At 33.5% G+C, this 72,089-nt stretch overlaps 3 protein-coding genes across 4 annotated transcripts; all 3 read left to right on the top strand.

The window, feature by feature from the left end:
* The first annotated feature begins 769 nt into the window (after positions 1-769).
* Positions 770-46,645, top strand: LOC135126527 (pupal cuticle protein 36-like). Of its 2 annotated transcripts, XM_064052552.1 has the most exons (4): positions 770-846; positions 39,914-39,944; positions 45,812-46,104; positions 46,151-46,645. In XM_064052552.1, exons 2-4 carry the CDS (start codon positions 39,942-39,944, stop codon positions 46,566-46,568), a joined length of 714 nt encoding a protein of 237 aa, XP_063908622.1. In that variant the 5' UTR covers positions 770-846; positions 39,914-39,941; the 3' UTR covers positions 46,569-46,645. The 2 variants fall into 2 exon arrangements, with proteins under 2 accessions (XP_063908622.1, XP_063908620.1); XM_064052550.1 differs by lacking the exons at positions 770-846; positions 39,914-39,944 and adding an exon at positions 45,696-45,763.
* Positions 46,646-51,763: 5,118 nt separating this feature from the next.
* On the top strand, positions 51,764-52,631 carry LOC135126528 (pupal cuticle protein 36-like). Its single transcript, XM_064052553.1, has 3 exons — positions 51,764-51,798; positions 51,847-52,139; positions 52,186-52,631. The coding sequence occupies exons 1-3, from the start codon at positions 51,790-51,792 to the stop codon at positions 52,601-52,603; spliced, it is 720 nt and encodes a 239-aa protein (XP_063908623.1). The 5' UTR covers positions 51,764-51,789; the 3' UTR covers positions 52,604-52,631.
* A 10,472-nt stretch (positions 52,632-63,103) lies between these two features.
* On the top strand, positions 63,104-64,930 carry LOC135126529 (endocuticle structural glycoprotein SgAbd-2-like). The gene is made up of 3 exons (XM_064052554.1): positions 63,104-63,142; positions 63,206-63,366; positions 64,546-64,930. The coding sequence occupies exons 1-3, from the start codon at positions 63,134-63,136 to the stop codon at positions 64,871-64,873; spliced, it is 498 nt and encodes a 165-aa protein (XP_063908624.1). The 5' UTR covers positions 63,104-63,133; the 3' UTR covers positions 64,874-64,930.
* Positions 64,931-72,089: the final 7,159 nt, after the last annotated feature.

Genomic DNA, 72,089 nt, shown 5'->3' on the forward strand with positions numbered 1-72,089 from the left:
TAATCATTGCATTCAAATTTTTTAACTTGCTTATACAGGGTGACTCAAAAAAAGAAATGAATCAGTCACTTTATTTTAGTGAATAAATCAAGAATTGCTACACTGAATATTTTGAAATCTTGCAGATGGTTAAAATTGATTGTGAGCATGGTAAATTGTTAATGAAAATATATCTGTTTATTCCCCCGAAAAAATTCATGACGTCATCTACAATTTTTGCCAAAAAAGTTTAACTCAAAATGTGCAAAATATGATGAGTTTTAACATAAGCAACTGTGGCCTGTGGTTTAGTGGAGGTGGAGTGTGCAGTGCAATTAGAAGTTCCGGTAACAGATCCCGGCACTTCCAACTTTTTTCGCCCATCAAATTAAGAACAGCACTTCCGATTTTCGCAACAATAATGTTATAGTATTTATTTATTTGTTATTGTGTGTTCGTGAATAAGCACCATAAATAGCAAATGTTGAAATTTTTTTTTGTGATCGGAAGAATATCTCTTAATCATTTTATATATTATCAATACATGATTAACTTCGACTGTTTATGTTTATACATCGAGAGAAGCAGAGAAAAAGTACATATGCATTTGCTTCAGTTACGCCACTGACCGTGTCATTTCTTTATCGCACGTTGAGACATAGTTTATATAAACAAACTCCCAGCCATAGCAAAAAGCGGAAGTTGGAAACGACGAACGGCGCGGGGGGAATCACTTGTTTGGGTGGCGAGACGAAACAGTTGCGATTGCGAAATGCGAAGCCAATTCGAAAAAAACTGTGGACGAGTGAGTGCTTGCTGAAAATTCATTGAGAATATATATCTCCAAATTTTAATAATTGTTGCCAGGTAAGTGCAGATATTTTTTCCAATTCTTTCAATTAATTTGTTTGCCATTAGCACAATAATTTCATTTTCAATTTTTGTTGATTGGTTTCCACTTATAGATTTTGAAATTGGACATAAATGATTAATACACCCAACAATAGTTGGAAAATTTTAAGTAAGAAGTGTTGCTCTTCCTCACAATTTAATTTTTACCGTCAAAACTTTAATAGGTCACAAACATTTCGGAAGTGGCCTCCATCTTTCAATACATATAACCAAATGTATCAATCATTTCAAGACACTTCGTATAACCGCGATAGAAATATACGCCAGTGGACACTTTTTCATTTCTTTCATTTAAATTGCGCAATAATTTAATTTTCAGTGTCTTGCCACTGGTTTCTACTTATAAGTGGATTTCGAAATAACAGTGTTCATACATGATTTCATACATCCACCGCTCGTTGGAAAACGATAAATAAAGAACGATGTTCTTGCATTCGTACAAATTTATGTCCACAATCAAATTTGAAAAACTGGCCGAGGGATATTTTGACAACTTTCCTCAGCTATAAAGTATAGTAGAAAAAAATGGCCTTTGCGAAAAATTCTAAAATAAATTTTGCAAATTTTGCTAATAAGTTAACATTAAAATATGTGTGGACCGTAAAACAGTATGTTGAGCGTCTGTTTCAAGTGAATTTTTTCGTAAAAGAAAATGTGTTATGACGGCATCAACATTTAATCAAGGACATTATCAATTTTAAGAAGGATACTGACATTTCATAAAAAAAGAATTTTCGAATTCATACTGTTTTGTGTCATTGTGAATAAGTAATATTGAAAACAATGAATGCATTGGTAAACCACAAGCAAATAGTTAGAATTTTGCATACTTTACAAACGATTAATTCAACAAAATTTTTAGAAAACCTCAGCAAATCTTTCGAAGGGCGGATTGTACGATCAAAGATAAATGCAAACGTCGTCAATTATTTTATAAGGGGAATTTATTTTTGGTTCGCTTTTGAGCATTCGCACAATTTTTACTTCGGGAGCGTAAGCAAAGGAAGTATTGTAATCGAGTCCGTCGGCCGACTCTCTACTTTTACGCTTTCTCGATCTTTCATGACCCCTAGAAGACGAAGAAATAGGTCTCCCATTTCCGTCTGTCTGTCCGTCTGTCCGTCTGTCCGTCCGTCTGTCCGTCTGCCGTCCCGGATTTTTATTAGACAGATAATCTCCGAAAGTACTCGACCGATTGTTGTGAAATTTTGTACTTATATTAAGAATATCATGTAGATGGTAAAACGCTAACCAAAATTTGTCTAATCGTCCCCACCACTAATGCGATGGCGTCACTTCAAAATTGTACATAGTAAATGGGTTTTTAATTGTATAAAATAACATAGTCCTACACATGTAGTTTACAACTCCGAATCGACTTTTCACCCGAAACGTCAAGATTTTTGGAAAAAAAATCAAAATTATCAAACAACATTTTGAAATTTAATTTTTAATCTGCTAACCAGAATGCTTTGAAATGTTGCAGATGTTTTAAGGCTATAAAGAGCATCATAAATCTTTAGTCAAAAAATATTTGCTTATCCCCTCCAAAAACTTGATGACGTCAGCTCAAAAGTTTGTGAAATAAATCATATCTAAAATGTACAAAATATGATGAGTCTGTACTTGTGATCTATCACTCCATTCATATTTTTTGGATTTGCATATACAGGATGACTCAAAAAAATTAATGAATGCGTAAATATATTTTATTGATTTAATCAGGAACTACAAAACCGAATGCTCTGAAATCTTGCAGATGTTTTAAGGTCATAAAGAGCATAATAAATGTTTAGTCAAAATATATTTGCTTATCCCCTCCAAAAACTTGATGACGTCAGCTCGAAAGTTTGCCGAATAAATCATATCTAAAATGTACAAAATATGATGAGTCTGTACTTCTCATTTATCACTCCATTCATATTTTTTGGATTTGCATATACAGGGTGATGCAAGAAAATAAATGAAAGCGTAAATTTATTTTACTGATTTACTCAGGAACTACAAAACCGAATGCTTCAAAATCTTGAAGATATTTTAAAATTATCATAAGCATGGTAAATTTTTGATCAAAATGTATTTGGTCGTCCCCCCTAAAAAATTTATGACGTCACCACAAAATTTTGCTGAATAAATCTTATCTAAAATGTACAAAATATGGTGAGTCTCTTCTTGTGATTTATCATTCCATTCAAATTTTTTCGATTTGCATATACAGGGTGACTCAAAAAAATTAATGAATGCGTAAATTTATTTTATTGATTTAATCAGGAACTACAAAACCGAATGCTTTGAAATCTTGCAGATGTTTTAAGGTTATAAAGAGCATAATAAATTTTTAGTCAAAATATATTTGGTTATCTTCTACAAAAAACTGATGACGTCAGCTCAAAAGTTTGCCGAATAAATCGTATCTAAAATGTACAAAATATGATGAGTCTGTACTTGTGATTTATCATTCCATTCATATTTTTGGATTTGCATATGCAGGGTGACTCAAAAAAATTAATGAAGGCGTGAATTTATTTTATCGATTTAATCAGAAATTACAAAACCGAATGCTTTGAAATCTTGGGAATATTTTAAAGTTATTATAAGCATGGTAAACTTTTGTTCAAAATGTATTTGTTCATCCCTCCTAAAAAAATTGATGACGTCACCCTTAAATTTTGCTGAATAAATCCTATCTAAAATGCAAAAAATATAATGAGTTTGTACTTGTGATTTATCATTCCATTCATATTTTTTAGATTTTCTTAAGAGGTGGTTCAAAAAAATTAATGAAGTCAATTTATTTTATTGATTAAATTAAAGGCAACACTTATTGTTAGTATTACACCCCAACCAACCCAATTTGGTAGACACAAAATTTGTTAAAGGAAAAACTCGGTTGAAACATAAGGGTATCACGCTTATTTACATCTATTTTAACATTACAGACGTGCGTTTGTTTTGTTCGTTGACTAGGTTCCGCGAATGTGGAATAGACATGTTTATAATCAACCAATTGTGAATTTCACCGTCAAGAATTAAAATAAAACCCAATGTTTTATATAATAAGCGGAAGTCGAAGCAATAAAACCGATGGTCGTTTTGTTTACAGTTTCTCTGTTTGACTCTCACGTATGCTGTTACGCTTGTCATCTTAAATAAGAATGTTTATACATAAACGATTTTCAGTTGCCCCTCATATTACTAGACAGTGGATTTCTGTCGGGCTACGTCACGATTATTGGGGGGGACGTGCTGGATTCCATAAATATAATTAACGATTTATTAATCAAACGGCTAAGTAAATGAGAACGGGAATTAACAGCAGAGTGCAACGAAACAACGTTATTCTAATCTCAAATAAACGAAGTGCAGTCCGCAACGGCAATGTTTTTTTTGGCCTTGCCTAGCCCGACAGAAATCCGCTCTCTAGATATTACACACCGGCGCCGTATACGTGAGTAAATTGTTTCGTTATTTTATTGATTATAAGAAATCAATATTCAAAACGACCCAATTCATTTTCCCGAAAATTTGGGAACACAATAATTTTATTCTTAGTATTACACTACATCTATCCCAACTGATATACGTGTCCTTGCAAAAATGTTGATGACGTCATCACAATTTTTTTTTAAATTCCCACTACAAAAATGTAATGAGAAAAAAAAACATAATAGGCATGCAGTCGTCAAGTTTCCGACAGCGAGGGAAGTACTGTCTAAACTCTTTAGACCAATTTTTTTTTATAACGATATGTATATTTAAAGTTCCGGATGTATCGATTCAATTTATTACACTACACACACTTCATAAACTTCACTCGAGATTTGTATCTAGTAAGTTCATTTATGGTATTTGATCTAATCTTAAACGTTAATTCATTTTCAGATGAAAGACCTTGAAAATTTTCATCAGTGAAATTAATAATATCATGGACCGGGGGATGTGGCGTTTGGGTGAAACGTGCAGCTTAGCTGGTGGTTTTGCGAAGAGGGGATATAGAGTATATAATATGTGGCAGATTTTTTACGCATTTAGGCGCCAGTAGTCATAACAATCGTAGTACGAGCAGAATTACGTTCTCGTTCTCTATTTTTATTCAAACAAGGCATTCTAATCAGGATTTTTAAGTTTTCACGTATTAATACAACCTGAATTCATTTTAAAATTGTTTTTCACAACTACTGAGGCACAAACATTTGAATATAACCCAAAATAAACTGCACAAACCTTTAGGCAAAAATTAAACAAACACAAATGTATATTTTAAAAACTGCAACAAAATAGGGTTTGTTTTTCGGTTGATGTCCGTGATATTTTTCGCTAGTAAAATATAGAAATTTTTATTAAAACAATGTAGAGCAGAATAAACGCTTGTAATAAAACAAAAATAAACATGTGTTTCACACCAAAAAATAACACCAACAAAGTTTTACCATTTATTAAATTTTTTATGTATGCAAATTTCATGGATTCAAAAAATTGGTGCGTAATCATTAAAACATCTTAATTGAAACTAGATATTTTCGTGAATATATTATATAAGTTTTTTCTTTATAGCTTCAGCAACATTCTGAAGATGCTAAGTAAACAGATTTTAATTTGCATTCCATGCGTTATAGATCGTCTGAGTTAAACTATGTTTATTAACCGTCCAAACTTTTTCTTAGCACAACCCATACAACCAGAAGAAATGGAATTTCAAGAGAAACTTACGTAACAATATTTTAAAATGGTAGCTGTCTAACAAAAATTGAGAAATTTACATTTTCGTATTCTGAGTTGTAACCTTAAAAAATACCCATTCATCAAATGACTCTACTACAATGCACGGTCGGTTTGAAAAAACACAAAACTCACCTACACTTCCCATTGTATTTACCATAAGTTTATTTAAATTCATTGTACGAGCATTTAAAATTAATTTATGTATACATTTTCCGTTAAATTGACAAAGAGTTAATTAATTAATTTCATTGTGTTTAGGAGATAAACAAACTTTACAATTATGTGCTATAACAATTTAGACAACGTAAAAGTCATATTTTAATGTTTTTCTTGTCGTGGAAAGCAGTCTTACATGAAACGTTAAAAACATCACTAGAACTAACTTTCTGTTCAACCTTAATTATTTCTTGTAAAGTTTGCTTTACATTTACTAAATGTTTAAACAAACCGAAGTGAAGCAACATACAAATTAAAAGTAAATATACTATGCGTTATTTATGCGCAAGTATTACATATTATTCACAGAACTGTTTTTACCTTAAGAACTTTGAATTAGTGTGTCAATACCAAATAAAATATAGAAGCACGTATATTTGTAGCAACGTTAGTTGTTCAATGGAGCTTTCACGACCAAAATTTGAACGAACTTTCAATATGGAAAAATCGATGCACGGAGATGTTCAAATTTCAAAATAACAAAACGGTTAATCCGACTTCAAATGTTTCATTTCTTAAATAGTACGTTTATACTAAAGGATCCGCGGCGGAGATATCTTCAACGAGTTGAAACTGTTGGTGAGAATGCTAAAACGCCAACTACTAATATTTGCTTAATCAACTTCTCAAAAAATTCATGATTATCAAGCCAGATTTTGTCTTACCTCAGTTAATGTTTGTAATGACGTCAGCAAACTAAATTATACTCTAAATTAATTATTATAACAGAGAAATAACACATATGTTCTAGCTGGGAAGGAAGCCAACACGTAAGCAGTTTGTCCTGGTTTAAAACGTAAGTGTGAATGTACAAAGCTCGGTGGAGCTTTCAGCATATTTTTCTTAAATCAACAAAAACTAAGCAAACAGCGCTAATTACCATTCATGTGGTTCGCAGCAGTGCAGAGGGCTCCAGTCATGTAGTTTTCTCTTAACGAGACCAGTTTAATCAAATTCTATGGCTTATAAGATAATATCGTGCTCCCTATTACACCATCTGTTTCAAATGTTACACGTCCTTGTACACCACATACACGCCATTTGTACCAGACAGCTCAGCCGTCCAATATAACCAAAATATACCCAATCCGTTTTAATGGAATATCTTTTTCCTTACTTTTATTACGCACTAAGTGAGCAATAATTCTCGTAGTTGGTCCATAGATTTTCCCATAACTGCTTCTTTTAGCGTTCTTTCAATCATTAAGTGGCCCTTATCCTGACCTTCAGTATATTTTCGAAAATGGACTGTATTAAAAATCACTAGCACGTGAACACTTTATTCGATTTATTAGCCAGTTAAGGAGAGCCTTTCGTCTTGATTTATCTCGTTTGCATAGCATATTCACTGAGGAAATGCTTACATTTTTGTCGTTTTGTTCATCTCACAATTTCAAACAACCTGTACAACACACGAATTAAACCAGTTGAGTAAACAGGTAAAGTTGCAACGTTGTGTTAGTTGCAAATTCGATTGCTATGCATGTGGTCTCCTCTAGCCAAACGCCTAACTCGAAAGTTGAAAATTAACCTATCCAAACTCTAACAACAAGCGAGTTTGACCATTTCTAATTCAAACCGGAAACAGTGATTCGGAAAATCTCACAAGATTTATTCATCCTTGCGGCAATTTGTGTTCCGATACTTCCACAAGCAAGAACACATTCAACTTGTGGTAATAAAGAACGCAAGTTAAATGTTAAAGTCACGCAACTTTTTCCCCTCTGGAATGCTTTTTATTGTATTACTCAAATTCCTCCACACTTTCTTAATTCTCAAGTCAAAAGCTAGGAGTTGTTCCGGTTTTTTATTATTACATGCGTGAATAGAGGAATTCGCTCATATTCTAGTTTATGAAAAGCGACGACGATGACGTCGGTATTTTACGTTCCGTGACTTCTCGGAAAGGGTGGTGGCAACACTAATTATTATTATTCTTGATAATTCTGCCGCTTGAAACACGTGTCGAAACATTCAATTAAGTTATGACACACATTATCACGAAGATAAAAACGTAACATTCATGCTAATTTCATGTTTTTAATGATAACAGTGTGACTCCGTCGGTAGGCAGCTTGATAAATTAAAATAACTACACACTAGGTTAGTTAGTACGTATAATTAAAAATGTCTAGGCTTCGTGCAATGTTTTCAAGCTAATTTGTGTAGATACGTAAAGTTTAATTAAGTTTGAACGCAAAGAATATTAACTTTTTCTTTAAAGTTTAACAGGTTTCTTTGTGTACAAAAAAAAGTATGTTTTAAACGTCAAACAAGGAAATATGAAGAGATTACAAAAGCTTTTACTTATGTTTTTCATTAAATCCTGTACGAACCTTATTATTATTAAAACTTTTAAGAAATTGTTATAAAAAAATACACTGACCGACAAAAAAAACTGTAAAATGATAGTTTAACTAGTGATTGTATTTGTTTTTCTCTTTTCTTTTAGCTAATTTCTACAACCTGTGTCAAGAGTGAATGATTCTTTAAATAAAATAAGAATTACTAATTAAATTAATAATTTTTAAAGTGATTTTACATGCACTACGATATACCGTGTGCTGATTAATTATTTAGATCAAAGAATGCTGTGCGATTTTGAACATATGTCTTCTCGGTTTCGGATTTTTTCAGATTATGCGATTAAACAAACACGTGTGTAATGTTGGTTGCATACTGTAATAAATCATTTAAAAAGTAAGGTTAGCTCTTGCTTCTTGAAAACTAGAAAAACTAGTAGAAGAAAATAACTTCTGCAGATTTATGAATAAGTTTACTTAAAAGTTGAAAACAAAGTTAAAGAAAGTGTTGGAAATGGTATCCTTTCTCCTGTATACATAAATTGACACGTCTTTTCATGTTATCAAACACAGTTTGTAGTGTAGCAGGAGTAATGCGAGCACACTCGTCGATAATTCTGTCTTTCAGGCGGCGGTTATGACCGCTCGTTTTACCACCACCACCGCGTAACCTTTTTCGGCATACCGTCCCCGTTTCAACATCGCCGCCGCCCCAAGAACCGAAGCAGCAGCGTCAGAGAAGAGCCGGCCAAAGACACTTTGTTCCACTTTTTTCGTTTTAAGCACTTTTAAAGCATGGTATTTTCTACAGGGTGCCGCATCCAAGTCTGGATATAGGGAATTAACATGCGAATTGGTTTTTATTTTATAATATCTCCCCAGATCACTTTAAAGCTATTATTGAGTGATGGCTTTGTGGAGGTCGAAGAGGGCTATCGGCCAGTATTTTTTTGAAATCGTTGCATCGCGCTCATTCACTGTAAAAAGGTTTTAAAAATCGTATTTTGAAATTCGCGCCCGATCCGAATTGTCGCGAAGTGTTCCGTCGTACTGTCGAAGTTCGGCGATCGCGTATTTTCATTATCCATGCAAAATTCAAATGTCAAAGTGAAATTAGAAATTATTCTCATCAGAAATCAACGAACAAGTCAAACTGAATTATTTTATCCAGTGTGATGATTATTGTAGGACAAATTAAACGGAATAAATGCACAAATTGATCCATTCATTCGTCATAGTGCGCGACCCCGTCAAACGAGCCATTTCGAACTACACTCAGATCGTATCCAAAAAGCCCGAGATGAAGACTTCCAGCAGCTGGTCTTCCTCAAAACCCCATCAAAGCCCATCGGCAGTATTGTGACATTTTCTGGGAGCCATCAAGCTAGGAATGTACTCGCGCTGCCTCACTCAGTAATCACTGAACGACTCAAATTGAATTATTTTATCCAATATGACGATTATTGTAGGTCAATTTAAACGAAATAAATGCACAAACTGCACAAAATATTTTATTAGGTTATGTTGCTGGTGCTGATCGAGTCTTTATTACTAAAATCTCATTAAAATGCCATGTTCTACTGCGATTAGATGAAAAAGCGAGGGCCCGCTTTTCTTATTGTGTGATGATAAGATTTACCATCAAAATAGCTGGCGCTTTTGAAGAGGACCTTTTAATGAACCATTTAGATAACTACAAATAACAAAACTTAACAATTGTTGATGAATGAAGTAATGAAATATTGTACGAATCTGGAGAAGTATTGCACTATTTTCAAGAATTGCTCAAAAAGACTGCTCTCAGCAGCTGTACAGTAAGTAAGCCAATCTTCAAAACTCCTACGCGTGTTGATCAGCATTTTAGTTGAAATCTGAAGACAATATTGCTGGATTGCTTGTTTCAGCGCTTCTCTGGTTGTATAGCTTGTCTGAATGCAGATGGTCGTGAAGAAATCTCCAAAGAAAAAATTCTCAAGGGTTTATATCCGGCGCTTGCACAGGCCAATGGGGCGGTGCAAACTTTCCATTCCAACATTGCGGAAAAATACTGGTTCAAATAAACAACATTTATGCGAACTGTATGGCTGGAGATTTGGTCCTGGATGTAAAAGACCTGCTGCAGATGCCGCACCCTTCGAGTCCCAGGAAGTATTTGCTGAGCTAGCATATTATCCTACTTCTGAGCATTCAATCCGGATTCGATGAAAAAAGGTGCAATGACATGATGTCCTAGAAGCCCCAGTCATACACTGACAATTGCACGCCATTGATAACGAAGGTCATGGACCACGTGAGGGTTGTGTAATGCTCAAATTTGATCGTTCTGACGATTATAACTTCCCTTAAGACCAAATGAACGTCAGTAAAACAAATTTTCCTCAAAAACTCTCCATCAGCCTAGATTCTCTCAAGCGTTCCTTCGTAAAACTCTATATGTGAGAAGTAGTCCTCAGGCTTCAATTTTTTGTCATGATGCTTTTTGAAATTCTTCTATCTCATCTGTTTAAGACCCCTAGAAAACGTCGTGCCTACCTGATTTTATGTAATTTTTATCACCTTTGAAAATAAATGTAACTTTATTTTGCGAAATATTATTTTTATTTTTGTTGTTAACACAATAAACAAATAAAACAGTAATACAAAAGTTTCTGAATCCCAAAACACATTCGTAGAGAAAAATACTTTAAAATGTTGATGAGTCAATGTTCTACATTTCTCTCTCAAAAATTTCCTGTAATGAAGATGCTTCCTGGAGGCAAAAAATCCATCCCTGCTTAACGAATGTAAAATCAATTGACTTCCAATCTTTAGTGATTCCAAAAAAAAGGGTGAAATTTATCCAAATTACCTACTAATTAAATTAACTGTTGAAGAACATGCAGGCCCCCGCTTTTTCATCTAATCGCAGTAGAACATAGCATAACCTAATAAAATATTTTGTGCAGTTTGTGCATTTATTCCGTTTAAATTGACCTACAATAATCGTCATATTGGATAAAATAATTCAATTTGAGTCGTTCAGTGATTACTGCGTGAAGCAGCCCGAGTACATTCCTAGCTTGAGGGCTCCCAGAAAATGTCGCAATGCTGCCGATGGGCTTTGATGGGGTTTTGAGGAAGACCAGCTGCTCGAAGTCTTGAAGTCTTTATCTTGGGCTTTTTGGATACGGTCTGATTGTAGTTCGAGATGGCTCGTTTGACGGGGTCGCGCACTATGACGAATGAATGGACCAATTTATGCATTTATTCCGTTTAATTTGTCCTACAATAATCATCACACTGGATAAAATAATTCAGTTTGACTTGTTCGTTGATTTCTGAATTTCAAAATAAGATTTTTAAAACCTTTTTACAGTGAATGAGCGCGATGCAACGATTTCAAAAAAATACTGGCCGATAGCCCTCTTCGACCTCCACAAAGCCATCACTCAATAATAGCTTTAAAGTGATCTGGGGAGATATTATAAAATAAAAACCAATTCGCATGTTAATTCCCTATATCCAGACTTGGATGCGGCACCCTGTATAAAATAAGGAAGAACAGTTACAATGTAATTCATCAACTTCAATGGAGCTCGTCTTCAATTATTTCATTTAAGTCGCATGGTTTTGTCTCTACCGGGTGCAGGTAATCGAATCTGCTTAAGTACGATCAAATGAAGCATTTACTAATCAAGTACATCACAAGTTGAATAAGTGTACATAGTTTTTGCAAAAGCTTTTGATGGCGTTAATCACACGTTATTACTTTTGAAGTTATAAACTACTGTAGGTTTTATGGATAATTCTATTAAGTGATTAGCATCTTTTTTGTCGCCAACAAGTTCCCATTAATAACTTTATTTCATCGTCTTTCTGTTTCATCTGGTCTTCCGCAAAGTACTCATTGCGGACCTGTTCTATTTTTATTATTCATAAATGATTTGACACAGTCGCAACGTCTACGCTATTCAAACTATTTTTCACATACAAGATATATAACAAATACAAATGGACCTTGACAAAGCCTGACGCGGTATTAACATTATATTATCTCATATTTTAATATAAAATCCAGCATTTGTTTTGGTTATCAACTAAATAATCTAAAATTAAGCATTTAGGAGTAATTTTCGACTCTTTAATTTTTAAAGAAACTTTGAACTTGTGAAAATTTATTTGGCGAAATTGTTATCATCTATCACCCTTGATCCTCAAAACCCTATACTATTTTCTAGTACGATCACACTTTCATTTATTGTTCATCTGTTTGGTCACCGCTATACCTATAAGGGTAATTTAAAGTTGCTTGAAAAAATTGAGATCTTGAATTTAAAGTAGACCACAAACACGTTAAAGGAAATTACAGTTAGATTCAGTAGAATTTTAATTTTCAACCGTTATTTATTCCTAGATGGATAACTGATATCTGTGTTTTGCATGGAATAATAAAATGGTCTAATTGATAAATTCTTTCTAGTGTTTGGGTTGTCCTTTTTGACCCAGGGCACTACTGTACAACTCGAAGTACAAATATTTTTAGGGTGGCGCTATCATCGAATCTAGGTCGGAATATTCTTTGTGTAGAATGAGGCTATCTGCAAATGATTATTCAAACAACAGCAACTTATCAATTTTTCATTCATGTCTGTTTAAATTTAAATACCAAATTTCGTTGTTTTTTAATTAATAATGGATGTTGTCATGTTATTATTTGTCAAGTTTTGAATAATTTTCCTTTGTTTTAAGTTATTACGGAATAGTGAATAGAGTATGCAGTATTTGGTTATGTATAATAATCATACGATGTTAATTGGAGACACCGTAATAAATGAATTAAATTAAATCATATTGTTACGTTGATCGGTGAATAAAAATCGACGTGGGTAAAACTCAACAAGTTACTCTTATTAACTCGGATTTACACGACTAATTACAGAGCGATTATGTACAAAATAATTCCGGCGCAACTTCGCTAGGTTTTCTCGAAACTCGTCGGACTCGACTTGTTGACTGAATTCAGCTCTCGGGGTTCGGACTACTCTGACTGCTCCCGACGCTTCTAGACTTCACTGGAGCGCCCATTCGCGACTTCCGTTTCCAGGCTCTTTTCCGGCCGCCGTCGCCGACAATGAGTCATACGTACATACGAGAACTCATAGGCGTTGTACCGGGGAGGCGTATGGGTTTATTTCGTAATAATATATTTGAATTTTTATGGAAAAATGGTCATTTCATAGAAACTTCGAACTTTGCACACTTTTTTTAGTAATTTTTGTTTAATTTGGTATTCAAAGGAAACCTAGAAAATGTTATAAATACAAAATAGGAGACAAAATTGACAATTTGCAAATTTAATCACCCTGTATAAATAACTTAAATCCCGCTTCGGTGTTTTGTAAATTTCTAAAGCACAGTTTACTGGAAAAATTGCGGCAATTTCAGCTTTCCATCTTTACATAAGACGGAGTTGCGAATTTTTAAGTAAAAATTTGCAGGCATAAAAATTCAAAAGTATATTGGAAACTGTTCTTCAAAAAACTAGCGCTCTTTTTTTGTAAGGAATCTAAATTACAAAAAAAAAATGGTGAAAAAACTAAGACAGAACTTATTTCGTCCCTGGAAAACCGCCCGAAAAATTTTAAAACTTATTAAAGTACAGGTAAAAAATCATGCTATGTTTCAAGTAAGTTTTACCATAAGAAAATTTTGTGAAACCTCATCAAAGACACGTGTATCAATTTGAGTAGTATAATACTATTAATAATAATACTGCATCCTCAAATTTTCGGAAAAATAGGGTAAATCATTCGCAATTCTAAATAAAAAAAATTGGTCCAAGCTTATTTCGACAGAACTTCCCTCGCTCTTGAAGTACAATCCAACAAATTCCGCTTCTTTGAAAAATTATAGAAAATTTGTGTTTTCTGATAACCTTTATTCAAGGAGGTGCCGTCCGCAGATATACAGACAATATGAAATGTATTCAAAGCAAATAACCAACGGAAAAGAGTGTATTATTATCGGTGTTTAACTTCGATTGTTTATGTTTATACATCAAAAGAATATCACGTAGAAATTCATTTAATTTGAATGACTTGCCTTCCCAAAATAGAAGTCTAAAATTATTAATTAAGCCACAATGGAACAAAATGTTTTGAATATGATTATTATTATTATTCTTATTATATCATAATTAAATAAAATCGTGGATATTCTAACATTTTCTAGAAAATGGGGTTCTTAATTTGATCCATAAAAAAATTGGTTAAAGGCTGTAAGTATAATCCGACAAATCCAGCTTTTACAATTATCAAATCATAAAAATTGATTTTACGATTTTCATTTTGTGATAACTGCTGTGAATTAAAAACCAGAGGCATAAAAAACAACCCTTGTCGTTCAGCACTTTGTAATAGCAACCTGAAGCTCAAGTATTTATTTATGTCTGTACATCGAAAGAATGCCACGTAGAAATTAGTTTGATTTCAATGAGTTTGTCTTCCCAAAACAAGACAAAAATTATTAATTAAGCCACAATCGAACGAAATGTTCTGAATATTATAATTCTTATTTTATCATTATTATATAAAGACGTTCGAATTCTTCACATTTTCGAGAAAATGGGATGACTCGTTCTTAATTTGACCAATAAAAAAAAATGTGATAACGTCATCAACATCGATAATTTTAGTCACACCACAAAAGAAAAGTAATCCGTTATACCAGTGCAAAAAAAAAAAAGTAAAGGGCGAACAGTATAGCAGATCGTCGTTCTCTCCGGTAGATCCACTCTATAAAGTGCGAAATGCGTATACAGTCCTAAGATAAAATTAAAAAAAACATCTGGAGGTCTAAGAAAAAAACAGGTGGATTCATAAACCACCAGTATAAATGTGTGCTATATTATCAAAGACATTTACAATGCAAGATTTTGAGGTGACGTCATCATTCTTGATGGGGACGATTAAACAAATTTTGAGTAACGTTTTACCAGAGGCACCTAAAATACATACCTACAAAATTTGACAATACTGACACAGACGACAAACGGTAATGGAAGATTCATTTTTTTCATATTCTAGGGATCATGAAGGTTCAGAAAGTAAAAATGTATCTATGCTGCCTCAAAAATTTTGTTATGCTACTGTATGTGGAAGCAACTTATTGCCATTACACGATAGAGAAATGGAAATAGAAAAGTTGCACTTCCAAATATCGAGATGTGTGATAAAACCAGTGTCGTTAACAGCTTTTATTTTATTTAATTTTCGTATTAATTTAAACACTTGAGACCATTCATAGATAACTGACAAATTTAATATTACCATAAAAAATAACCGTTTTTCCTAAAGCTTCAAAAAATATAGTTCTTTGTAAATGAACCTTAATTACAGCTAAGTTTGGTATTTTAGAAGCAGTACTGCTAACAGAAGAACAAATTTTCTCAAGTCAAGAAAATTCGCTTTTGATCATTTTCTTTAACTCTTTAGCTGTGTAGCTGAAAACCGTCTTATGTAGTGTCCAGTATATTCTTAGCCTGGAAATTTCAAATAAACAGGATCTTTTTTAACCCATGACCAATCGTTTATATGTCCGTCACTAATCGATGACAAGTTCCATCCCTCTATTTCAAGAAAAATCGTCGATCATTCATGTCTTCTAAATGCAGCGAGCGTATTTTCCGTAACCATTTATGAAACTTTCCTCGCCGAACGTAAACGATCGTGTCTTGTTTGTTTTATTATCAGGAATTTCGTGTGGAGCAGAGATTCCAGCTCTTTTCTTTTATTTAATTGCCACTCATTTTCGCTCTTTTACGAGAACCGTTGAAAGTGATCTTTTAAAATTCAGTTTTGTTTTTAATGTAGCGCTCTCCGAGTTTCTGAAGAGATGCAAACTATTTTAACAACATTTTCGAAATGGAAGAACCAATATGTATGCTCAAAATTAATAATATTTCTTCGAATTTTTGGAACTTATTTGTTCGAATTTTGTGTTCTTCTTCGAAGTTTAAGGACGATTTTCTTTCTTTGGAAACAATATAAATAAAAAATTAAAACTACTACATGGGAGGTATGGCAGCTTTAAATAAAGAGCTTTAAAATTTCTGGGTATTTTTATCAAATTGCATTTATAATGTTTTTACCAAATTTGTTCCATACGTTAGGGACACGGTAGATTTACATATATATCGAGGTTGTAATTTCCTACGTGGCATAAATACGACTTGCGAGATTGCAAGTTTGCCACATTTACTACTTTAATTTAAATTAGAAAACCCAAGAACTATTAAAATCAGTAGAATCAATAAAATATATTTTTACAATCTCAAATAAATTGTTTAGATTATACACATTTAATAAAAAAGACGAATTTCACGTTGTTTATTTCTGGAAATAATAGACAGACGTAGCATTCGAGTCTTTCTAAGGATTCCTGTTAATTCTTTAAATATGTAAAGAGCAACCAAGACTATATCTCGGTCCTTATCTAATTATGCCAAATTACAGATTGTTACTGTAAATAATTTTGATTCATGTTCCACAACAGCCCGCCCTTAAAATAAACGACAAGGTCTAATTAGGACGTGTCGTATTCAACATTAGCAATTTTAGATGCTGGATGTCTATTAGCAGGCCTAAAAGCAATGTAGGCGTCGTGTTTCACGTCCCCATCGAAAATTCCTTTTGCTTTGACAAAGATGCGGTTTTATCGCGTCGACAATGTTTGATCTCCGACGATATGTACTTCTTTTCACCCTTAGTTTAAATTTAAAACGTACGCAGTTAAACCGACGTGAGGAACACGCACACAGCGCGGCACAGAAGCCACAACCAAAACACAAGCATTAAATTGGCCTGAAAAACTTAAATCAATTAGACTTCCCCAGGTCTTTTGAAGCTGTATTTACTTGTTGTACGCTTGCTACAAGCGAAATTTAATTTCCAGATGAATCAAAATTTGCCGAGTTGACTTTTTCGCTATATAATGTTTTAATCCAATAACGCCAATTTAAAGTATAAAAGCGAAGTTGTTATTTTCAAAGAAAAAACGTGTGCTCCGAGTTTTGTTTCATTATTTTCAGACAAGATTTCGTTTCAGCTCGCCGAATTATCTCGACAATGGAAGAAGTTTTTGAAATAAAACGTAATTCTATTAGCAACTTATTAATTTTAGTCGCTTCATTCTAAAGCTCCGTCTACACGTACAAGACTTTGGAAGTTCGGGCAAGTTTGTATTAAACTGCACTTGCAAATTATTGATTAAGTAAGTATTTTAAAATGCTGTTCGCCAAGTTATAAATTCCAACTGGTCAACCGAAAAATTGAAAAGTTGTTGTGACGTTGTTACAAATAAAACTTGTGTGACTTACAGCACCTAAAGTTGTATTATGGTCGTAGTTTCTTTCTTGTGTCAACTTCCTTTAATTTCCTTATAGACTCCACATGAAATGGTTTCTTAGTCCCCATCCATTTCCACACACAAATGAAATTTCCTCTTACGACCGCTTAGTTTGTCCCATGACAACCCGGAAGAAATTTCTTTAAGGAAAGGACTCGTAGGTCGCGAATATCTGATGAAATATTGTCACATAAGTTTAGTTAATTCTCTTATCCTCTTTCGTCCACGTAAAGGAAATAGAATATACACAAGTAACATCTATATCTGAAAATTTCTTTTAACTAAACTCACCTAGCAGCTGCATTCAAGAACTAAAGTATTATAGACCCGAAAACCTCAAGTCTTCCGTTTAACGTGGCTGGAATTCAGTGCGGACTTATACACTATTAAATTCTGTAATATGGTTTTACTGAGTCCTTTATAGCAGCTGCAACCTCAGATACTGTTATATTTTGTGTAAGAGATTTTAACGACCTCATAAATTTATCAGATGCTTACTTTTCATTATTGAGAAAGCTCACAAAGTTTAATTTATCTAAAATTGAAGCTCTACGTCCCGTGTGTTCCCTACAAATTAGAATACAGACGCAATCAACATAATTAAGCACAAAGACGACTGCAGTATTAAGCAGTCCAGATGCAGCGACTAGAGATTTCAACAAACAAAAACTAAATTGTACTTCGTATAAATGAGTTAGGGAAACGTTGCTCACTTGGTGATGATTATTAATCCAGTTAGGTACAAACAGACAACTGCAGAAAACACAAGACCTGCAAACACAAGCAATAAGACGTCATTTATTAGACATCTTAACGAGTTCGCCAGCAAAATAAATGACCGAACATTTAATTTATGGCGGCGAGAGACAGGAAATGATACACTTATTTTTCAAGATTAATAGAAGTTTTACCAATATCTATATAGCACGATATTAAGAAAGAAGCCACAACATACGTCAAAATATGATTTAACCACTCATTACGTTTCGTCAACAAAATCAACTTTTCAAACACGCAGACCCTTGTTTAACAGTCCAAATCATCAATCTCACGTAAAAGTGTAAATTCCCCAAGGACAACCCTAATATAAAGATATCAGCAAGAAACAGGACAAAACAAAAATAAAGTGGCACGTTCGCAGCAAAAACAATTTTCGCGACGTCTTTCGCATTTCATCGCATTTGTCTTCGGACAGAATAAAGTGAAGTGACAATTTTAAAACTCCTCGGTAAAGCGAGCGTTTTCAATTTTTTCGTGGGTGTTAGTTTGTGGTCAAGTCGTTCTTATCTGTCCGAATGATCGTGTCAGAAATATGTTGGCCGACAGTAAATTTCATCTTTCATTTAAACCTCAAGTGAGCTATACGTTTCTTGACCCTTGTCAGAGTCGCTCTTCTCAGCTGTTCAACATATTTCTTGTCGCAGCTTTAATCCTATTTCGTATATCCGGACCTTTCTTTAGGCTATTTTATCCGCTGAGGACATCTCCGATGGTCATACTTAATTATCTTATGTTTTTATGTACTGTGTCCGGGTTTCGCTGTAACATCGATTACTTCTGCTACAGTTTGTTTAAGATGTTTTTCTGGCGATGTTTCGCTTTGAACTGGGGACGAGGACACGTTGAGCGAAATTATATCAGATTTTCGGTTATATTTTACTGTTGACTTTGATAAGTTGAATGTTAGTCAATTTTAAGTTCGTAGTGCATAAATTTCATTGAATTTCCATAAGAGTTACTATTGCAACTCGATTAAGCGTGGTGAAGGATAAGCCAGCAGAATCAGAATTGTAGAGTTTGTGTATAACTAATTATCATACTAGGAACTAGTAAAACGGCAGATCATAAAAATAACAAGGCAAACTTCAATTTTATGCGCAAGTTTACAGGTTTGGGCTAACTAGGGCATCATATTAAGAGCCATGAATTTCTAACTTTTAGATTTTCACAACTTCTTATTCGTGAATTAAAACAACACTGTACCTATAACATAATTTATTTTGTGTTTTTTTTTTCCAATAATAAAATTAATGCTCATATATTTGTTGTTCAGTACCACCAATATATACATATAGGTAGTAATTCAAAAATAAAGAGGATTTGAGGAAATAAATTTAATTAGAAGGTCCTGTTTTACTAAATGCCCTTAATTATAAGTGGTTATGTAGTGCGGGTTCTGGTCCACTTTTAGGTGTTTAACTTTGAATTCGTGCTCAGATTCGACTTCTGGCCACTTAATTCTGCGCATGCTCGGATTGTTGCCCGCTTGTTAGTGGGAAAATTTTAATTTCGGCTCATTTCGCCCAAAATTAGTCGACCTTGCTTGACGTTGCGTCACTGGTATTAAGTGCGTCGAACTTGACCGAAGTTAAGAAATTCAAATTTTCCCGCCAATAAATCGGCTAGAACACGAGCATGAGCAGAATTAAGTGCCTGCGCACGAATTCAAATGTTACCGCTAAAAAGTGATCCACCGTATAATTAATATCACATCAATACCATTTGAATATTTTTTTATTGACTCCTAATTTGGTCGTATAAGAAAAAAAATTAAATGTCACATTTCAGAAACTGCAAATTCCATCAAACAAAATATGTGACAATAATATGTTAGCTTGTACAAGAATATCCCAACATTTAACCGCTGAAATATTTAATACTGATTAAGTGTTTCGTATTCCTCCACCAAAATTGCGTCATTTACACCCTTATTGGTTACATACCCTGATCTTTAATTTATAAGAAAATTAATGTTTTCTATACACTTTGTCAGTGCTATCTTTCTTAAATTGATAAATGTTAACCATCCAAGGAGACCAGGCTTTCCAGGTGTGGGTCTAATTTTTTTCGGCGCTGGTTCAGCGGATCCCATACGCCCCTGATTACGGGACTGCGAGATTCTTTCAAATTACTTAGAAAACAAGACACATGGAGCCCTTAAAATTCTTTCAAGTTACTTCAAAAACAAAGGATCGCCAATTTCTTTTAAACTATGTACTTCAAAAATAAAACACAAGGGATCCCCGAGATTCTTTCAAATTACTTCAAAAACGAAACATAAGGTGTCCCTGAGATTTTTTCAAACTACTTCAAAAAAACAGACACAAGGGTTTCCTGAAATTTCTTCAAACTACTTCAAAAATAAAATGCAAGGTGTCCTCGAATTTTTTCATATTACTTCAAAAACGAAACATAAGATGTCCCTGAGATTTTTTCAAACTACTTCAAAAAAACAGACACAAGGGTTTCCTGAAATTTCTTCAAACTACTTCAAAAATAAAATGCAAGGTGTCCTCGAATTTTTTCATATTACTTCAAAAACAAGACAAGGGATCACCAGCTTTTCCAAATTACTTTAGAAACAAAACAACGGATCTCCAAGATTCTTTCAAACTACTTCAAAAATAAACCACAAGGGCTCCTGAGGTTTTTTCCAATTACTTCAAAAACAAGACAAGTTATCCCCAAAAATTCTTTCAAACTATTTTAAATTAAAAAACAAAAGGGGTTCCCGTGATTCCTTCAAACCAGCTCAAAAATAAAACACAAAGGATCCCCGAGATTCTTTCAAACTACTTCAAAAACCAAACATAAGGTGCCCCTAAGATTCTTTCAAACTACTTCAAAAAACAGACACAAGGGGTCTCGGAAATTTCTTTAAACTACTTCAAAAATAAAACACAAGGGGCCCCCAAAATTCTTTCAAACTATTTGAAAAATAAAACAAAAGCCTCGTAGGGATTCTTTCAAACTACTTCAAAAACAGAAGGGATCCTCGAAATTCCTTCATACTACTTCAAAAATAAAACACAAGGGGTCTCTGAAATTTTTTCAAATTATATACTTCAAGAACAAGACAAGAGATTCCCGAGATTCTTTTAAACCATTGCTACAACAAAAAGTACGAGGTCCACAGGTTCTTTCAAATTACTTCAAAAACCAGACACAAGGGATCCCCGTGATTCTTTCAAACTACTTCAAAAGCAAAACATAACGTGCCCCTGAGATTCTATCAAATTACTTCAAAAAACAAGCACAAGGGGTTCCTGAAATTTCTTCACACTACTTCAAAAATAAAAGACAAGAAGTCCCCCAGATTCTTTCATATTACTTCCAAAACAACACAAGGGATCCCCAAGATTTTTCCAAATTACATTAAAAACAAGGCAAGTGATCCCCAAAATTCTTTCAAACTATTTGAAAAACAAAACAAAAAGGGTCGAAGAGATTCTTTCAAACTACTTCAAAAACAGAAGGGATCCTCGAAATTCCTTCATACTACTTCAAAAATAAAACAGAAGGCGTCCCTGAGATTCTTTCAAATTATGTACTTCAAAAACAAGACAAGGAACTCCCGAGATTCTTTCAAACCATTTCTACAACAAAAAGTACGGATTCCGCAGGTTCTTTCAAACTACTTCAAGAAGCAGACACAAGGGATCCTCGAGATTCTTTCAAACTACTTCAAAAACCAAACATAAGTTGTCCCTGAGATTCTTTCCAATTACTTCAAAAATCAGACACAAGGGTCCCTGAAATTTCTTCACACTACTTCAAAAATAAAACACAAATGGTCCCCATGATTCTTTCAAACTACTTCATAAATAAAAGGCAAGGAGTCCCCGAGATTCTTTCATATTACTTGAAAAACAAGACAAGGGATTCCCAAGATCTTTCCAAATTACTTTAGAGACAAGACAACGGATCCTCAAGATTCTTTCAAACTGCTTCAAAAACAAGAAAACTGATCCCCAAAATGCTCTCAAACTATTTGAAAAGCAAAACAAAAGGAGTCCCTGAAATTTTTTCAAATTATATACTTCAAGAACAAGACAAGGGATTTCCGAGATTCTTTCAAATTATTGCTAAAACAAAACCTAAAGAGTCCCCAGATTCTTTCAAACTACTTCAAAAATCAGACACAAGGAATCCCCAAGATTCTTTCAAACTTACTTCAAAAACAAAATACAAGAACTTCCTAGGATTCTTTTAAATAGCTTCAAAAAAATACACAGAAAGATAGACGAGATATTTTCACATTATTTCAAAGACAAGACATTACGAACAGGGGTACATGGAACCATGTGGAAATCGGGAATTTTCCAATGGCCGTGGTACACCAGAACGCCAGTGCCCGAATCCAAATTGTATATACTTTTAAACGAAGTAAAATTTCGGCCTTTTAAGCACTGGTCTAAATTTTTCCTGTGTTAGTTCATCTGCTCCTGAACGAAACATACTCAAATTTGAACCCAATAAAATCAAAAATGCAATGAATAGACCAAGAAGATTTTTGAAATCACAGTTGTTTCTAACAAAACCTAACTGTTCATTATGGTGTCGAAGTATGTACATTGAAGCTACAGTTTATACTCGAAAAGTATACCCACACGTAATACTGGCCATCCATAATATTTTTCATCAAACTGTGTTAAATAAAACATTCAGACAAAATTCTTAAAACTCACGAAAAATTCAAAAGTTAGCCGTGATCTGTGATCGTCAACAAAATAGAGTTCTATATCCATTCTGGAGAGGGACAAATCCGAATTTACTTGCCAGCTCCAAAAACCCTCTCCAGCGTTCAAAATTAAAAATCAAATGTTACAAATCTAAACCAATATTTATACATCACAAATTTAATCACAAGAAAAAAAGAGAAATCGTCCTTGCAGTCACTGAATGCAAATACACAAATTATAACAATGCCATTCTCACAAATAAGGCAGCCGAGTAGACTCCTAGTCCACTAGGATCGGAAATCCGGTACTGCAGATTCAGTTGAAAACGACGAGAGAAAAAAGCTCGCAGTTGAGTGCACAGTTCTCTCATTATGCCTTCATTACGCGATCCCGTACGTTTATTTCGTTTATAGTTAAATTTTTGATTATAACAAAATACACGGAAACAAGCAAAATTTAATTATGCCACACTCTGTGAAGAATTTCAAACAAAGAATTTACATGATGTTAAATAATGCATTAATTTCCAAATAAAGTTCGTCAAAATTAAATTCATGGACTCAATAACATAAACACATAACATAAAATCAAAATAATTTGAGAATAAATGTTCAAATTCAAGCTGTGAGAAAATAATTCTGATGTAAGAAATTAACGCATTAATATAATCCAGAATGAACATAAAATATACCTCATATTTAGAGTCTACAACGATATTATTGACAACTAGTGATGACAATTTTCTCTCAAAATGAATCAACATTTAGGATTATTTTAAATGTCGTAAATTAACTACTTCTAATCTCGAGTGAGAAGTTCTGAAGTTTGGATAAAGTAATAACTTAAGTAAATAAAACCAGAACTTTCCGACGTCATCGTTATGAAAACATAACTTGAGCTCGAATAAGTAAATTTTCCGCGACTTGTATCCATTATAGTAGCAAAAATTGCATTAGAAACATGAACAGTTAAAAAAGTCTTAGCATGAACTTTGAATAATAGAAAACATTACACACGTTTATGGAATATTCAAAGTTATATATATTTCATATTAGGAAGTCATTAATCATTTTTAATTTTAGGCTCGTTGCAGAATTATGGCGTCGAATGCGATTCATTTTTATTTCTTTTTTTTAATGACGTACAATATTCTACATGCCAAAATTTAAAACACGTTTCAGCTAGCAGTGTCACAAAAGAAGTGACCAGGAGACCTTTATAAATCAACGTGCGTAACGTTTCAACCCCCTTACCCCTACAAAGTCGAGGGTGGCATTTTTCTACACATAGTTGCATACATTATTGACTGATTATTTATTCTTAATTATTCAAATATGGTTTTTTCTGGGCGAAATTTAAATTTTAAATTCAGGACACCACAGAATATTTTATGGTTATATAACTTATCCTTCAAATTTTATATCAGTGACTGATTAATTGATTTGTTTGATTCAAGACACCGCATCACAAACCTATAAACATCTTCCTATAACTTCACGCTATTCATTTGAATACATATCTCGAAAAATATTTAAGTCAAACGCATTTTGAAAGATATGTAGTGCAATAAGCTTATTTGTTTAGCTAAAGATGGGACTCTGGAGAATCAAAACGACGACAGTTTGTTGAAGCCGTTGCGAATATTCTGAAAATGAAAACCACAAAATGTGTCTTTTTAGGCTAAGAAATTCAATATATGCTTATTTGTAGTGGAAACTTGTTAGATATTTCAGTAAATTCCAGAAAACTGGATAATCCCTTTTCAGTGATAATAATTCAATTGGCTGTTTTTTTTTATATCTTTAGTAGCACATGCAGCACAACGGATTATGCTTTTTAATACAATGTATTTGCTAATTTATTACTTCCTGAGCGTAAGCTCTCGTAATGTTCTCGACGTTTCATGGCACCTAAAGTACGAAAAAAGTATTGTCCCTTTTCCGTCTGTTTGTCTGTCTGTCTGACGTCTGTATCCATTTTTAGTGCACACGTAATTTCCGAAACTACCGGACCGATTGTTGGCAAATTTTTAAACTCAAATAAAATAAAAAGTTTTATATACACCGAAGAGCTTCAAAAATAGTACTCTGTGTAGCAGAATTTATTATTATTATTTTGTTAGTGCATAAAAATATCAAAAATTTATTGATGTTACATTTGCATGAATCTGTATGCAATTTTTTGTTACTTTTTTATTTTATGTTCAACAAATGTAAGTAGCTAAGTTTATAATAAAGCACAATAAACTGAAAAACACGGCTTATTCAGTACAACTGTAAATCACATTTTATTTCAGTAAAATAAAAAAAATGTATTTTTTAAAAAGCACCTTTATGTCTTTTTTTATGAGATCTATGGGTGGCCTTACACATGTTGAGTCGTATTTATTTAATAATTTAAAAATGAAATCATTTCACTGACTGGTGACTGAAAATTTATCTGTACTTTTTACACATTATTTTTTATTGGTACGTCTGACAGGTTGACTATAGATTTAATACTCTGGGAACAGCGTTGTATTTTATGCAACATGCTATTGAGAAATAATATTCTTTACTCTAACGCAAAATTATATCGCTCTAGACTGATTTTCCCAGGTAAAAATATTTAACGAACAGCTGGAATATAAAGTAATGGACGCCTCGGGTCAAGGCAGTAAACATATTTCACGGTGTTTATTGACGTTTTCGGTAATAATCCGAAATAAAAGTTTAATGTCAATTTTTTATGAGCAGAGAAGTTAAATAACTGAACCCAAATCAGATAGGCGTCCTGTCGAGAATGTAGTTTATGAATCGTAACTTTATTAAGATAGTTCCTGATAAGACACAAAGGTTATTGCGATGTAAGACCTGCCATCCAAAAATGCCAATCCTGTGTGAAATACCATCACAGATTTTCGGCTTAGAAAGATCCCTCGCCTGTGGCTCTTTAATAACGAACAGGTTGCCAGTGATATTAGTCTAGACAGTTGAAATGAAGTTTTGTGTTACTGGGAGGGTCCATCCCAATTCGTACAGCAGTATTCTAGAATTAATAAAGCCGTGTATAGTGCGGTTAGAGAAGTCGACGTTAAGATTTTGGTCATTAACGATTCGGCACGATTTCTCTGCGGAGGAAAGTTATTTTTCAAAAGCACAATAGGAATCCCTCAAAATCACGATTAGCTGTGGGCGACAATAAAGATCAGATGAGGTAATTCTGGAGCACAGAGGCGGCGAGCTTGAAAGTTTAGCAAATTGTTAATTATTTTTAATTTACTAAGCAACAACACATGTGTCGTCTGTCAATGATACCATCGAGGTTTAAAATAAATAATAACTAAAAAATTTGTAAAAGCTGTGTCAAAATATTTATAAAATTCAAATCGATTTCGTGTTCGAACTCCGGGTCGCCACTGGAGTCGGCGTGTGTTCTCGACTGGTTCAGGAGACAGTCAAAAGTTGTCTGTGGTTAGTAAAAAATGAGAATGTTATACGTCTTCAACCTCATTTTCTATCATACGACTCCCACGAATATGTGTCGTAAACTCGTCCGTACACATTTATAAATGAACTTTCGCAATAATAAATGCGCTCAGATGAGTTAATTACTGAAAGCAGGTGATCAATGATTTATATTTTTTATTAAACACATTTTACTGCTCGACTATGGTGAAAGATAACATCGCGAGTCTCAATTGCTGTTATGTAAACGACGATTTTTTGTTGTTATATAAGAAAATTGTTATTAGATGGTGTGCCATACTTGACCATATGGGGAAATTATGTGGGTTATTGTACATCCAACATGAGAGAAAGACCAATTACTTTCAACCTGAATAACATTAACTTAACGTAATTTGAAGAGAATCGATCGTAAATATCACCATTAGCAAATTATTTTTTTATTTCGATAATATTTCATTTTCGCAGGACCTTTGACAAAATATTCGCCTACAAAATGGAAATGTTAAAAATAAAATCTGCGTAATTTAAACATTTATTAAACGATGCGGCTACTGGTTTCTCATGGCCAAAATGTGTGCTTATTTTTACTTTCGACAGCAAATCGGTTACAAAATGCACTAATGGGTCGCCCATTGCCACCTGCTTTTATTGTCGTATATTTACACACGTGGAAATGCAAATCGTGTTTTTAAGTGATGCTATAAACTAACTAGAGCGTTAAAATAAATTCAACCTTTATCGTAATTTTTAATAATCATCAAGACAAAAAGTTGGACTGTAATTATTCCTTGACTATAAAACAAAAGGTCATGAGGATTAAATTCCGAACGAGATTCCAGTAGCATCAAGGGCAAGGAAACGAATACAATTTACCAATAATTATTATTTGCTTCACTTTTGATGGTGTCCAGACTGACATATTACTAAATCTGCAAAATCATCCTTGAAAGCTTTTATTGAACATAAACATTGAATGAATGGTTTATATTCCACTCACTAATAGACAGAGAAATTAGGAACTCTCCACTTAAAACGGCAGATACGAAATACTTGTGCGTTCTTGTCGAAGGATTCGACCTCATAACTTCCCCTCTACGTGAAATATTAACACAATCTTACGTCTATTTCTAACCTCAGTTGTCATAGCTTGGGTACGATCATCAAAATTTACTAGGATTTACTTACAGTATTAATAAAAATTGGTCGAAAGTTTTCCTCGCTCCTCAAATACAATGATAATTTTTTTTAAGCACCCTGTACATGCAAATCCAAAAAATATTAATGGAATGATAAATCACAAGTACAGACTCATCATATTTTGTACATTTTAGATACGATTTATTCAGCAAAATTTTGGGGTGACGTCATCAATTTTTTAGGGGGGATGAGCAAATACATTTTGATCAAAAATTTACTATGCTTATGATAACTATAAAACATCTCCAAGATTTCAAAGCATTCGATTTTGTAGTTCCTGATTAAATCAATAAAATAAATTTACTCATTTATTAATTATTTTGAGTCCTCCTATATATTTTGGTTGACGTTTTACCATCTACAAGATGTTCAGAATACACATAAAATTTGACAACAATCCGTCCACTAGTTTCGGAAATGATCTGTCTAATAAAAATCCGGACACACGGCAGACAGACGGACAAACGGACAGACGAATAGACAGACAGACAGACAGACGACAACGGGAGTAGCTTATGCTCAGAAATAAAAATATATAATATGTCATAACCAATCATTTATCTTTACCAATATGTTTATTTTGAATTGGTAAATTGTAACATAATAGCCTTAGACACTGTGAGGCACTAATTGCTCTGAAATAGAATACAAATATTTTCATACGTACTTACTATGTTATGTTAGTTGTTAATACAAAGTTTCTTAGTTATTTCTATGTTGACATAACACCTCAAAGTGAAAATAAACCAGGAATTTCTCCATGGCACATTTTTAAGTTAATTAATTACTCAAATTATTAATACATCATTTCGTAACATACTTTCTTTAATTATTTAAAAAATTAATACTACACATTCCGTATTAATCTTACATTTCCTTATTTAATTTATGTTAAAAATTCGTAACCAGTAGCACATAAAAAATTACGAAGCAATTAACTCCTTTTTAGTGCAATATTTTTGCATAGTGGTACACAAACATACAAATATTTTTGATAGTCGCAATGAAATTTATTAGATCGTTAATATTTGTTTTTGCAGCGTAAAAATCAGGCAATCAGCTAACCATTAATGCAAAAATTTGCTCAATTAATGACGATATAAAATAAACCTGTTTGTTTAATACCAAGCATGCTGACTAAAATTCACTAAGTAGCTTTAACGAACGAAATTCCGTGTAATAATGTTATGACCTGGAATTTTGATATTTATCGAAAATTGATATCTTCTTTTCTGAAATTGGACAACATGACATATCACTTTTCTAATAATAAAACAATTTACTTTTGGAAAATTTATAGACTTGACGAGATAAATTATTTTCGAGACTAAAATTATTCGTGGTTGTGTGATTTATGTTATTACCATACAATAAATTAGTTACATTGCCAGTGTGATATTTATATATGAGTGATGTGTATTTTAATGGCATAACATCCTGGGTGTAGAATGTCCAAAACGTATTAAATAGCATTTGGTAATGGGACTCATTAGTCATTGCAGCCCATGTGTGGGTAAACTTTGTTTCAAACAGAGCAGCAGTTACGGATATCCAATAATATATCATATCAAAATTGATAATATTTGAAAACTAGTTTTAAGCGGTGACCATTAATTTATATTGTGTTCCGTTAAAGTGATTTTAAGGATAAACGAAATAATTAATTCAAGAGAGACAAAGTCGCACATTATTTGATAATTTGCACTTAATTATCAATTATAAAAGTACATGGGACGATATCGATCCCACGTTAGTGTAGCAGTGTGAATATTCTCCAACAATATTTTTCGTAAAAATCCAATCAGAATGTAAACAATAGTTGCTGAGTGCAGACTTTCGCTAAAATATGTAATCAAAGCGAGAATTAGCTGACGACAAGCATGAGATAACCAAACCGCTGCCTATGCAACAAATATTACAGTGTTAAGATGCATCCTGTTCGAATGATGCAACTTTTTCACGGAAAACCCTTTTAAAACGTTCCGGTCTTGATGGTTTTTTCGATCGACTGAAAACGGGATTCTCCGGGTTTTTAATTGTGCAATCCGTCAGCAAGAGGAAAAAATACCGAGGCTCTTCCTCGCTTATGTCTCTTTCGAGAATTAAGACTGCTACATCTGTAAGCGTTTCAGGAATACACAGAAACGAGACGACTACTTTTAGATATTGTGCAAGCGGATAAGAGCAAATAAAAGCCGCATATCTAAGAGAGAAGAAAAACAAAAAATTGTGTAACGGCTTACAGCAACATAAAATCCGCAAATCGATTAAGGTGCCGAGACAAATAAATTTTGGCGCAAAAATACCCGCAGTAGATACAAAATTAACGGACAGAAATCAGAGGTAGAGCACCTCGACTGCTGCAAGAATTTAATTACTTAATTAATATTGTGTTGAGCTTTAATTCAAACGTACAGATGTTCTAAACAGGACTTCTGTAGTGACGAATATTTGAGGATTTTCTGATTGTAGGCGAAGGACTTAAAAAAGACTCAAGAAGGGAATCAATTAAATAATTAAATTGAACTGTTGAAGGCGGGTCCTTCAAAGGGCAGCTCGTTAGTGGAAATATGCCGTATAAATTTAAGAGGGATAAAATATCTTGATAATTCTTGAGTTGTTCTAAAAAGAAATATTACGCAAAGCATCATAATGAAAAAGTACGATCGTTACCATATTTATGTCTTTATAAAATTATAAATCTCAATTCTATCAATTAATGGAACAGCACGACACAGCACCGCAGGTAGACGTCTGGTAGAAGGACAAATATTATTGGAAACTCAAGCAATTATCGAAAAATTATTATGGATTCAAATAAATTGTTCTCTTAGTTTTTATTTTCCTAACGTAAGCTATAGAAGGATGAAGTTGAAAAAATACCGAAGTCCCTAATGTCTTATTTTTAGGAGGAGCCGAAATAATCTCGGGCTTCTCTAGTTTATTTTTTTTTTGAGAAGCTAAAAGGTGTCTTTTTCTAAAGAAGGTGAAAAAACTTCGATGTCCCTAGTGTCTTTTTACTTCCCGAGCGTAAACGAAGGAAATACTGTAATTTTAAACAAACTGAAAGAATCTCGGGGTCAGCTAGTGTCTTTTTTAAAGAAGCTAAAAGAATTTCAGTGTCCCCTAGTGTCTTTTCTTAGAGAAGCTTAAAGAATAACGGGGGACCCTAGTGTTATTTTTTCTAAAATGCGAAATAATCTTGGGTTCCCCTAGTGTTTTTTTAAAGAAGCTGAAAGAGTCGCTGGTGCCCATAGTGTTATTTTTTTCTAAAGTGTGAAAGGATCTGGGGGAATTCTAGTGCCTTCTTTTAGAGAATCTGAAAGAATGACTAGGCACACTAATGTTTTTTTTACAAAACTTGAAAGAATCTCGGAGATCCCTAGTGTCTTTTTTAAACAAGGTGAAAGAATTTTGTGGTCCCCTAGTGTTTTTTTTAAGTTGGAAGAGTCTCGAGTGCCCACAGTGTTATTTTTCAAAAATGGGTAAGAATCTCGTGGGCCCTTAGTGCCTTTTCTTAGGAGAAGCTGAAAAAATCTGGGGGTCCCTAGTATCTCTTTTTTAAAGAAGCTGAAAGTATCTCACGGTCCCCTGGTGTGTTTGTTTCAAGAAGCTGTAAGTATCTCGGGGGTCCAAGTGTTATTTTTATCTAAAATGCGAAAGAATCTTCGAATCCTCTAGTGTTTTTTTAGAGAACCTCAAAGAATCTCGGTCTCCCTTATAGTGTCTTTTTTTAGACAATCTGAAAGAATGTTGGGGTCCTCTAATGACCTTTTTGCAGGAGCTGCAAGAATTTCTTGGACTCTTGGTCTAGTGTTCTTTTTTAAAAGAAGCGGAAAGAATTTCGAGAACCTCTAGTGACTTTTTATTAGAATACATGAAATACTCTCAGGTTTCCCTAGTGTCTTCTTTTTTAAAGAAGTTAAAATTATCTCTGTGTATCCTAGTATTTTTTTTGAGAGATACTGAAAGAATTTCGGGCTTCCCTAGTGTCTGCTTTTAAAGAATGTGAGGGAATTTTGCGGTTTTCTAGGGTCTTCTGTTAAAGAATCTGAAACAATGTATGTCTCCTCTAATGTCTTTTTTACACAAGCTGAAATAATCTCGTGATTTTTGCTTGTGTGAAACTGAAAAAATGTCGCGGTCTCCAAGAGTCTTTATTTTAACTTGAAAAAAATATCGGTGTGCCTAGTATCGTCTTTTTTAAAAGAAGCCCCCTATTGTCTTTATTTGAGAAACTGAAATAATTTCGGGGTTCTGTGGTATATTATTTTAAAGAAGCTAAAATAATGTCGGGTGGAGAAAAGGGGGGGGGAGGGCGGGGCTAGTGTCTTTTTTAACTGAAAGAATTTTATGGCTCCCTAGTGTTTTTAACAAGTTGCAGCTTCCATAGTGTTACTTTTTAAACTGGGCAGGAATCTCGTGGCCCCTTTGTGTCTTCTTTAAAGAATCTCGGGGGCTCCTAGTATCTTTATTTAGGAGAAGCTGAAAGAGTATCGCGGTCCCCTGGTGTGTTTGTTTAAAGAAGCTGAAAGTATCTCAGGAGTCCAAGTGTTATTGTTATTTAAAATGCGAAAGAATTTTGGAGTTCCCAAGTGTTTTTTTAAAGAAGCTCAAAGAATCTCGGTGACCTTTATAGTGTTTTCTTTTAGAGAATCTGAAAGAATGTTGGGGTCCCCTAATGACTTTTTTACAAGAGCTGAAAGAATCTCGTGGTCTCTTGGTCTGAAAGAGTCTGAAGGGCTCCTAGTGTTCTTTTTTAATCAAAGCGGAAAGAATTTCGAGGACCTCTAGTGTTTTTTTTAGAAAACCTGAAATACTCTTAGGTTTCCCTAGTGTTTTTTTTTTTAAATATCTCTGAGTATCCTAGTCTATTTTTTGAGAGATACTGAAAAAAATCTCGGACTCCCTTGGTGTTTGCTTTTAAAGAATCTGAGGGATTTTGGAGGTTTTCTGGGCTCTTCTGTTACAGAATCTGAAAGAATCTCACCGCCCTTTAATCTTTTTTTTTAAGAATCTGAAAGGAGCTCAGGGGTCCCTAGTTCCATTTTTGTTAGAAAAACTGAAACAGTCTCGAGGTATCCAAGGGTTATTCCTTAAAGAAACTGAAAAAATATCGGAGCCCCTAGTGTATTTTTTAAGAGAAGCTGAATGAGTCTGGAGGGCCCCTAGTGTCCTTTTTGTTAGAGAAACTGAAAAAATCTCGAGGTATCCAAGAATTTTTTTTTTAAGTTGAAAAAAATATCGGGACGCCTAGTGTCTTTTTTTAAAAGAAGCTGAAATAATGTCGGGGTCTCCTAGTGTCTTTTCTTAAGAAACTTAAATAATTTCGGTGTTCTGTAGTGTCTTATTTTAAAAATCTAAAAAAATCTCGGGGACTCCCAGTGTGTTTGTTTAAAGAAGCTGAAAGGGTATCCTAGTGTCTTTTTTGAGAGATACTGAAAGAATCTCGGGCTCTCTTAGTGTTTGCTTTTAAAGAATTTGAGGGATTTTCGGGGTTCTCTAGGGTTTTCTGTTAAAAAAATCTGAAAGAATGTCGATCTCCTGGAGTGTCTTTTTTAAAGAAGCTGAAAGAATCTCGCGGTCCCCTGGTGTGTTTGTTTAAAGAAGCTGAAAGTGTGTCCTAGTATCTTTTTTGAGATACTGAAAGAGTTTCGGGCTCTCTTAGTGTTTGCTTTTAAAGAATTTGAGGGATTTTCGGGGTTCTCTAGGGTATTCTATTAAAGAATCTGAAAAAATGTCAGTCTCTTGTAGTGTCTTTTTTAAAGAAGCTGAAAGAATCTCGCGGTCCCCTGGTGTGTTTGTTTAAAGAAGCTGGAAGGATATCCTAGTATCTTTTTGAGAGATACTGAAAGAATCTCGGGCTCTCTTAGTGTTTGCTTTTAAAGAATTTGAGGGATTTTCGGCGTTCTCTAGGATCTTCTGTTAAAGAATCTGAAAGAATGTCGGTCTCCTGTAGTCTCTTTTTTACACAAGCTGAAAGAATCTCGTGGTCTTGTAATGTTATTCTGTGAGAAACTCGCGGGTCCCTAGTGCCATTTATGTTAGAGAAACTGAAAAAAACTCAAGGTATCCAAGGGGCGCCTAGTGTCCTTTTTTAAGAGACGCTAAAAGAATCTCGGGCTTCGCTATTGTCTTTTTTTAGATAACCTGCAATAACCTCGAGTTCCCCTAGTGTATTTTTTTTAGAGAAGCTCTGGGTTCCCCTGGTGTCTTTTTTGACAGATACGAAAAGAATCTCAGAGTCCCCTAGTGTTTTTTGTTAAAGAATCTCAAAGAATCTCGGGCTACCCTAATGTCTGCTTTTAAAGAAGTGAAAAAATCTCGGGGTTCTCTAGGATCTTCTTTTAGAGAATCTGAAAGAATGTCAGTGTCACCTAGTATCTTTTTTACACAAGTTGAAGGATTCTAGTGGCCCCTTAATGTTTTTTTTTTTTAAGAATCTGAAAGAAGCTCGGTGGCACCCAGCGTCATTTGTTAGAGAGACTGAAAAAGTCTCGAGATATCCAAGGGCCTTTTTTAAAAAAGATGAAAAAATCTCGGAGTCCCTTGTGTTTTTATTTTTTTAGAGAATCTGAAAGAAAGAATCTCGAGGTCTCCAAAGGTCTTTTTTTAAAGAAGCTGAAAAAATGTTGGGGGCCCTACTGTCTTTTTTAGTAGAAGCTGAAAGAATCTTGGAGTCCCCTAGTGTCTTTTTTGGAGAATGTGAAGTAATTTCGGGGACCACTGCTGTCTCTTTTCTTAGACAAATTGAAAGAATCTCGAGGTATCCAAGAAGTTGAAAACAACGTTGGGACCCCTAGTGTCTTCTTTTAAGAGAAGCTAAAAAAATCTCGGAGTCCCCTAGTGTTTTTTTTTTTTTTGAGAAGCTGAAAGCATCCGGAGTCCCCGAATGTCTTTTTTAAAGAAGGTAGAAGAATCTTGGGCTTCTATAATGTCTTTTTTAAAGAAACTGAAGGAGACTAGGATGCTCATAGCGTTATTTCTTTCTAAAATACGAAAGAATCTAGGAGTCCTCTAAGTGTCTTCTTTTAAAGAATCTGAAACAATGTCGGAGTCCTTAAGTGTGTTTTTTTAACGAATCTGAACTGAAAGAATCTTGGGGGCCCCTAGTTTCTTTTTTTTAACTGAAAAATTCTCGAGTTATATAAGTTTTAAGAAAAGTTGAAAGAATGTCAGAGTCCCCTTGCGTCTTTTTTTTCAAAATCTGAAAAAAAACCCTGCTGTCTTTTTAAAGAAGCTGAAAGAATCTCGTATAATTTTTTCTAAAATGCGAAAGAATCTCGGGGTCCCATGGTGTTTTTTTACTGAAGCTGAAAGAATCTCGGGTACCCCAATAGTGATATTTATTAAATAATTGGCGTTAACAAGCTGAAAAAAAACTTAGGGTCCTCTTTTTTTTTTAAACTGAGATAATTTCGGTGTCCCTTGCTTGTCTTATTTAAAGAACCTGAAAAAACTCTCTGGGTACCCTACTAACACTGCATAAAATCAAATTTTTTATTTTTGCAAACAACCGAGATTTGTTGAACTGTACTTAAGGGCCGAGGGAAGACTTGTCAACCACTTCCTTCTTGATTATCTGAGGGCGTGCACAAGCGTCACTGAAGTTGTGAAAGCTTCCATAAGTTTCAGAGAAGTTGTTTGTTATGTACTCGTATTCCGAAGGAGAAAATAAACTAGCTAGCAAATTGTAAACTACACACAAAAAAAATATTAAAATCATGCAAACACATTAAGTAATTTTCCACAAGAAGTATATTTCATTTGGAAATTTTTAATTTTTTGGTTTCCGCAATCAGACTACAAAGCACAAATTAGTTTTAATCTACGCTTGCAAAAATATTCCTGTGTTTTAACATTCATGGAATTTACACATTTCTCCTTTGTTCATTAAATATTCTCCTCTGGTCGTGACTTTTCATAATAGATTTTTTCATAGTTCAGTTCTAGATATATCTGCAAAACTGTAATTTGTTAAATTAAACAAAACATACAAAAAGGTGCATTTCTTTAAAGCTTGAAGGTTGAGAACTAAACACAACGCTGACGCATTTTTTTTATTTTTTGTGCCTGGTTGTCCGTTTTCATAGAGTAAACGTTTATTAAAGTGGAGATGTTATTTACCAAATCAAAAACTTAAGTACAGTTCAAACAATGTTTTTTTTTCATGTACACACTTCCTTTTTAAACCGATCCTTTTTATAATAATTATTATCCACTTTTAAAAAAGTCTGTTTCAAGAAAACAATAACATTTAAAATATCTCACTCAAATGTAGCCGCAAACAACTGAGCAAAATTAAAATGACGGCTCCAGATAAGCATCAAGAGACGGAACGAAAAAACATAATCAGGAAAACCTGCGTCACCTGTCAGCTGAAGCTGATCCACGATGAATATTTTTAGAACAATAAAAAGGATGAAGCTTCATTAACCTTACCCACTCATTGTAAGGCATTCAGTTGCCCAATGTGCTCTTTTAATTATAGAATTTATATAATTTTTTTATTATTTGTTTCTTAATAGACTTTCTAACAAAACCGCCAATTAAAATATAATTTGCGGAAAGATTAATTTAAATGCTTTGACCTGCAGGTTGAATAATATTAAAGAAACGCCAGACGCTAAAAATATTAATTTCCTCATTTCCTTTTCTATGTGATGTTTCTCTTGAGCAAGTTCTGTCACAATCTGGCTAACGCCAGCGAGCACTACTCCATTAGGGCAAATTATGGCAGTAATTCGGGCATTCTCGATGCATTAATCGGATTACACCTTCAACGAACGATATAGTCCACGTTTTCTTAAACGCCTCATTGAAAATAGCTCCTAACAAGTTGTTAATTGAGTTTTGATGGACTCGCCGAGACGCCCCGAGCTTCTTCATCGCTAATTGCACGCATCTTTGGTATGTGAAAAGGCGTCTCAAGGATGTTCTAGATTACCACCGAATGAAATGCCATTGAATTATGACAGTGCCGGATTAAGGCGGGAACAGGATCGCGAGGACCGGTCCATGGAACGTCATAGCTGCAGACTTGTGTCACCACCATTTACGGTTAATTATTGCAAAAAATCTGAAAACATCATTGGTTTTCACAAATTTTTATTTTTGTAAAAAATTTCAGAGTATAGGTTCTTGTTTCTTTTAGACCACCGAGAATATACTGATCGAATGTCGGTATTCACTTAGTTTCTACAATAAATCAACCTGTTAATTAAAATTAAATATTTTGCAATTTCGTGTAATATTTATCAAGTATTATTTCAATTTAAGCGAAACTTTTAAAGCAGATCGTTGTATTCTCGTCTGAAAGTAGAATGTTGGTACAACCATTGATTTTTATCTATGATCGTCTTCCCATTACAAGGACCGCTAATAAAGGAAAACGTTTGCTGATCTGATAGTTCAACAGCGTCGTTTGGAAGAAAATGAACTGTTTGAATCTCAAACAGGTCCGCAAAGCAAACTAAGTATATAATATCTGTTTCTGACAAAAAGGCACTCCCTCTGCTACATATCTATTTTCCCACAGTTGTGTAAACCCGTATTTCTACATTCAAATAAAACCCGTGATGTTGATTTTCACTTTGATTCAATTTTAGTGCACGATTGTAAATGTGTAAAAGTCTATAAACTCTCGTTTCTAAATAAATTATTAGCTCGTATAACTGCACTGGGGTGAAATTGTTGCTATATTTATTACATTTAGAACAGTGGATGGCATTTATTGAATAGATGGACATTATATAAAATATAGTTGAGATGGAAAGTAATTTTTACTTTTATGTCACATGCTGTTGTTATTGTTCAAGTTTATGAGATGCACAATTAGATTTTTTTTGGTAAAAATACTGACTTAAAAAAAGAATTGCCAAAAATCCTAAACATAAATTTTGATTATCAATTTACCATATCCACGATAAGTTTAAAATGTATCCAAAATGTAACAGTCGCCTATTTGGCGACGTTTCAAGGCCTCTGTGTTGTTTGTTATACCAAGAATCTCTGAAACCACCGAACTGACTGCTCTCAAATTATATATGTATTTTATTACTATCGTGTAGACATGGTAAACCATCAACAAAAATTTATTTGATTATTACCACCAACACTCTTTTTAAGCATCTTGTTTTTTTCGCATATTTGTGACTTTTTATCGCTTATTTGAACCCCATCATTTTAGTCGCATTCGTTTGTCGCGTTTTTGGCTCCTTTTTTAGTTACTTTTTAGTCAGTCGTGGCGATTTTTGTCTTTTGTTTTCGCATTTCTTATCACCTTTTTGTAAAATTTGTGTCGCCCACGACTTTCTTTTTTTTCTTCTTTGTAGCTTTTTTGCTTTTATTTTATACTTTCGTAGCTCAACGATTTGTTGATGTTTTATTGTCGTGTATTTTTGTAGATTTCTTTATGGACTTTTTATCGCCTTTTTGTCACTTTTTTGATCCCCTAGTTTTACTCACATTTTCTTGCCGTGTTTTCCGCTTTTCTACTAATTTTTGGAACTAGCTTCTTCATTTATTGTATGACTTTTTGGTTCTGTGTTTCCACATGTTTTTTCGCCTTTTTTATAGACTTTTTGTTATCTTGCCTGTTTTTGTAACATTTTTTGTGACTTATTTTCGCTCCCTTCTCTTACTCGGATTTTTTGTCGTTGTGTAATCTTGTCGTGTTTTTTTTGGTGCGTTTTTTTTGGTGCGTTTTTACTGCCTTTTTGTCACTTTTTGTAATCGTGTTTTTTGCCAACTTTTTTTGTAGTGTTTTTGTCCACTTTTGTCGCCTTTTTCGCTTTCTTCTTTTAGTTGCAATTTTTTGTGATTTTAGCTTCTTTTTTAGTTACTTTTTAGTCATGACCTTTTCTTCACATTTTTTATGATATTTTTTGTCCTCTCTTTGGCAAGCATTTGTTAAATAAAATAAATAAATAAAGTTTATTACGCCAAAAAAAACCAATACATAATTAATTGAAAAGCAAAAACAACTATACAAATAACAATTTACGGCATTCTTGAATTGTTGAATTTTACCATATCATTATCTTATTTATGACTTTTTTGTCGCTTTTTGTAACCTTTTATGTTATTTTTTGTCACTTTTATAAACCCTCTTTTTGTTGTATTTTTTGCGGACTTTTTTCTTTTTGTCACATTTTGTTGTGACTTATTTTGACCTCCTTCTGTTACTTCCATTTTTTATGAAGGTTTTTGTCACTTTTTTTGACACTTCTTGCGTCGTCACCTTTTTCGTCCACTTTTGTCGGGTTTTCAGTCCGTTTTCGCTTGTCTTCTGTTTTTGTTGATTTTTTACTTCCCGAGCGTAAGCTAAAGAAGTATAGTAATCGAGTCCATTGGCCGAATTGCCACTTTCATGTTTTCTCAACGTGTCATGATCTCTAGATTACGAAAAAAGTGGACACCCGTTTCCATCTGTCTGTCTGTCCGTCTGTCTGTCTGTTTTGTGTCTATATCCATTTTTATAATGCAAGTAATTTCCAAATCTACCGGACCGATTGTTGTCAAATTTTGTATGTATACTAGGGTGATGTATGTAGATGGTTAAATGCTAACTAAAGTTAGCTAATCATCCCCACCACCAAAGGGATGACGCCATCTCCAAAATTTATAAATAAGTTTTTTCAAATTTTATAAAATAAGATACTCCTGCACTTGCACCTGATGTATGAATCCGTGTCGAATTGACACCCTAAACATTCAGATTTTTGTAAAAAATTCAGAACTGGATAAAAATATTTTACAATTTAACTTTGAAATTGCAAAACCGAATGCTCTGAATTGTAAATATGTTAATGTTATCGTAATCACGGTAAATCGTTGAGGAAAATTTATTCGTTTGTCCCCTCCAAAACACCAATGACGTCATATCAAAATTTTGCCAAGTAAATCTTCTCGGAAATATGCAAAATATTATAACTGCATACTTGTGGTTTATCAACGCACACTCAAAAAATTAAAAATAGAGTCAATTTATTTTACTGATTAAATCAAGAACCGCACGAGTGTACAACCTAGGGCCGGTTTATAGAACAGCGAGTTAAATATTTAATTCTCGATTAGTTTAACAGAGAATTAAAATGTGGAATATGAGCCCGTGATTGGTTAAAATATGCGCGTTGCCTCGCAACGGACCTCAGTTAAAAGTTAATCGCGAATTAACTTTAACTTCGCTTTTTATAAATCGGGTCCTAATGTTCTGAAATCTTGCGGACGTTTTAAACTTAGCATGGTAAATTTTTAATCAAAATATATCTGTTTATTTTTTTTACAGAGTAAATCCTATCCAAAATGTGCAAAATATGGTAAGTCTATGCTTGTATTTTATTACTGCATTAAATTTTTTTAAATACCTTGTACAGGGTGACACATAAAAATGAATGAGTAACTTTATTTTACTGAAATCGGGAACGGCTCACTATATTTTCTCAAAAATATGAAAATACAGTACTGTTATCATTAGTATTATACTGCACCAAAGTGATATACGCATCTTTGCAAAAATGTTTTTGACATCACCAAATTTTGTTAAGGAAAAACTCATTTGAAATGCACACACAGCATGCTTCTTAAATTTATTTTCACGTTAGATACATGTCAAATCATCATGTCATATTTTTATTTTAGCTTACAAGGGTTCTCATAAAAAAAAATAAAATTCGTTATAAACAAATTTTATAATTTTTCTGAGTTTGTTTTATTGTACTTTAAGGGCGAGAAAAGTTCTGTTGAAATAACCTTCGACCAATTTTTTGTCTTCTGCTTTCGTCGCTTTTTGTGGACTTTGTGTTTTTTTTTCATAGGGCTTTTTGTCCTCTTTTTGATCTCCTTTTCTCCTATTTTCTCGTTTTTTGACACCCTTTTTACGGATTTTTGTCTTTAGTTTTTTGTGAATTTTTTTTATGCTTTATTACTTAGTCGCGTCTTTCGTTGATTTTTTGTGACCTGCTTTGTGGGGCCTTTTTTGTAATTTTTTTGCAGCGTTTTTTGTCGCTTTTTTTGACTCCCTTCTGTTAGTTGCATTTTTAGTGCGTTTTTATCCCCCTATTTTAATTACTTTTTGTATTAGTCATTTTCTTTTATTTTTCTTTTTTTATGGATTCCTTGTCGCCTTTTTATCCTTTATTCATTGTCTTTTTTTGTTACAGTTTTTGACCTATTTTTGCTTCCGTCTATTATCGTCGCTTTTTCTTGTTTGTCACTTTTTTGTGGTCGTCTTTTTTGTGGACTTTTTGGCCCATTTTTTGAGCAGCTTTAGAGCCTTTTTGTTATTTTTTGTGATCCTCTTTTTTATCACTTCATTTGTGGTAGCGGAATTTTGGCCCTCTTTTTGTCGTCATTTTTGTGAGCTTTTGTTATCGCCTTTTTTATGGCTCTCCTCTTTTAGTAGCATTTTTGATGGACTTATTTTGACGTGTCTTTATTCTAGTTCATCCTTTTTTCTCATTTTTTGTCTCCCTTTGTTCGTCTTGACAAAAAAGTTAATGATTACAAATATTGAAAAACTCACTTGAAATACACCTAACCTATAATAATTTAACAATCCAATTGTTGTTTTAACTTTTCAGGAATGTCGTGAAAAAGAAAATTCCTAAAATCAAATTTTCTAATGTATCTAAGAAACTGTATTTGCTTGAGGGAAGTGTTGTCTAAATAAATTTAACAAATTTTTACAAGAATGTGTAGATGTTTGTTTTTTAAATACTTTTATCTTTCACAACCTAAAACGTCACAAGGTTACCTTGAATTAATTACTTGATGCTCGAATGCCTTTTAATCGCTGCTCGTAACTAGGCTGATATGCAATTTGTCAAAATGAATCGAATTTCGTAATTACTAACAAGCTGCATATCAGGTTATTACAACAAACTGAAGCCGTTTTTTTGTTATGTCACAATTCACAGAATGCAGAATGCAACATCTCTGCTTAATGATCTGTCACCGTGGTAGATAATTTTAGAAACTGCAAAACCGATTATTTCGAGAAATTAGCTATTAGTTGATGTTATGAAAATGATACAGCACTAATCAAAATTTATGTGTATGTTCATTCCTTCTATAAAACTGATTACGTCATCGCGAATATTCATAGTATGACATGCGTGCATTTTCTACCAAATTATTAATATATCCCCAATGAATAATAATCACATAAATGCAGTGTTACTTATCTTTCAGTAATATACTTTTTTCTTGAATTAATTCTACCGGATGTTTCACAAAAAATAATTAAAAAAACATATTTGTTAGAAATTACCTCATAAAACTCAGTTAATTTCCCTGAAATTTGGAGGATGTAGTATAACTTTATGGTAAGTGTTACATCACGCACATCATAATTGAAACATAAATCGACATCACGAAGTTGATGTCATCCATGGAAACTATAAAAAAAATCTTATGTTTCGAAGGTGAGAAAATTATGTGTAACAAATTAGTAGTTTTTATATTTTTGAAATCATTGTATGCAAGTTTATGAATTTTAACTTAAAAATGTGGAAAGAGTAATCTCTTAAATGAGATATTCTTTAATGCTGAAAAAAAGGGTAGTTTCATTTAAATAATCAATTTTATGGTGCCTCCAAATACATTTTATTTTGTAAATTCTTGAATATCAAATTATTTCCTGTACAAGTTGAGCTTGGAAGTATTTTTAAATAAGTATTTATAAATAACCAAATTTGTATTTTTTGTATATTTTTAATTAACCAGACAAAATAGCAAATATTTCTAATTTAACAAACCTCTTGTGCGTTTTATCAACAAAATTCCGGGTGATGCGAAGGTCGTCGAGTATACTTGTTAATGTTGCAGACACTTACTGCTTCCTTCTGTACTATAAAACTGAAGGCAAAAAGCCATAATTATGAACTTGGATCAGACAGTGGCTAACCGATGCATAAAAAGCAGCAAAGTAGAAACCTCTCGAGCTGCAACATCAAGTCTGAAGTTGAAAAAGTTCAAAAAAACCACTTACTCGCTTTATGTTCTTAAAAACTAAGATACAAATTTAGACTTTCTTTATTCGTCATTTGTAACTGCAACTTTGCAACAAGTTGTTTCAAGTTTTAAGTAACACGAGATCTGCATAATTCCTAAAAAAGAAATATGTTGTGACAGCGTGAATTTGTGCGAAACATATGTCGACTATTAAAGAAGCATACTTTGAGTCAATTAATAATCTAAAAATTTTGAGTGCTAAATTAATAGTTAACAGCTAGTAAAACTTTGTGAAGCGTTATGTGATTAAACAAAAATTTTGTACAACATTCTTATTCTATGAAATTACTTCCCATCAAGTTTCTTTTTGTTGTGGTAATATTTTATCACATACAGTGTATACAAATCGTTAATCAATTCCAAAAAAATATAATAATGACACAGAACGTCACGCATTGTTTGGTTAATACATGAAACACGTTCCATTAGACAATCATATCGAACATAACCATATCGACCTCTGTGAAACCAAAAAATTCAGACCCATCAGGGCTCACTCCTGCCCTGTGTAATGCGCCTTAATTCCGCTCGGTCTTGCGTTGCGCCTGAGCCGGATCGCTCTCTTTCGCTCCGGGCGGAACCGCCTAATATAGAAATGACAATATGCAAATGACAAGGATGCCCTTTACCGCTGTACGTACCATCGGCATGGTCCTAATTAAGGATGTGTGTGCATGAGTAAGGGATTTCTCAGCGTGCGAAATTGCGACCCTACGTAAAGGTGAAGGGCAGAATTTCAAGGCGCGGAAAAGTCAAACAATGCCGTCGACACAAAGAGTGCGTTTTCACAGCGGAGCTAAAGCGAGTTTCAGAGTTACGAAATTGTACTATTAATGTGTTGCGACCGGTTTAATTAACGTAAACTTGGCAATCAAAAATGTTTTGATGCGAAATTGGAAGCACTGAAAGTAGTTTAGTGGGTGTAGAGGCTGGTATTGATCTAGATTTTTTTAATTTTGATTTGGGATTTCAATTTCAAAACCAAACATTGCAATGTCGTGCAAACAACAAACTAGCGTGAGAAGTGGGATTCGGAACTCGACGAAGAGGCGATAAATATTGTTCTTTCGAGCCCTATCGCACAAGAGATGTTGGTAAATCAAGCTATTAAGCTTGGTAGTATTTGTTTAAAATGAGATTTTCGATTTTATTTAAAAGAAACTGCCAAAAAATTCAACAAGAAAATTTAAACAATTGAACAAGAAAATTTAAACAATCTGTAGTACTTCCATTATTATTAGCCAGTGACGATTGTAACGTGTTAAAAATTGAAACGAAAAAGGGTGTTCAACTTTTTTTCTTCTGCCGCAGTGACAATCTAGTTTTACGTGCGTCATTTGTCGAGCGAAGTTTCAGTTTTATGACGTATTCAGCAAAGCATTTTGTGGAACTCTTGGCTACATATTTCAGAATTACACAAAAAGGTGCAACAATTTGCACAAAATTTCAGGTTGTAACAAAATATTGACCTTGTTGTGGTCTCTTGCATAAGAAACAGTTCATAATTAAATTGTAGTAACAATAATAAGTAATAATTATAATAATTTCTGTTTAAGTTTGTAACTTGGTTTCTTGTCACTTGAGCACTGTTGACACCCAAATTTTTTACAGAGAAATATTCTCCGAAGCTACTGGTTTTAGATTCAGCAGGAGTCATGTAAACACAGCGGCATCTACATTTTAACACTAAAACGATTTTAAAAATATAGATAAACAATAAATAAATCCTTTACCCGCCCCAGTCACGCATAACACGAAATAAAAAAATAAAATTGGGAAAAAGAGAAAGGTAGAAGTCGTCAAAAATCACACTTTGATTGAAAATTTGATCAGCGAGGTATGAATAATGTTTTAAACATCATAAAAATCCATCGTGAGTGAGAGTGAATCAGAATTTCGGGTCGCTAAGGTTCAACGCGCTGGCATTTATCCTATTACTGATACAGAAACATTTGCAATCAATATAGACTTTATTTAGAGCAAAATAAAAAACTTTTGAACTATTAAACTGTCTTGTTATTTTGAGCACGTTGCACGAAACAAATTAAAAAGGCCACCTAATCCTCGTGCTTGAAGAAGCTTTAAACATGTCGTATATCTATTAACTAATTAATTTACGATTGCGTGATATATTTTTATTTTATGACGTGATGTAAAAACATTAACGTTTAATGTTTATTTTTAAGTGGCAAAACGATTTCTCTTGTATAACAAAATACATTTCCTTAAATATTCACCTTTTGCATAGAAATATGAATTTGGCATAAGTGTGAGGATTTTAAAAATCGGCAAATTCAGGATACGGAAAAGCTGGCATTTCATTAGCATTTGTAAAGAATCGCAAGTTTAGTATAAAGAAAATAAATATCATGGCGTGTCTGGCAAAGTTGCAAGCATCACTTTGTTACCTTGAATTAAATCTTGAAAAGCTTTAAGCTACGTCGCGCACATGCAAGCACGTAATTTGAGAAAGCTCTAATTCTTTGTTCCGTTACAAAAGCTACAAAACTTGTTTAATTCGTAACAATGAAACAAAGTTGTTAATAGTGAGAAAAAAGGCACAAGGACGCGGAAGGATTGTGTTTACCACTAAAGTTGAATGTCTCGGGCGATGCTTGAAATTTTTATTAAAAACGTCGATTAAACGCCGTGTTTTACCTAAAAGCAAAACCATAATCCACATTTTTGAGATGATTTAAAATGAATTATTTATGTTGGTCCTCAATGCTAAAATTAATAGTTACACGAACTAGTTTAATCATCTTTAAAGGTTGTTTAGTGGTTTAATCGGCTAATTAAGTGCTGCCAGTGTGATATATAGAAATTCGGATCGCCTCCAGACTCAATTACTCGGACATTTGAATTTTTTTATCGCTACGATGATCTCCGATATGTCTTTGCATCATCAGTAACCTTTCTTAAGAATTATTAAAATCACTTATTACGATTTTAACCCGGCTTACCTTGAATACCCAGTTACGAAATATTCCTAAATTGATACAAAGTATATCATCCCAGCCAGACTCATCCTCGGTACTCTAAGTATAAAAGCGAAAGGAATCTTCATACCAGCATCATTCGCACTTAGTTAGCCATAAACAAAATAAGAATAATTATGAAATTGGTAAGCGGATTCAGCGACGTGCAGTGCTCGTATTAATCTCCCCTTCAGTTCTTAGTCTCAGCCCTCTTCGCCCTGGCGGTGGCCGACCGCCTGGAGAACACCTACCTGCCCCCGAGCAGCGCCCAGACCGCCGGCGGTAGCTCCAGCTTCCTCAACGCACCGCGTCCTGGAGGTGGCGGCCGCGGTGGAGGTGGTGGTGGTGCCGGTGGTGCCGGAGGCGCCGGCGGCGCTGGAGGCCGCGGCGGTGGCGCCGGAGGCCGCGGTGGCGGCTCTGCTGACGCCAACGCCGGGATCGTCCGCTTCGATAACGACAACAGCGGCGACGGCTCCTACAAATTCAAGTAAGTAGGAGCGAAGGTTTATCGCAAAAGCTAATTTTTCTTGTAGTTACGAAACCGAGAACCGCATCACTCACGAGGAATCCGGCCAGCTGAAGAACCCTGGTAGCGATAACGAAATCAATGCCGTCCTGGGACAGTTCTCCTACACCGGCGACGATGGCGCTACCTACAGCATCTCCTACACTGCTGACGAGAACGGTTTCCAACCCCAAGGAGCTCACCTCCCCGTCGCTCCCCCAATTCCCCCAGAAATCTTGAAATCTTTGGAGCAGAACGCCGCCGATGAGGCCGCTGGTATTGTCGATGATGGTACTTACCGCGCTGAACACCAAGGTGATGGTGGTGCTGGAGGTGCCGGAGGACGTGGAGGTGGCGGAGCTGCTGTAGCTAACCAGTACATCGCTCCTAGACCTGGTGCAGGAGGAGCTGGAGGAGCTGGAGGCGCTGGAGGATACAGATACTAGATTTGAAGGACTGTGCTAAGGCTGTAATATTAAGTACATTATGTAATATATTTATTGTTAAAATTTAAAAAAATAGAGCAAATACAATGTTTACAATTTATAAAGGCTCTTATTTTTGAGTTGGGGGATTGGGGGACATTAAGGTTGAAGGCAAACATTATTTCAGGCAATGCTGGTGTGGTTATCAAACAGTTCACATAGTGCAACTACTCCTGGGAGACGTTTCTAAAAAATAGTAGTTAATATGAGAGTGAATTATAATAGTGTAAGCAATTTTCTTGATTAATTACATCAAGGAAAACAGTTCTGTTGATGACGATAATAATACTAATGGGTAACTATATTTCAACAAAAATTTTCTTTTCTATTTTAGTCAGTTGTAAACGGTTTTAGACATCAAGTGAAAACTGATGAAGATTTCAGTTTCACTATTAGGTCTACGATGTTCTTAAAAAAATTTCAGCTCCACTTCCTTAAAATGGAAACCAAAAATTTACAAAGAGTTTTACTTACAGGCGTCTAGGTCAGGTGAGATAACCTTTTGTTATTATCATTTTATACCCTGATCATATCATTTTTTGAACAACTGATCTGGCAAGTTAGTTTTTCATGCCTCATGTACACTATCCTGAAATATATCAAGAGCTAAAAATGTAATTTTGCAGACTGAATATGAAATCTAAATTTTGACTGACAGTGTTGATTTTCTATGATTTGAGAACTAGAAAAATGTAAAACAATAAAATGAGTAAGTACTCAAAATTTTTAAAATCTGTAACTACTCAAATTCAAACCGTTGCTATCAAGTGTGCTAAATCATGTTGACATACTTGTCGTATAAAGAATACACTGAGGACTAATCATTAAAACAGCCAATAAGACCATTTATTTGGAATTATTAACACTACGGTTTTTACAATTGGCCACCTGTTGAATCATATGGTTAATTTGTACAATTTGACTTTAAAACATTTCCAGTAGAATAAATTTTAGCTCACTCAGTAAAGTATTGAACTGTCGTTATAGAAACTGAAATTCCAGTATATTTCATTTTACGCAAACACTTAAAAGATAACGTTTATAATAAAAAATATTGAGATTAAAAATGTGCACCATTTGTGTACTTTGTAGTCATTTTTACTTTTCAAGCGTAAGCTAACGAAATATTGTAATAGATTACATCGGGCGATTGGCTACTTGAATGTTTTCTCGAATTTTTATGACCCATAGTCCATGAAAAAATAGCTCTATTTGTCTATTTGTCTGTCTGTTGTCTGTGTGATTATTGCCAAATTATTATTATTGGAAATATATTAGGAATGCCGTAGATGCTAAAGAGCTAACCAAAATTTGACTAATCATCCCCACCAGCAATTTTATGTGTAAAACGATACATAAATTTTATAAAATAATGTACTCCTGTACTGGTGGTTTATGTATCCACTTTGATTGTGTTTATTAGATGTTATTATAATTTCTATTGTTTAATTCTTTCTTTATTTTAGATTCATTACACGAATTTCGACATGCGGGTCTAGTGGAGCAGATAATCGAGCGCCCGCTTTGGAATTGAAAGGTCCAGGTTCGAACTCAATCTCTGTATCCAGACTTTTTTCTTTTTTTTAACAAAGCAAGAACGATTCACCGCATTTTCTTAAAAATGAAAGCATACATTAACGTCGCACCCGCCCATATTTACTTATTGTAAAATATGAATTGTCATAATAACGGCTACTCACCTAAAATAATATTCGGACCGTTCGGCTGCATTTTAGCTTAATTAATTCCTTTCCTTTGTCTACAATACATCTTTTCCCATTGATTATTATCTGCTCTAAATATATTTCATATTGTCCGTAGTTGGAATTTGCGCCCCTTTGGGATTTGCTGCCCTGGAGATTTCATTTCTATCAGTGGATGGCATTCTTCTTTACCCGTAGTAACAATCCAGAGATATCTTTTTTTTTAACTTATATGGGTTGTAATTGTTTTTGTATTAATTATTATTTGTCCTGGGTTTTGTAGATTTTTTGCCCTCTGGTTAGCAGCGTTTTTTTGTCACGTTTTATGTGACATTTTTCTGTCGCCTTTTTTAACTTTCTGCTTCTAATCGGATTTTTCTGTAGCGTTTTTGGTCCTTTTTTTAGTCATTTTTTTTTCCTTTTTTCATATTTTTTAATGATTTTTTAACTTCCCTGTTTTCGCATTTTTTGACCCCTTTTTTTGGGAGACTTTTGTCTTTTTGTATCTTTTCTTGTAATTTTTTTTGTTAATTTTCATGGACTTTCTTATTGTTTTTTTTTGACCTTTTTTTATCGGCTTTTTCGTCACTTTTTTAATTGCCTTTTTTTCGTATTTCTTGTGGAATTGATTTCTCGCATTTTTATGCTTGTTTTTGTCTCCCTTTCTACATATGTTTCGCATTTTTTGTGGCTCTTTTGTGTCCTTTTTTGTCGTAAGATTTTTTTTGAGTCTTCAAAAAAAATTGAATTCGCAAAATTTTATAGTTCATCTAAAGAACTTTATTTGTTTGATTCTACTTCAGAGACGACGGATGTTCTGTTTAAATAATTTTCGACCAATTCTTGAATTATACACAGTCAGTCACTAAGTGCCACGATGCCTCGTTAATTATTATTAGGGATAAAAAACAGTCAAAGGTCAAAGTTGTGCAATTCTTAGAGGACTATATTCTAAAATTATTTTTAACTGTGCATATATTTTTGCATATTCTCATTAGCCTCTTTCAAGATTTTATAACTACAATTTATTTTTGAAATTCCAATGCCACGTAACCGCATTATTTCAATTTAATTAAAATTTTTGGCAATCGAACGGCTCACAAAGAAGCACAATTATTTTTAAAATCTATTTTGCAATATTTTGTGGAAAGATAAATAAAGGTACACGTTTTGTTGTAGTATGAATTAAATCAAATTTCAATATACAGAGGGTTTATAAAAAAATGAACTTTACAATTTTCAAATGTCAACATTTCAACTTTTTTCAAAAAAGTAAAACGTAACATAAAAGGAAGAGAACAAAAAATAGACGATACAGTAATAAAATATAGGGTGTTCTATCTGAAAAAACCGTGAAATCGTTATTTGAAATTTTTTTATGTGAACCCTTCCATTGCTAAGACATTTCAAGAATATTGGAATACTACGGTTATAAAGCCTAACAGGAGATCAGTCAAATGTATAAAAATGTATAAGGTGTTTCATTTAAAACCTGAATTGTGCATTACGTCTTAAAAACAGAACAGTATGTAGTTAAAATAATTTTAGAGTATAGTCTTCAAAGAACCGTGCAACTTCGGTTTTTGACTCTTTTTTCTATTTCTAATAATTCACAAGATATGGAAGAATTCAGGCTTTGTGACTCTTCCTGTATATACATCCACATATAGGTAGGGACTTTTTATATTACGTTATTCATGACATTTTTAAATTTGAAAATTAGGATGAACCGAAAATTTTTAAATTTAGTTGTGTGGTAAAGTTTCTAATTTAATTTTCTTTATTTTTGAACAACTGTCCATAAATCTAAAGCAGAAATATTTATTTGCGAAGTTTTTCATACATTATTCTTTATAACATATTGACTACGGATTGGTTTTATAAGGTTTCTGTTACATTAATCAACGAATGTAAATCAAACAAAGCTAAAACTAACTTTCAATAATGGTCGATATCCAAGCAAAATGTTCACGTAATAAAGTTAACGATGACTCGTAGAATCGATGCCATACATTTCCGATGTCGGTTTATTACTTTGTTCGATGTTTATCTATACTTTTGAACAACTATCTAGGAAAGGACGAAAAATTGTCGTAGTTTTAACTGATTTATCTATATCAAAGTTTTCTACCGAGCATATATACACTTCCAGTTTATTTTCTATTATTTCGTATTGCATTTTGCAACTTAATTTCAAAATAATATTGGTGTCAAAGTGTCTAGGCCAAAAACCTGGAAGATTCATAAACCACAAGTTATTTTATAAAATTTAAATAGCATTTACTAAGAACTATTTTGAGGTGATGTTATCGAGTTGTTAGTGGGGATGATCAAACATGAAAGTAGCCATTCACCGGATGGATTTTTGTGCAGTTACAGAATTCATGTCGTTCACAAAAAAATGTAAGGCTTTATATTAGTAACGAAAATATATTTTCCATAAGAAATTAATACACAGTTACTTATTTCTTCAAAATTTGTTTAGAGTCTAAACTTTTCTCGATTAATACCCACAGGAAAATTTTCACAATGAAATTTAATTTAAAAGTTCAATAAATTTCACACTTCGCGTTATGAAAAGTCAGACGTTCCTATCATTGTGCAAACTTTTAAATCTCGACCTCGAAACATCAACTTTTTACCTATTAAAGTACAAAAGTACATGCTTATTTCCAATGATCTATGGTCCGTTTGTTGAAATTTAAATATAGATTATATTTTTGTGAAGATAGTAAAACGTTGACCAAATTATGTCTTCCATTTCCTCAAAAACAGTGACGTCCTCTTGAAATATGTGTTAAGTTTCCTAAAAATAGATTCAATTAGAAAAACAAAATCCGTCTCAAAAAAGTTGATAACGTCATTTGTGGAATTTATTAAACAGAAATGGCAACGAACTGTGGTGTTAATCCTTAATTAAAATTAATTAGTATGTCATTATGAAAAAGAATACCCGAATTACATCACTATTGACGCTAAAATGATTCGCCCCGAAGAAAACACTTTTCTTTATTAAAAATGTAGTCCGTTTATTTTAAGTGTTCCTTGTTGTTCCCCAAATACAAGTTTCCTTCAAATTAAAAGAGCGATAATAAGAGCTTAACCAACTGAAACGTTTTCTCGTTAAATGTGTTGAACTCGAAATCGGCCAAAGGCCTTCGGAAATACTAACCCAGAAAGCATTGCAATTTCGCTTTATACACTATTTTGGCAATGTGCTCCACCGAGCGCAAAACACTGACATGGCTTTACTCATACACTGTTGACAGTCTACCGGCGTTGATGTGGCTTTTTTCTGAGACTTATGGTTGTAAATATGCGGCTTACCTTGAATACCCAGTTACGAAATATTCCTAAATTGATACAAAGTATATCATCCCAGCCAGACTCATCCTCGGTACTCTAAGTATAAAAGCGAAAGGAATCTTCATACCAGCATCATTCGCACTTAGTTAGCCATAAACAAAATAAGAATAATTATGAAATTGGTAAGCGGATTCAGCGACGTGCAGTGCTCGTATTAATCTCCCCTTCAGTTCTTAGTCTCAGCCCTCTTCGCCCTAGCGGTGGCCGACCGTCTAGAGAACACCTACCTGCCCCCGAGCAGCGCCCAGACCGCCGGCGGTAGCTCCAGCTTCCTCAACGCACCGCGTCCTGGAGGTGGCGGCCGCGGTGGAGGTGGTGGTGGTGCCGGTGGTGCCGGAGGCGCCGGCGGCGCTGGAGGCCGCGGCGGTGGCGCCGGAGGCCGCGGTGGCGGCTCTGCTGACGCCAACGCCGGGATCGTCCGCTTCGATAACGACAACAGCGGCGACGGCTCCTACAAATTCAAGTAAGTAGGAGCGAAGGTTTATCGCAAAAGCTAATTTTTCTTGTAGTTACGAAACCGAGAACCGCATCACTCATGAAGAATCCGGCCAGCTGAAGAACCCTGGTAGCGATAACGAAATTAATGCCGTCCTGGGACAGTTCTCCTACACCGGCGACGATGGCGCTACCTACAGCATCTCCTACACTGCTGACGAGAACGGTTTCCAACCCCAAGGAGCTCACCTCCCCGTCGCTCCCCCAATTCCCGCAGAAATCTTGAAATCTTTGGAGCAGAACGCCGCCGATGAGGCCGCTGGTATTGTCGATGATGGTACTTACCGCGCTGAACACCAAGGTGATGATGGTGCTGGAGGTGCCGGAGGACGTGGAGGTGGCGGAGCTGCTGTAGCTAACCAATACATCGCTCCTAGACCTGGTTCAGGAGGAGCTGGAGGAGCTGGAGGCGCTGGAGGATACAGATACTAGATTTGAAGGACTGTGCTAAGGCTGTAATATTAAGTACAATATGTAATATATTTATTGTTAAAACTTAAAAAAATAGAGCAAATACAATGTTTACAATTTATAAAGGCTCTTATTTTTGGAGTTGGGGGACATTAAGGTAGAATGCAAACATTATTTCAGGCAATGCTGGTGTGGTTTTCAGACAGTTCACATAGTGCGACTACTCCTGGGAGAAGTTTCTAAAAAATAGTAGTTAATATGAAAGTGAATTATAATAGTGTAAGCAATTTTCTTGACTAATTACCTCAAGGAAAACAGTTCTACTGCCGACGATAATAATAATACTAATGGGTATTTAAACATAAATTTTCTTTTCTATTTTAGTCAGTTGTAAAAGGTTTCAGACATCAAGTGAAAACTGATGAAGATTTCAGTTTCACTATTAGGTCTACGATGTTCTTAAAAAATTTTCAGCTCCACTTCCTCAAAATGGAAACCAAAAATTTACCAAAGAGTTTTACTTACAGGCGTCTAGGTCAGGTGAGATAAGTTTTTGTTATTACCATTTTATTCCGTGATTATATCATTTCTTGAACAACTGATCTGGCAAGTTAGTTTTTCATTTCTCATGTACACTATACAGAAATATATCAAGAACTGAAAATGTAATTTTGCAGACTGAATATGAAATCTAAGTTTTGACCGTCAGTGTTAATTTTCTATGATTTGAGAACTAGATAAAGGTAAAATAATAAAATTAGTAAGTACTCAAACTTTTGAAAATCTGTAACTACTCAAATTCAAACCGTTGCTATCAAGTGTGCTAAATCATGTTTTCATACTTGTCGTATAAACTATAAAGAATACACTGAGGACTGTCAATCATTAAAACAGCCAATAAGACCATTTATTTGGTTAATTTGTACAATTTGACTTTAAAACATTTCCAGCAGAATAAATTCTAGCTCACTTAGTAAAGTATTGAACTGTCGATATAGAAACTGAAATTCCAGTATATTTCATTTTATGCAAACACTTAAAACAATAACGTTTATAATAAAAAATATTGGGATTAAAAATCTGCATCATTTGTGTACTTTGTATTCATTTTTACTTTTCGTGCGTAAGCTAACGAAATGTTGTAATAGATTACATCGGGTGATTGGCTACTTGAATGTTTTCTCGAATTTTTGTGACCCCTAGTCGACGAAAATATTGGTCTATTTGTCTATTTGTCTGTCTGTTGTCTGTGTGATTATTGCCAAATTTTTATTATTATTAGAAATATATTAGGAATGGCGTAGATGGTAAAGCGCTACCCAAAATTTGTCTAATCATCCCCAGCAACAATTTTATGTGTTAAACGATACATAAATTTTATAAAATAATGTACTCCTGTACTTGTGGTTTATGCATCCACTTTGATTTTGTTTATTAGATATTATTATAATTTCCGTTGTTTAATTCTTTCTTATTTTAGATACCTTAGACAAATTTCAACAAGCGGGTCTGGTGAAGCAGATAATCGAGCGCCCGTTTTGGAATTGAAAGGTCCAGGTTCGAACTCAATCTCTGTATCCAGTTCTTTTTCTTTTTTTTAACAAAGCAAGAACGATTCACCCCATTTTCGTAAAAATGTAAGCATACATTAACGTCGCGCCCGCCCATATTTACTTATAGTAAAATATGAATTATCATAATAACGGCTACTCACCTAAAATAATATTCGGACTGTTCGGCTGCATTTTAGCGTAATTAATTCCTTTCCTTTGTCTACAATACATCTTTTCCCGTTGATTATTATCTGCTCTAAATATATTTCATATCGTCCGTAGTTGGGATTTGCGCCCCTTTGGGATTTGCTGCCCTGGAGATGTTATTTCTATCAGTGGATGGCATTCTTCTTTACCCGTAGTAACAATCCAGAGATATCTTTTTTTTAACTTATAGGGGTTATTGTGTTAAGTTCGCAAAATTAAGTTTTATAATTTTTTTAATAAGTTGTATTTGTCTTTGTATTAATTATTATTTGTCCTCTGCTTTTGTAGATTTTTTGCCCTCTGATTTGTAGCGTTTTTTTGTGGCGTTTTATGTGAAATTTTTCTGTCGCCTTTTTTAACTTTCTGCTTCTAATCGGATTTTTCTGTAGCGTTTTTGGTCTTTTTTTTAGTCATTTTTTTGTAGCCTTTTATATATTTTTTAATGATTTTTTATGTTCCCTGTTTTCGCATTTTTTGTCCCCTTTTTTTGGGAGGCTTTTGTCTTTTTGTATCTTTTCTTGTATTTTTTTTTGTTAATTTTTATGGACTTTCTTATTGGTTTTTTTGACTTTTTTTATCGTCTTTTTCGTCACTTTTTGTAATTGTTTCGAGCTACATTTTGAAACCGAATTCCAAAATAATAATCTTAAAATGTGTGTCTGGGCTAAAAACCCGGTAGATTCATAAACCACAAGATATTTTATAAAATTTAAAAGTATAGTTAGTGGGGATGATCAAACATGAAAGTAGCCATTCACCGGATGGATTTTAATACAGATACAGAATTCATGTCGTTAACAAAAAAATGTAAGGCTTTATATTAGTAACGAAAATATATTTTCCATAAGAAATTAATACACAGTTACTGATTTCTTCAAAATTTGTTTAGAGTCTGAACTTTTCTCGATTAATACCCACAGGAAACTTTTCACAATGAAATTTAATTTAAAAGTTCAATAAATTTCACACTTCGCGTTATGAAAATGTGAAAAGTCAGACGTTCCTTTCATTGTGCAAACTTTTAAATCTCGACCTCGAAACATCAACTTTTTACCTATTAAAGTACAAAAGTACGTGCTTATTTCCGATGATCTATGCTCCGTTTGTTGAAATTTAAATATAGATTATATTTTTGTGAAGATAGTAAAACGTTAACCAAATTATGTCTTCCATTTCCTCAAAAACAGTGTCCTAAAATAGATTAAAATAAAAAACAAAATTATTAAATAGAAAGGGCAACGAACTGTGGTGTTAATCCTTAATTAAAATTAATTAGTATATCATTATGAAAAAGAATACCCGAATTACACCAGTGTTGGCGCTAAAATGATTCGCCCCGAAGAAAACACTTTTCTTTATTAAAAATGTAGCCCGTTTATTTTAAGTGTTCCTTGTTGTTCTCCTTCAAATTAAAAGAGCCATAATAAGGGCTTAACCAACTGAAATGTTTTCTCGTTAAACGTGTTGAACTCGAAATCGGCCAAAGACATCCACCTTTGGAAATACTAACCCTGACAGCATTGCAATTTCGCTTTATTCACTATATTGGCAATGTGCTCCACCGAGCGCAAAACACTGACATGGTTTTACTCATACACTGTTGACAGTCTTCCGGCGTTGATGTGGCTTTTTTCTGAGACTTATCGTTGTAAATATGCTGTAGTTGTCGTTGTCGAAGTTACTCAACACCGTTTAAGAGCAAACCGAACCGGTTGCTTCACGTTCGCTTTCAACAAACAGACGAACTCTGAATCACGCGACTCTTTTATAAGAGAGTGGATCTGCTGTAGCGTAAAATTGGACACATCTCGATATGTAGATGAATGAGTATTGTTTTACGGCTCTCACATTCCATTACAATCAAATACAATGACAGCAGACTTGTAAAAATACGAAACGATACCTTTACGTTTTATTGTACAGGGGAGGAAGAGATAAGTCTTGTTTATTTGATGTCAGACATAAAAAAAGCCCTGCTTTTGATAACTTACGGAAAGGGAGATAGCCGGAAAATAACGGTTGCAACATTATCTTTTGATATTTTTTAATGTGGGCTAATGGTTAATGCCTCCAGAGTTTTGGCGAAAAGAACAAAAGCGGTTCAAAGGATTATATCAGTTGGCAGGCTTCATTCACATATACTGTGCGTTTTGATGTGTTTTTTTCTCGTGGTAATGAAAGGTTGCTTGGAGATTTTACGAAAGATTGCAGAATATGATATTAGTTGGAGAGCATCGTATCTTACTAATTAGCTGAACCAGACACGTCAATTAATCCGCTGATGCACTTTACATTTACATGGAATGTTTTACTCTAAATGGCTGAGTAAGAGCAAAGCTCTAATAAAACCGTCTAGTGCAAGAGAATAAATATTTACTGATGCGTCACAGGTGGGAATTAATAACATCACCTATGCACTCATTATTAATAAAAGATATTTATGATTATTTATACATATTTTAGTTAATTTTGAATCTATATGAAACGTAACTGAAAATTCGTTAGTCAGAAATTTGTTTCACATGGACACAAAATTTACAATACTGCCAAAAAAAATAAATTTCACAAATGGTTAGAGTGTTAACATGATGCAATTTGGACAAGATGAGATAGCATACAATCTGCATAATAATTAAGTTTAATTGATATGACACCAAAATTAAAGAATGTTTTTCTTTTTTATTAAATAAGTAGGTACAATATTTGACGAGGTGTTGACATATCAGCTACAAAAGCAAATATGTAAGAGTTCCAAAAAGTCTATAATGTAGACATCACACTTGAAAACATAGACATTTCTACTTTTAATATTAAATTACTTACACAAGTTCTGCTAAAGAATTTTAATTTGAGCTATCAAAATTTGCAGCATATTCAGAATATTAATTATAATTTATTTATTCTTTCTCTTGGGAAAATTGGTAACTTAGCCACAAAAAATCATTAAATCGTGTTTATTCAAAGTAGTTCCTCAAATGCGGTATTGTTGTGGATTAGAAAGATGCTTTTACTTTTTAACAATGCTTGTATAGGATGTTTCAAAATGATTATTGCATGAACAGTTTTATTTATTGATTAAGTGTTAACGAGCAATTAACTTTTACCATATTTCGTCTGCATCGTGACGTCATCACAATCATATAGAATTTTTTCAGCGTCTATATGCAGTCGTGAGCTTCACTCGCTTGCAGTAACTCACTATCTCGTTGTTTCATAGCTCACTAAAAAATTATGTACGTAATACTACACCACAATCTATAATTACTAAACCAAAAAATGAAAACTATAACTGTAATTAGTGGGAAAAAGTTATTTCAGCATCTGTTACTCAACATATAGTAGTCCACAAGCTCTAACATTATATGGCAGGGTCACATTGTCAACTACCTCAGCAAAGAAGGTGATAATAAGATTAATAAACCCGACCGCAGGGGTGCATACTTACTTTGGGGGATTTTTTTTTTATCTCTATTATGACCCTGCTTGAGGTATTTGACTGCATAACAATGAGACTATAACGTTAGAGCCCGTGGAGGACTATACTCCTTCAGTTACAAAAACCAAGTTACTAAGATCCGACATGTCGAAGTTTAAATTTCTAAAAAAAGATATAAAGATTTTAACTTAAGTTCAATTTTTCAAATTTCAAAACAAAAAAATCCTAAAGCAGACTTAAACAGATACTGATTAATTTGTGCTAATGTTATGGTTTTGTCTTTTTATATATGTACAGAATGTCCCAGACAAAACTTCGCGGCCTTATATTTTGAAAACTTATACCTAGATATATTCAAATTCGGTAAACATTTTTTTTAAGATAAAAGGTTCATCGGCTGTTTCAAAAATGACCGAAAAGCTCAATGGTACATTGTTAAGAAGGCTCTGAAGAACTCGAAAAAAATGGTTGAAAAAATCCTTTCACCAAACTTTTGAAAACAATAAGAGCCAAATTTGAAGAATTCATTTCGTAATTATTATTTGTTTTAATGGATTGCATGTTTAATAGACAGTTAAATAATTAGTTGTTACTAATTTAATAATAATTTGATAGAATATGATCCACAACGTCATTTTTTACTGTTGACAGATGTTATTTTTCACAATTTTTATCTGAATTTTAGACTGTCAATTAAATTCACACTAAAACATATCAGAAATAGAAGTTATTTCTTCAACTTTGAAATTTAATATGTATTTTGAAAAATTTGGTTCAGGAATTTTTTTACCATTTTGTTCGAGTTCTTCAGATCATTCTTAACAATATACCATCGAGATTTATCGCCCTTTTTGGAACACTATATTTTTTTAACTTATTTTTATAGATCAATAAATTACAGTTAATATGGTGTAAAACTCTTAGGTGTTTGTTCCATTTTCATAACAAAAAAAAAAACAAAATTGATGAACATAAAAAAATTTAAGTTGAATGGATTAAAGTACTACCACTTTATTTTTTAAACAGTACGAATACACAAACACAAAAAACAATTGGTCGAATGTTGTTTCTACAGAACTTCCCTCGCTCTTGACGTACAATGGAACAAATCCAGCATTTTCGAGTTGAGTTTTCCTTTATACAATTTTGTGATGATACCAGTATTGTATTCCCAAAATTTACGGGGAAAATAGAGTGAGCCGTTTAATCACTAAAATAAATAGACTCATTAATTTTTTTTGAGCCATTTGTTTAAGCAAAAAAATGTTGAAATGACGTCATCAATTTTTGAGGGGAATAAACAGATACATTTTGATTAACAATTTACAATGCTTACAGTAACTTTAAAACGTCTACAAGATTTCAAACTACTCAGTTTTGCAATACTTGATTGAAGCAATAAAATAATTGACTCAGTCATTAATTTTTTTGAGACAGCCTGTATAACCAAATCTAAAAATATGAATGCAGTGATAAGTTACAGGTACAGTCTGATCAATACTGATCATATTTTGCACATTTTCGAAAGAATTTATTCGGCAAAATTTTGAGATGACGTAATCAATTTTTGGGGTTGATAAACCATGCTTATAATAACTTCACAACGCAAAGATTTTGCAAATAGTAAATCACAAGTATAGACTCATGATATTTTGAACCTTTTATATTAGATTTATTTGGCAAAATTTTGAGCTCATGTCATCAATTTTTTGGAGGGAATAAACAAATATATTTTGATTAAAAATTTATTATGCTTATCATACCTTCTACAAGATTTTAAAGTATTCAAAATTAAATTGCAAAATTTAGTGTTACAATTTTGATTTTTTTCGAAAAATCTGGACGTTTCGGGTAAAAACTTTACACAACACAAAATTTGACAACAATAGCCCTAGAACTTTCGGAGATTATCTGTCTAATAAATATCTGGACGACAGACAGACGGAAACAAGAGACCTATTTCTTCGTGCTCTAGGGGTCATAAAATGTCCAGAAAACGTAAAAGTAGAAAGTCGGCCGACGGACTCGATTACAATACTTCCTTCGCTTACGATCGGGAAGTATAAATAAAATTTATGAACATAAAAAAATTTACGTTGAATGGAATGAAGTACTTTATTCCACTTTATTTTTGAACCGGTAAAAATAGTAAGAACTGTTTCAAAAAGAACCATTTAAACATCTTTTCGAACGTTTTACATGTTAAAGAGGTTCAAGCATTCCTAACTCTCTTTTTCAATCTTCTAAATCAAAGGCAAACGCCAGATCTTTTATAGATCACCACAAAAATAGTTAATTCTGATGGTATTAAGTCTGGGCTGCAGGCTGGCCATCAAGTAGCGCCTTTAGGTATTGCCCACCCAATTTTCATAATAAATGTTTTCCATAATTAAAAAATGTAGCTGTTTCAAAGAAGTATTGTTATTTATATAATTTACAGTTAAAACTAAGACAACACGTATAAGTATTTTATATCATTGTAGTCGTAATTTAATGGTCCACCAAAATCCGTTAATAACAAATATGTACCTATACATCGAAACTTTAAAAAATATAGGTTTTTGTCCCGACGCCGTATATACTAAATTAAGTTTCCCCCTTCAAACTAAACACAATGACGTTTACAGAATTTCAAAATTTCTATCCGTTCTCAAGATATAAGACCCCGAAGTTTTATCTCGAACAATTATTATGCCCCTGAAGAACCAAATTTTGTGCTATTTTTCTCAAATTTTAATTTTATTCAGATTATATTCAGACCGTGACATGCAATAAAATAATTGGTCTAAGTTTATTTAGACAGAACTTCAGCTTCGGAAAATTATTACAGAATTTAATTTTGGCAATTTTATTTATTTTATGATAAAGGCTAATGTGAACTGTTAAACTATAGGTAAAGGAGCATGTTATGCGTATGTTTCAAGTGAGTTTTCCATAACAATTTTTTTTATGAAGTTCTAAATATTTTATCAAGGACACTTACATCAATTTGATTAGGTAATACTAATAATAACAGCACTGTATTCTTAAGTTTTCGGGAAAATAGGATAAACAGTTTTTGAGTGGATTAATAAAAAAAATCTGAACCATCACTGTTCTTATGGAGGTTTATAATATGTGTCTAAAAACAAGACGGTTTGAACAATAAAAAATGTAATCATAAACAAAATCAAGGTGGCTTCATAAACTGCAAGTACAGTGGCCTTTATTAAAAAATATTTTGCCTGGACCTCACAAAATTGTTGTGGGGGTATTTAGACAAATTGTGGTTAACGTTTTACCATCTACATGCTACTCCTTCAATACACATAAAATTTGAGGACAATCCGTCCAGTAGTTCCGGAGATTATTTATCTAATAAAAATCAACACATACAACAGACTGCTGACACTTTGGGAATTAGAAAACTAAAAGTCAAAAACGCATAAAAGTCTGAAAGTACAGAATTGAAACTGTAGAAAAATTGTTTAAAAAAGTTATAACATTTCCGAACATTGATAAATGATAGATTTAACTGTAATGACATATTTTAGCCATATATACAGAACGGATCAAAATTATTACAGGGGTAACTCTCCCCAGTTTTTATTTTTAAACATAATCCTTGTTTTTAAATCAAGAAAAACATGTCCGGTACACGGTTTCTTAATCATGAATCCTCACTTAATATTTTATTAGAACATCCAAAGTATACTTGCTTTAATACATACAAGAAATTGCAAATAAAATATGCTTGAAACTTAAATCATCTTACAAACTTAAAAATCCGAAACAAAACATCATTTTGTTGCACTTTAGAACATTTTGAACTTGTGCTATGCTCATGTGACACGCATATATTATCAGATAATCACATCAATATAACTTAAAAACGGTTTCATATATTGTATTTCTAAGTTGGAAGATTTTTCTTGATTTTGCAACGCGTGCACCACCTGAACAAATCTTTTCACATGTTCTAAAATTTAAATGATTCCGGTTGACGTTTAAAATATAGTGAAGACAAGGCTGTGGCATTTAGCGTCATCTGCACATAATTTAATATGCAATTAACGCAGCTTATGTCGTATATCAATAACTTTACTACTCAGAAAATGTTTCATTGCCTGTGAAATCTGTTGACCAAAATTAATTCAAAACTACCGCCTGTACAAACGTGAAAATGTACATTGAAAATTTCAAAATATAGTTCAACCATTTCTATTTTCGCAGTCCCATGTGTCGAAAACTGAAATTCTGGCATCTTGGTATACTATGACAATAGAAACAAATAATGTTTTTAAAAAATCCATCTATTTGTATATTTATAATTCGATGATTCTTGTTATAGTCTTTGATTGAGAAATGCTAGAGACCAAATATGAAAAACTCTCAGAAAACTATAGCCGTCGTCAAAAAGCACAAATAAAATGTTCTGGTCGAAGGACAATACGATAAAATAACAAAAAAATGTTAGAAAATTGTGTATAATCATAAAAAGGACCTTTAAACGGGTACTTCATCGTTAACTTCATTCGCCAGTAACAGTCGGTTGTTATTTTGTAAAGGCTGAAAGCAATGAAAAACTTTCTGCAACATGTCTTATGTTACATTACGTTTTTATAAGTGAGTTTTTTTGCACGGCTTATTTTAACCTTTTTATCCACGCCGCTTTCTGCCTTTACTACACAGACTTTTTCTTTTAGTACAAAATAAGAAAAACCGTGGAAATAAGCAAAAAATATAACAAAACAAACCACAGAAATAAGAATTGTATGAGAGCTTTTATTGCGGAATGGATTTTGATATGTGTGATTTAGCCGCAGCTGCTGACATATTTTATTTTATTCGCAATTTTCTTTGACGCATTTATTCGTAATAACGCTGTAAGATATCGCGAAAATCCGGGGAATTTTCACTCGAACATGAAAGTATATTCGAATTTGATGAGTGCAATAATTCTAATGCAAACTGTACGAAATAGACGTGCCGGATTTCGATATGTGACACAACTATTTCGAATTTGAGGAGTCAAACATAAGTAGTAACTTTTATTACCAAATTGTGGGTGTGTGTGGAAACTCGAGATTTATCCGAAAAGTGTATCGCTTCTGTGACCCCACCCAGAGCACATGTCGCAATTCTAACGACACTACTAAAATAAATGTCAATAATAATGCAGGCTGGAAATTAATAGCAACACGAATTTTCAAGAAGACCTCCTTTACACAAACGGGTTCTTGTGAAATGCTCTGAAAAAGAAATTATGTGTATCATCCTAAAAACACAACACCTCTCATTCGAGATGCTATAAAAGCGAAAGGATTCACCAAATCGGCATCATTTGCTTGATAACGCCTCAACACAACCGACAAAATGAAACTGGTAAGCCGAACCTTACGTAACCTACGATTTACTGATGTGTGCATCCTTTCTTTGTTGTTTCAGATTGTTTTTGCCGTTTTACTGTGTACCGCCTTGGCTGGACGCTTAGATAACAATTACGTACAACCCCAAGGGCAGAATGTTCGCTCTGGACCCACCCCGCCGCCACCGGCCATCCTACGCCTGAACAACGACAACAGGGGCGACGGCAGCTACAAATTCGAGTAAGACTTTTTGTTTCAAAGGAGTTATTACTCTCGAACGAATTGTGTCGGGGATTTTAAGCTTGATAGAATTTCACGAAGATTTCGATGATACCCCGATTGATTCCCAGACAAAAATACTTCGAATCAAGGCAAACTTTCGCAATTTTTTCTAAAGAATTATTCACTTGTGTACTGCGGAGAAGTTCATTTTACAAAAGAAAAATCCCATTAAGAGATTTTCATGTTGCTGAGTATTTTTTTTTTAATTGCGGTAACGAGGGTCCAGAAAAGTTCACGTTCAAGGTTGACTATGCATTATATGTATGTCATATTACTATTAAGATGTCATGTTAAGTCAACACTACAAATTAATTTTAAATTAGCAGTCGATTAAATGAAGACAAACCTGTTTCAAATCAAAGTTGTTCTAGGCAAAATCATCAATAATCATTCATCATAAAAACGCGTCAAGCTTATTGGTAATTTTAACGACTAGTTGCACAAGAAATTGTAATCAGCAAGTGCCATTAATGAGTGTTTTTATTGTTCGTTATTGAAATCATTGAAAAGATAAGCTATGTACAAATTGCTAATTAAAAAAAGGTCGTCCAATACATGTTGATTAATGATTTATGAAGTTCGTAAATAATGTCAGTATATGCATATTAAGTATGGACAAAAATCGCGGCTGTTTTCTTTTACAATTAGAAAAGTGTTATATAAATTTTTACACGAAAATATATTCTTTGACAAAAATTTACAATGTACAGGAGCTAATTCGAGAGATTTTTTGAGGATGTCAATTTAGCCAGCCAAATTTTATAATTCTAAAGGTATTTAGACAAGACAGTCAACAACAGAAAAAAACCACTGCCATTTTTAAAATTGTATATTTAAAAAACAAATTACAAAATACGTAAACCTAAATAATTCTCTTCCCCTGCCATCAAGCGTTGTGTAAAACAGTCCAGACTCACTCCATTTTCACAATTATCGATTTGCAAAACTAAATTAACACAGGGTCACACTCAACTTCTCGTTTCCCCAATCACTAAAACCATCGCAATTAATTGACCAAAATTACCACATTGAGACGATCTCCTTTCACAATTGCCAGGTTTCAATTTCCAAAGATTTTAAACAAATACGCAACGCATCTGCTTTAAATGCCAACAAAAGCACTAACCGATCCATTAGTTTCGAAACAGAGAACCAGATCACCCAGCAGGAATACGGCGAAGTGAAGAACGCGGGAACCGACCAAGAAGTTAATGTGATCCAAGGGTCCTACTCCTATACCGGTCCTGATGGTGTCATTTACACCGTAAATTACGTCGCCGATGAGAACGGATTCAGGGCCTCGGGCGACCATATCCCAACCGCCGCCCCCGTCCCTGCCGAAATCGCCGACGCCGTCCAGCAAAATGCCGCTGAAGAGGCTCAGGGATATGTAGATGACGGACAGTACAGGCCAGAGGGCGAAGGACCAGAAAGGCCTCAAAAGGGTTACAACAACCGTTACTAAGACTTGAATTTACCGTAGTTTTGTAAATACTTGAAACTATTTATTACACATTAAAGTCCAAAGATACACACTACGTCTTGTGTTTTACTATTACGAACCTAAACGAATACAATAACGGTGGTTTTTTTGAGTTGCACGTTCCGGTGATAAGAACTGTGCATCCGGAGCTTTGTTTTGCGTAACTGCTGCGTTTCCGGAGAGGCGTAATTAATACACGCATTGAATTGTGAAATGGGTTGTGATGTATTTGATATGTTGTTACCTTGAAATTTGTATTTCGTCAGTAATCTGTATCAGCGTTCATCCATCACCAAGAGCGAATTCACGAAATCGTATTGAAGTGAAACGAGATGGGAATGAGTCTCCTCGAATTGATACGGGTTTCATAATTATACGTTGTAAATAAACCTTATGAAATTTGAGAGCTTTACGGGAATATTTCTCAAGAATTATACGCAGCTAGAGTGGTTAAGTGAGGAATTTGATGATAAAGCCGGGGGGCAGTTTGGATTCGTTTGATGAGAGAAATACTCTGTGGTACATTTGGGCTAAGTGGGATTACATAAACTGACAATGGGTAGTGATGGCGGAAATTGGTGATAAAACACTTCTGGCGATTTCGAAACTATACTTTTTAGTATATTATATGTCCCGGATTTTATTCTACATATTTATGTTTTTATTTGCTAACTATATTTCACCAAGCAGTAAAAACTACTTTCAGTGGCAAGTTTAGCAATATACAAATGGAACATGAAAAGCGATCAACAACAGATGTAGTAAGCAATATGATGTAAAAACACTTTTTCGACTAAAAAAAAAAATAGAACGGTAACAATAAAAAGATTTCCATTAGATAAATTTTCATAAACAACTAAGCAAAAATTATAAAATTCGAGAATTTGTTTGTTTTTTCATTCCCTATTTTGAAAACTCAAGAGTTTCTTGAGTCATCACAATCTGCATAGCCTGTTTATTTTCCTACCTAAAATGTGTACATACTTTCTCTCCATTTCAAAACTGAATCTCGTTACTATATTTTTGCGTGCCTCTGTTTTTCTTTTTAAGTATTTAAGCTAACACTGAAGACGAGCATAAAGTTCATAATAATATGTATACTGATATATCTAAAATCTCAGACAAGATTAATCACAACCTGTTAATTGAAAAACTCAAAGCACTTGGTTTTCACGACAGTATTTTGTCTAGATTTACTCACGTCTAAACAAGTTAAGGTTAATGGCGATCATTGATCGCCTATTATTGTGACTTCTGGTGCTCTGCAAGGGTCTCGTTTAGATTCGTTGTTCTTCAGTGGTTTTATAAATGATGTAAAAATTGTTGTCTCCAACTCTTCGCCTTTTTATATTCCGATGATTTCGAATTGTGTGGCAAATAAATGTGGCTATAAAAAGCTTAAACGCCGAAGTGAATTGATGTTGTAGAAATGGTTCGAAGTTTATAACAAAATTCAAGTTCAAGTTAAATACAAATCTAAACTTCAAATTTTTTGTAAAGATTTAATAATTTATCTTGGACTGCTCTCCACTGAAAAGAGGCATCAATATTTGAACATCTGTTTTAGGTTTTTAAGGTGTTGATTTAATTCCTTGCCATAATATATTTCCGGATCTTTGTCCTCCATATTTTGTAAAATATACTAATTTATTTTATACTTCTTCAAAAGGTAGAAGTTAATATATAAATAATACGTCCCACTTTAGTAGTAAACCTGAGATTAACACTTTTCGTCACAATTCCCTGCAGAAATGCAGCACATGAAACATTCCAAGATACATATATCAAGGTAAGTCTAACACTTACTTTTCTGTCTTTATTTTAAATATAGTTTTATTTACTCGTGCATGTATTTCAATTTTATATTTTGTATGTAAATGGGTTAATGGTTTCCTTTATGTTTTCTCGATCATGACCCGTAGACTACTAACACATAGCTATCCCGTTTCCGCCTCTCTGTCTGTCTGCATCTGATGACTTCACTTCAAAATTTTGCAAAGTAAAAGTTATTGAAATCTTCTGAAGTAAAATACTTCTGTTGGTTTTATTTCCTTTTTTGTGAGTTTTAGCCGCCTTTTGAAACCTTTTTTTTTGTTGTTCTTTTTTGTCACTTTTTGTAGTCTTCTTTTTGGATGATTTATATCCTCGGTTTTGAAAGGTTTGTTTGTAGCGTTTCTTGCCCTCATTTTGTCGCATTTTTTGTGACTTTTCCTTGTCGCGTTTTTTTTTTTATTCCCTTTTTTGATCACATTTTTTTGTCTTTTTTAGTGACTTTTTGTTGTGACCTTTTTTCGAATTTTAAATAATTTTTCTTTAGTTCCCCGGTTTCACATTTTTATTGGCTTCTTTTGAGTACTTGTCTTTTTTTTTGTTCTTTTATTGTCACTTTTTTGTAACATTTTGTAGCTGTTTTTCTTGTTTTTTTGTTACTTTTTATAGTTTACATTTTTGGTGAACATTCTTGTTGAGCTTTTCTTCTCTTTTTACTTCCCGAACGTAGGCTAGTAAAGTATAGCAATCGAGTCCACTTTTATGTTTTCTGGACGTTTCATGACCTCTAGAGTACGAATAAGGTAGTTTTCCGTTTCCCTCTGTCTGTCTGGCTGTTTGTCTGTCTATCTGATGTCTCTATCCATTTTTATTAGACACGTAATCTCCGAAACTACCGAACCTATTGTTGTCAAATTTTGTATGTATATTAGGAGTTTATGTGGATGGTTAAACGTAAAACAAAATTTCATCTAATCATCCCCACCAAAAACGTGATGCCATCTCCTCAAAATTTTTAACAATAAATAATTTTAAATTTTATAAAATTATATATTCCTATACTTGTAGTTTACGAATTTGCGTTTAGTTTTAACCACAACTTTTTCACAAAAATGTTTCTGGAATATTCACTGCATGTTGTGTATAAACTAAGTATATCTCGCGCGCTTCCGCACAACTGTGTTGTAGCTGCTTGGGCTGAGGCGCCAACCGAGCGTTCGAATAAGATCTACGCTAGTAAGGTTCGAATCTCATTCGCATCCTCGTTCCATCTTTTTTCAGAAAATCTAGAACGATTAACTAGAAAATTACAATAATGTCACACCATAAAAAATTCAAATTCTTTTGAAGGATAAACATAAATACTCAAAGTTAACCATGTATTTACCAAGAGTTAATTTTTACGTTAAATATAAGCATTTGGAATTCGTTTCAGGAGCGAGGGAAGTTCTGTGGAAATAAATTTCAACCATTTTTACTTCCCGATCTTTCATGACTCCTAGAAAACGCAGAAATAGGTCTCCTATTTCCGTCTGTCTGTCCGTCTGTCCGTCTGTGTGTCTGTCCGTCTGTCCGTCTGTCCGTCTATCCATCTGTCCGTCTGCCCGTCTGTCTGCCGTCCCGGATTTTTATTAGACCGACTCTCTACTTTTACGTTTTCTCGATCTTTCATGATTCCTAGAAAACAAAGAAATAGTTCTCCCATTTCCGTCTGTCTGTCCGTCTGTCCGTCTGTCCGTCTGTCCGTCTGTCCGTCTGTCCGTCTGTCCGTCTGCGGTTCCGGATTTTTATTAGACAGATAATTTCCGAAAGTACTGGACCGATTGTTGTGAAATTTTGTACTTATATTAGGAATATCATGTAGATGGTAAAACGCTAACCAAAATTTGTCTAATCATCCCCACCACTAATACGATGACGTCACTTCAAAATTGTACATAATCAATGAGTTTTAAATGGTATAAAATAACATAGTCCTACACATGTAGTTTATGACTCCAAATTGAGTTTTTACCCGAAACGTCCAGAATTATGAAACAACATTTTGCAATTTAATTTTGAATCTGCAAAACCGAATACTTTGAAATCTTGTAGATGGTTTACAGTTATGATAAACATGATAAATTTTTGTTCAAAATACATTTACTTATCCCCTCCAAAAAATTGATGACGTCAGCTCAAAAGTTTGGCAAATAAATCCTATCTAAAATGTACAAAAAAGGATGAGTTTGTACTTGTGATTTATCATTCCAATCATATTTTTTGGATTTGCAGATACAGGGTGACTCAAAAAAATTAATGAATGTGTGAATTTGTTTTATTGATTTAATCAGGAACTACTAAACCGAATGCTTTGAAATCTTGGAGATGCTTTAAATTTATAAGCATACTAAAATTTTGATCAAAATGTATTTGCTCATCCCCCCTAAAAATTTGATGACGCCGCAGCAAAATTTTGCTGAAAAAATGCTATCTTAAATGTGTAAAGAATGATGAGTCTATACTGGTGATTTATCACTGCATTAATATTTTTTAGATTTGCTTATACGGGTGTCTGAAAAAATTAATGACTGAGTCAATTAATTTTATTGATTAAATCAAGAATTGCAAAACTGGATACTTTGAAATCTTGCAGACGTATTTGTTTTAAATTACAAGTACTATACAGGGTGTGCCTGTTATCTGTTCACGCCTGACAATTTTTGCATAGGCTACATATTATACACCCCAGAGACGACTTCGTCCTATTTATTTTTTTTTAATAAGCAATCATAGCAACCACAAAAAAATTACAAAGAAGTCAATGCCAAATAATGACAAAATTGAAAAAATTAATACTCAATTTATTTTAAAATGCTCCACTACTAAAATGTAATGCGAAAAAAACATAATAGGCATGCAGTCGTCACGTTTCCGACAGCGAGGGAAGTACTGTCTAAACTGTTTAGACCAATTTTTTTAAATCTTTTTGTAATATTGTTTGTTATTGAATTTTTCTTGTCCGCTATTTTTATAGCCTTTTTTCTGGGCTATATTTCATTTTTTTTAAAAGCGTCTTTGTTCCCATTTTTTGATCTTTCTTCATAGGCTTTTTAACTCCCTTCCTTTATTCTTTTTCTTTAGCGTTTTTGAGGAAATATTGTATCAGAGTCCATCAGGCGTGACGATTTATTAGATAGATCATTTCTGAAACTACTGGGCTGATTGTTGTCAAATTTTATATGTATTTTAGTAATATAGTGTAGACAGAAAAACGTTAAGCATCATTTACTTCATTATCCCCGCCAACAATTTTGATGACGTTACCTCAAACTTTGCATAGCAAATGTTATTTAAATTTCCTAAAATATGCTTTTTTATTTTCTTTTTTGTCATTTTTTGTAGGATTTTTTTTTGTTTATATTTTGTACTGTTTTGGTAGCTTTTTTTGGTGGTTTTTTGACTCATTTCATTTGAGCGTATTTCTTTGTCGCGTGTTCAGTCTCTCTTTTCAATCGCTTTTCGTCGTGGCCTTTTTCCGAATTTATTATCATTTTTGTCGCGTTTCTGTGTCCTTGTCCTTTTTACTTCTGAGCGTAGGCTAAAGAAGTATTGTAATAAGAATCATCCGAAGAACTACTTTCAGATCTTCTCGACGTTTTATGGCCCCCAGAGTCAAAAAAGTAAGTCTCCCGTTTCCGTAAGTCTGTTTACCTGTTGGCCCGTCCATCCGTACGACCGTCTACAGTAGTAAATATTTACAAAATAAGATAGTCCTGCACCTGTGATTTATGAATCCGTGTTGAGTTTTTACCCTAGAGATCCAGATTTTTTTGAAAAAAAATAAAATTTAATTTTAAATTGCAGAACCGAATATTTTGAAATCTTGTAAATATGTTACGGTTGTTGTATACATGGTGAATCCGTAGTCAAAATTTCGCAGTTTACCCCCTCCCACAAAAAATTATGTTCGCGTCTCAAAATTTTGCTGAATAAATCCTATCTAAAATACGCATACGGTATAATATTATGACTCTACTTGTGGTTCATCAATGGATTTTGATATTACTTCTACATGGTGACACAAAGCAATTAGTGAATTAGAAATAGATTTTTTTTATGTGTTCAAGGACGGCTCACCCTATTTTCCCGAAAACGTGAGTATACAATACTGTTATTAGTGATATTACACTGAACCTATTTAAACTGATGTACCTGTCCTTGATAAGACGTCATCACAAAATTTTGCTACGGAAAAACTCACTTGAACTGACACAAAACATGCTCCTTTAATTGTACTTTAACAGGCCACACATATCTTTATCTTAACTTATAGGGTTTATCATTTAAAAAATAACATTTGCAAAATTAAATTTTATCATTTTTCGAAGAAGCATTATAAAATTTTCATAGGCGAGGGAAGTTCTGTCAAAATAACCTCCAACTAGTTTCTTTATTTTCTTTTTTGTGTCTATTTTGTCGCATTTTGTACTGGTTTTCTTTGTTGTTTTTTTTAATAGGAATATTTTTAGTCACATTTTTTGTTAGATACATTTTTGTGGTCTTTCTTGATGCGTTCGTTAGTTGTCTTTTTTATGACCTTTTTTGGCACATTTTTACTTCCCGATGGAATATTGTAATGGGATCCATCAGTCGACTGGCTACTTTGATGTTTCTTCTGCGTTTCATAACCTTTCGTGTGCCAATAAATAGGTCGCCTGTCTGACGTCTGTGTCGATTTTTATTAGGCAGATAATCTCTTAAACTACTGAACCGATTGTTGTCAAATTATATATATATATATATATATATATACATTAAGAATATCATGTCGATGGTGAAACGCTAATCAAAATTTGTCTAATCATACCCACCAACAATTTTATGACGTCAGCTCAATTTTGCTCAGTAAAGGATTTTTAAATTTTATTAAAAGATGTACTCCTGTACTTATAGTTTATGAATCCACTTTAATTTTGTTTATTATTATTAATATTATTATTATTTTTATTGTTTAATTCTTCCTCTACTTTAGATACATAATGCAAAATTCGACAAATTGGTCTCATGAATCCAGCGCTCGCTTTGCAAATAAAAACTTCAAGTTCGAATTTTTTTTTCGAGGTTTTTTTTATTGACCAAATCAAGAACAGTTCACTCCATCTTCCTTAAAATGTAAAAATACAGTAATGTTGGGCCGCTTAATATTTATTAATAATGAAATATTAATTGTCATAATAACAGCTACTCTTTCAAAGTAATGTTCAAACCGTTTCAATTTTCTTTTCATAATAAGAATTTGTTTCGGAGATACAAGGCTGACTTGATTTTTTTATGGTACTAGGGATCAAATTTTATATTTTTGAGACAACATTTTTTCTCCATTTAGTGATGTAACACATGTCTTTCTTCATTTGTATTAAAAAATTAAAAAAAAATACAATTTGTA

The sequence above is a fragment of the Zophobas morio genome, unplaced genomic scaffold, assembly GCF_036711695.1.
Source record: "Zophobas morio isolate AGI-343-1 ecotype UQ-CSIRO unplaced genomic scaffold, CSIRO_AGI_Zmor_V1 ptg000011l, whole genome shotgun sequence".
NCBI lineage: Eukaryota > Metazoa > Arthropoda > Insecta > Coleoptera > Tenebrionidae > Zophobas > Zophobas morio.

Excerpts from the sequence above, each read along its gene's own strand:
- LOC135126528 (XM_064052553.1), top strand. Across the intron at positions 52,140-52,185 it reads GACGGCTCCTACAAATTCAA|TTACGAAACCGAGAACCGCA; the intron begins GTAAGTAGGAGC and ends TTTTTCTTGTAG.
- LOC135126529 (XM_064052554.1), top strand. Across the intron at positions 63,367-64,545 it reads GACGGCAGCTACAAATTCGA|TTTCGAAACAGAGAACCAGA; the intron begins GTAAGACTTTTT and ends CCGATCCATTAG.
- LOC135126527 (XM_064052550.1), top strand. Across the intron at positions 46,105-46,150 it reads GACGGCTCCTACAAATTCAA|TTACGAAACCGAGAACCGCA; the intron begins GTAAGTAGGAGC and ends TTTTTCTTGTAG.